This window comes from Lampetra planeri, chromosome 7 (genome assembly GCF_965212315.1).
Source record: "Lampetra planeri chromosome 7, kcLamPlan1.2.h2, whole genome shotgun sequence".
Lineage (NCBI taxonomy): Eukaryota > Metazoa > Chordata > Hyperoartia > Petromyzontiformes > Petromyzontidae > Lampetra > Lampetra planeri.
Genome location: NC_136113.1, coordinates 1,154,382 through 1,212,647, shown reverse-complemented (window position 1 = coordinate 1,212,647; position 58,266 = coordinate 1,154,382). Strand labels below are relative to the sequence as shown.

Genomic DNA, 58,266 nt, shown 5'->3' with positions numbered 1-58,266 from the left:
TTAATCAGTTCATTGAATCAATCGCGACTCACACCCGACTACAAATAAATGGGAACGACCTCCTTGTGGATGGCGGTATTTCTGGCGATAGCCAAGCTTATTGTTGTGGTTGCTCCTCTGCCCATTGTACAGAGATCTCATCCTTGACCCCTATTGAACTCAGTAGCTGTAGTGTGTGCAATTACTCATTATTCATGGACGTATTCTTTCTATGCACGTTTTTTCTCCCAAGGATCAGTGTAGTAAATTACGATATTGGTCCTGGACATCACCACGGACAAGAGATCTGTATAAACAGAACGTTGTGGGGTTAAGTTTACGTATCGCACTCCAGTCTGTGGCATGCGTTGTACAATCACCTACCACTTTGGGAACCCGCTCCAATTGCATCTCTTTCTGACGGGAACCATGAGGACAGGTACGCTCACGAATGGGTAAGCTCAGAAAATTGGGAGTGCAGCGTTGCACTGTTTCGGAAGAACGATCGCAATTGGTCATTAATATGCGTGTATTAATGCGCATTAAAATGTTGTGCACGGAAACAGGATACACACTACTGGCTGCTGAGAAAAATATCTTTAATGCAAGTTATGTCGCCACATCAGTAGTATTGTATAGTATATAAAATGCCATGCAAAGAGATGAGCATGGCTACTGAACATGGTAAAACTTTCAAAGGTCAGAGGAAGAAATGTAAAGGGTAGCGAGTTCGGAAAGTGTCGAATCTGGACGGCAGCAAGATGCCACGTGTTCTGTATGGAGGGGGGGGGGGGGTCGCTTGCAAATGAGGATTTCACCCAATACAAAACAATTCCAAATCAAGCTAAAATCGTATTCAAAGTGCTTCATAATGTCTCAAAGGCTAAACTGGACTATTCTACGTCAAAATTGCTGGGTATGATGGTCCCTCTGGTGGAAACTCTTCGCCAGCAGTTGCATGAGCAAGCAATTGCAGGGCTGCACCTTCACCTTTCACGGTGGTCAGAGTGGAGCTGCTAGTTCTGGCAGGAACTGCACGAGGTAAACACACACATATATATCCAATCGAGCCTGAGGGGGAGGTTCTGCTGCAGTCATCACCCGATATCAAACACGGCCGCTTCCTCGCGAAGTCGGCACAGCAGCCGTCACGCACACCAACCCCCGCCGGCCCTGTCCTGAGACCTGCACCACGCCATGTATTTACCTATGGTTTACGCAACAGGTGAGAAGCAGTGGTGTGCATGCATGCATGTTCGGTGCACTAGAATTCCGGCTAGCGTGTCAGGGTTTTCAACGAGTTTAAAGGGTTTTAAAGGAATTCTTACCGACTTCTTGAATAATGTAGTTGGAAAAAAAAATTGACTTATGACCACGTGTTTACCGGGTTTGCTATCAAGCAGACAGAAAACATTCATACACCAACACAAACATTCACGGCATGCACGACAACAGTACACAATACATTTTTCAAGGGCTAGTTAACGGCTGTTAACATAACCAAAAACATTTTTGTCCTAATGCATGTGCTCGTAGAAATGCAGTTTCTGCCAATATATCAATGGAAAAGGATATTTTCACTATTTTTGCAGATTTGGCAATTGTTGTTGGATACCGATTTCTCGCCACCACCAGCATTAGGTTCGATATCTTGAAGGCTTAAATCTACACCATTGACATATATTACCACACAACATTGCAGAAAGGCATAACGTAAACAAAATATATAAAAGAATTGGTTCTTGTATCTAGGGCTCAAGCCTGTTCAATGACACAAAGTAGAAAACGCTGTGCAAGTACACAGTGAGGCAATTGTACATCAGGCATGTGACAGTGTAAGGTGTTTTGATGAATTTTATGTCAATTAAAAATGAAGAATTACACAGGCGTCACAGGAAATCAATTATTGGTAGACAGTGGGGTAAGTAGGTGGTGACCGATCTCATTTGCTCCAGAAGCCCCCTCCCTCCCCTCCTGCACTCACAGCATCACATGGGCTGCATGAGCAGTTAGTCGGCTATGAATCACACGCCACAACATTTAGGTCAATGCACAGAAAAATTAAGCCAGATTTATTGATTACACACAATAGAAGGCAAAGCCATGCACACACAATTAACTACACCATCGGGTGACATTTCCTTTGTACAATTTTCTGCATTATCTTTCTCATCCTCAACACACACACATGCAGCAAATGAACAATTTATAGACTTGTTGACATGAAATGTTCACATTAGGTGTGCATTTAAGCAGCCTGTGTATGCCTTTGACCCTTTTTGATTGTGCAACACATTACTGCAGCCACCCAGTGAGCAAAGCCATGAAGACAACAAGCTTTTAAACTGGTTTGCCTACGCAAATTCGGGTCTTATAATCAGTCTGATGTAATTACAGATTAGTTCACAGTATGAATTATCTACAGTTTGTAACTGGATCTCTACATCGGAGTCATGTGTTAGCAATGTATATATACACTTAATGCTATGAAAAGTGGGATTTTCTTTAAATAATAGAACACACCTTGTACTCCCAATTATAACAAACACTGTTACGTTTAAACGCCTCTATCTGTAGCAAATTTGCTTCGAGGCACGGCAAAACTATTACAGTGAGTGCTGAGAGCAAAGAGATCAGTAGGTCGTCAAGGTAGCGTGGTCGCGGTTTGTCTCTGCGTCTCATTCAGACTGAGGAAGGCGGCAAGGGCTTGGAAGGGACAAGGGGATCAGGCGCACACAAACACAAATATACACACGCGCGAGTTTTGCAAAGGGGTGAGGCAGACACCCCTTCCCAAACACGCAGCCCATCGTCCGAGCCACAACGGACCCCTCCCTCCTCAGTGCTCCTCTGCAGAGAAGCGGCGAATCTGCTGCAGGCGGTCGCTGGGCTGCACCCAGTTGTTGTCGTGCAGGCCCACCTTGCAGCCTGCGGCATCGCGGTCAGGCTTACGGCAGCACATCCAGTAGGAGCGGCCGTAGAGGAGGTCGCGGTGGTACGGCTTTGGATGCCAACGGCAGAGAGACACGTCCCCACGCTGGTACCGCTTTCGACACTGTTTGCAAGGGTCATCGCTGTAACGCGGGTCGTCACTCCAGCGAGAGTCCGTGGCTCGAATGTCGTACGCCTCGATAAGCCACTTGAAGTCGCGGCACGTGCACTTGAGCGCCGCCAAGCAGCGTGTTGGAAGGTAACCGAACATCTGAGCGAGCACGTGGTCCGGTAGGGATAACATGTATTGCCGAGGCTCCAGAAGTTGCTGAATGCGGAAACGTGTTTCCAAAAACTCGTGCGACACGGCCTTTTTGCACTTGCTGGGTGACAGCTTTGGACTGCTTTGCTCTTCTACGCAATCACCTGATGTGACCTCCGACAAAGCCGGTGCTAAGCTTTTCTCCAAACCCTTTTCAGACACCGCAGGTGCTGCAAGCAGGAAGAGCTGGCCGGGAATCAAGTCGGCCAGCGAGGAGCCTTCATTGTTGGCACATCCGTCTGGTTCCGTTCTTGCCTCAGTGCAATGGGTGCTCTGCTCCGTTGCCCCGGCGACATCACCGTCCACAGCAAGCCGTATGGTGCTGGCGGCCTGCAAGCCAGTTAAGGCCATTCCCTTTGTGTCACCTGAAGAGGCGTCATCATACACCTCTGCGGGCTTTGTGGCAGTGCTTCCTGGAGGGCTACTGTCCCTTGTGCACAGGGACTTGCAGACAGATGAAAGGGCGACACAAAGAGAAGGCGAAGTTTTACAGACTTTTGGATCCTGACAAACGACGTCTGCAGGACTTTGACCTTCTGCTGAAGCCACAAGCTGGGAACAAAATGGCCCCTTTTCGTGATCAATTTTACTCTCGCCATCTACTACTGCAGGAGAAACAGGCGTAGAGGAAATTTGAACAAAGTTTTCTACAGTGGCACCTGCAGTCAAAGTGCATCTATCATTGCTTGGGCTGGTCTGAACAGCAAGAGAGCTGGCAAGGGACAATGAATAATCTTCACCAGCCAGTGCTTCTGCACTAAAAGTGTCAGTGGCGTCAGCGTCGCGTGCAGGCTGTGAGGCAGCCGAGGCAGAGGAGCAAGATGCGGCCGAGGACGAAATGGAGATCTTCTTGAAAGAGCGACGCAGGCTGCTGTTGCGAGAAAGGCTGCAGGATGTTCGGTCTCCGGGCTGCTGTTGCTTCAGGCTCTCCAATTCAAGCCGTGCGATTGCCTCCGTTACGCGCACAGACTCGGCAGGTAACTCCCCACACGCACTGGGCTGGGTGCCGCTGTCCACACGAACACGCTCGCACCACGTCTCCACGTGGGGCCTGTCGCACCAGGCCCTCGCTAAGCTGTCTCCCACAGAACAGGAAACAGGAGGTGAGCACGCAGCGTCTAGAGAATGTTTCTGAAGATCAGGTTCTTGGCTCACAGCCGCGGCATCAGACGCATGAGCCGACGAGCTGCTTCCAACTCGACTCCTGCCCACGCCTTCTCTTGCACTCTTACCCTCCAACAGTGCTACCTTTTCCAGCACGGACAGCATGTCACTCTCTGACAGCACATTCTCATTGCAGCTTTCAAGCCCGTCTGAGCAGGCATTTGCCATTCGCCCATCGGGCTCCTTAAACGCGCTTGTGGAGCATTGGCAGGCGGCCTCCGGCACAGACCGGGCATTCTGAGCCAACGCCACGTCAGAGTCCTGCGACTTGCGACGTCGCTTCGCCTTGGTGCAGCCCTGCTCCCAGGGGTTCTTCACCTTGAGCTGCCCGTTCCAGCTGTTACACTGGTTGCGAATGAAGAAGGCGATCTTCTCGCGAGTGTTGCCAGGCTTGATCACGGACAGTATATCCAGCTGCACGCGCTGCTCCTCTCCGCTGTGGGCTGCCGCCGCCGCCGCTGCCGCTGCTGCCGCCGCCATGCATGCCTCGCACACCACCTTGGGCTCTGCCTGTCGGTCCAAGCACCACTCGGCCGCGTCCCGCATCAGGCTGCGGCCGCCACCTCCGCCCGAACCACCCCCGTTGGCCTTGCCCCGGGCTGGCTTTCCACTGCAAGCCCTGCAGAAGGCGACGCCGCCGACCGCACCGCCCACAGCACTCCACACCACGCGACTCCCAAAGCCAGTGATGCTCATGCTAGACTGTGCGCTGCGGAAATAGCGCTTGGCCCGCTCGAAGAGCTGTGAGGAGGGGGACGCCGCCTTGCCATGGCTGCCCGCATATGGCTTCAGCTGCATGCTGAGCTGGCTGCGGAGACAAGGAAGAAGCACAGGAAACCGGCATGAGCTTGAAAATGATGGTAAGAGTACAACAACGTTACATCCGAAATTATAATCACATCAGAACAGCATGCAAATAATAATAATTAATTCCATATGGAAACATTTTCATTGGTTAATGTCAACACTTTTTCATGCTTTTATTGAAGTAAAAAAAAACCCAAGTGGCCCAATGGTTAAAAAAAATGTTGCACAGTACTCATCTCCAACACCAATACCACACTATTTACAAGTGGTTAACATTCATTGACCGTACTCATGTTCATGAACATGGATGGATGATGTGCAGATTCAACCCTGGCCATGATTTGAAAGTCATGATTTTAGAATTATGAGCTCAGATGTTATACCAGGTGTGCCATAAGTGAGCATGTACAGATATAATGGGCAAAATAGTTTCAACTACAGTAAAACCTTGGATTGCGAGCATAATTCGTTCCGGAAACGTGTTTGTAATCCAAAGCACTCGTATATCAAAGCACTCGTATATCAGTTGTGATCACGTGACGCTCGGCAGACAAAGCGTATACGTACTACTCGTATTGCAAGACCTCGCTCGTTTATCAAATTAATATTTATTTAAGAATTTTGCTCGTCTTGCAAAACACTCACAGACCAAGATACTCGCAACCCAAGGTTTTACTGTATATGTAAGAACATTACGACCGATTCAACATTGCTTATCCTACAGATTGGGCCCTGCCATATAGAGTAATCATGGGTCATCCAACACTGGCCTTTACAGATGACATGACCACAGCAGAAAGTATGTTTGGGTTTAAGGACTTTTAAACATGTACACAAGAGGACATATATAACCTTAAATTCCCAGAGGTTTTGTACTTGGGTAAAAACGTGGTTCTTTAGGCCGTTCATCAATATTACTGCATTACTGCCATATAACAGAAAACTATCATAGGCCGACACATTTCGGGGAATGAGAGGACTTACTAAATTTTGGTCAGAGACTACAATTTACACAGAGGGGGGGGGGGCTTGAGAAAATGGGCCAGTTAAAAATAAGTTTATGAATGAACAGTTTTGAATCTACTGAAAATAGAACTTAAGTCACTGGGTTCACAGCACAGCACACGAACCTCTGCGCCACCGCTCACCCACCCCCATTTTTATTGGAGAAAATTTTACCGAAGCAAATTAATCAGCGAGAACATGACCGGTATTATGGCTGGTTAATTTGTCCATTGTACAGTTTATTTTGGATCAACTCTAGAATTATTTTTTACGTATTTTACTTTCCCCAGACATTAGGCAGCACAGCTAATCAGCCTTCTGGAGGATGATGGGCATACAACATGCCTGCCAACAGGCCAGGGAAGTAAAAACACCTTACTCAAATCAAAACTATAAATGATGTGAAAAATCCATAACAGAGTCCTTATTTGGATGAAATGAGTCTACATTTGTCGATCACTGCATCACTGCTGCTGTCAGTTGGTCACATTTGCTCAAATTAATCTAAGACAAGAGGACCAGACAGCACAGAGGGAATGCCGATGGGTTGTTTTTTGCCATATGCACAATGGCTGTGTGCTTTTTCACACGTCTTTTCAGTCTTGTTTGAAACGGAAGGTATCTTTACTGCACACAACTAAAGCATGGACCTGTGAACATTGTCAAACATATCACCCCCGCAAGCCTGCCCTTGCTGCCCCCACAACTGCACTTAACTCAAAACCTGCAAAGAAAACCGAGACATCCCCACAGTGAGTGTACATTCGTTGCACAATAGCAGTAAGAATAGCAGGAAATCTACACTGCGCAGCACGCAATGGCTCAAACTAAAACAATGCTAGATTTGAAGTTTTCGTGACTGCAAGGATCCATACTCTTTGGTTCTTTCGGTAAGGTCACGTAGATGAAAAAAAAAGAAAAATAGTGATTTAATTTGATTATGTCTATTTTTATTCTTCTTTATTATTTTTCACCTACGTGACTTTTACCGAAAGAACGAAAGAGTATAAAACAATGCTCCGTACTTAACATATAAATTACAGAATGTACAAGTAATGTCACTCATCTGTCAGATCTTTAAATTTGGCAAATGTTATCCCCTTAGAATAAAGCCACAGGTGCTTGTTTTGGCTTGTCCTAAAATGCCGGTCACCCCGAGCATCTCTTTGAAGGTCAAACAAACGATTGTGAAAACCTCAGTCTACATGTGTCATCCACTAAAGGTAGAGAAGCTGTGGTTTGGCCAGCTTGTCGTTCCAACAAAGGCACATTTAATATTAAACAATGGTTGGCTTGTCAAACAGGTAACAGTATTATTAATGTTTTAATATTATTAGTTTGTTTTAATAACATTTCTATTTGAGTATGTACATTGTGGGAGCTGGAGTAAAAGTGTGCCACTAAAAATAAAAATGAGTTTGTGCAAAATATGTTTTCCATCAAAAAAGTTTTTAATAAGGGCATGTTAACTGTGAGGACATACAGATTGAAAACTATGGACATTGTCAAAGAAAATGGGACAAAAGCACAACAGTGTGACAATAAACATGGAGAGGTGCCCGCTTTGGAGTTACAAAGCTACAGAACGAGGAGCACACTGACTAGAGAGCATTGCAAGTTACAAACATCTTTGAATGTTAAAAAAGTAAGTTGACTTGAGCAGGACACGTCCTTGTGAGGTTTGATGACTGGTGGTCGAGACTAATGAGCGGCAGGCGAAGGAGGGAACACACCCGGAGAGACATCCACCATGGAAAAGGAATGATGAAATTAGTGTGTGCGCAGGAGATTAATTGTTGCATCACAATATTGAGAGATGGAAATGGCTTGGGGAACCCTTTATATCGCGGTGATAAAACTATTTGGAATGATCAAGAACGTATAGTAAAAGCAATCCCATCCCAAGACGATTTCCAATTAGAGATGGACTGACCGAGAAAGGCGAGAGAGCGTTTGTACATGTGGGGATTAAAATATTGAGGTATTGGATTACAGGATAGAGAATGAAGAGTCTCTGGATACATGGTGGCAAGATATTAACTACTTCGCCTGGTATACAGGAGTTCGGAAGTTCGATCCCGACCCGGACTCCTGTATATTTTGAGTTTGCATGTTCACTCCGTGGTCGTGTGGATTTTTCTCCGGGTCCTCCAGATTTTCCCTCCACATTTACAAAGCACATGTTTAGAATATTTGACTGCTATAAATCTCCACCTGATGATAAGCCACTTCGTTGAACTATCATTTGGGGCCAGGTCACCTTCTGAAAATAGATCGAGAGCTCAAGTGGACCTTACCTGGTAAAATAACATTATTTTGTAAGTAAAATTTTCAAGCGAGTGCCACACGGAGGAGAAGGAAACCCTCAAAATGTGGCTAGAACAGGTGAGGATAATGTAAATTACTTTTATAAATGCAATGGCATTAGCTTCTCTACAAATTGCTCAATGGAAATTTGGAGTCACCAAACCCTTGTTTATAATTTTTCAAACATCGTTTTGCTGTAGACGACAACATTTTGACTCGGGTGTAAAGACTTTGCAGAGGCTTCATTGGCTCAGAAGGCAAAACAGCATTTACTATTATACTCTCTCTGCACAAAACAACAACTGCTGCTATCACGCGATTGCATTAAATAATTATTATACGACATACATACAAACGTTATTGAGCAAACACCATCATGCTGACAAACATGTGTCTACAGTACAACTGTCTTTGTGCAGAATGTCACTGAATTGGTTGTCAAAGCACGGTGCCAAAGTGTCACTAGCAGCCGCGTGGAAGCACTGCGGTTTTCGGAAACGAACCGGCTGGAGTTTGTGTTGCTCAAGCGTAAAGCTGTGATGAAATTCCTGGGGAATGTCTTGTAGCCAATGAAATTTTTGATTGCGTGTTGCACATGGGGACACATGCATGCACACGTGAAAGCGACGTCAGGAAGCAGTTCATGTGATATAAGGACGGCTAAACAGACAATGCCATTAAGCCTAAAAGCTGAATCCATGAACAGCTGCTATTGTGGTGCTTTCATGGATATTACAAGTTTTTGTTGTTGTTTGGATTATTATCCACTTATGCTCAAGGTGTCACATCATTGAAATACATTTCCACTTGGAAATCTCACAGCAAGCAGTGCATCATGATCCATTGTCAGAGCAGCCCCTCGATGGTGACACCACAGAATGATCTCTGAAGTCCCTTCGATAGCCTCGTGTACACTCGGTGGTGTGCCTTTTTAGATGCCTTGTAGCATGGCAGTCAAACTAAAACACCATCTAGTTATTACTTTAAATATCCTGAATTAAATGGAATTATATTTCTAAGATTATTTTGCTATGCTGTTATGGGCGACTGGGCCAAAACCCTTAACTGGCTACACTTGAGAATCTGTTTTAATCATGGGTGGCTGCAGATTTGAACCCATGATCAGTGTCAGCTTAGTGCTCTGACATGCTATTAACCCCTCAGCTTCCCAGCCACCTCGCGGATCATAACATGTTATGGATACTATAATTGTTAACACTGTTTAATTACGACTAAAGATGAATATACGAGTGAGCGATAAACGGCAATAAGGGTGAAAATTTACAATCGACTGCTGGATGTGGCCCTCCACAAACAACTCCATGTCTGTTATGGCTGTTGTCTGACCATACTTCAACATGATGGTGGCCAGAGCTGGTTCAGATATCATTTGCCACTGAGGGTTTGCCTTGGCCAGGAATCAAACTCAGATTTCTAGGTCCATAGCACAGTCCACCAACCACTGCCCTATCCAAATACAATATACACACCTAAAAGAAACTGTTACAGCTCTGACCACACCACCTGGAAAGCACCCAATCCCATCGAACCTCGAAAGCGAACAAGCTTGGATAGTGCTAGGATGGGTAACCACCAGGCACAACAAATCAGGTGTAATTCTAGATTTGAAGTGTAATAGGCGTTGGGGCAATTGAGGGCAGTGCAGCATAATCCATTGTAGCTCTCCTCCTTCAAGTCGTCAATTTATTTTTGGTTCACACATGGCACCTTTCGGACAGCAATCTGTCCCCCAAAGCGACATCAACCTTCCCCAAATTGCACTCATCTGCATGGTGAAGTATGGTCAAATATTCCTCAAGGCCTGCAAAGCGTGGAGAAGCCCTCATCCAGCAATGAATTGACAATATGGCTGTACACGAGCGTGATGCAGCTTCAGTAACGTTATGTGATATGTAACAGACTAAGTACAATAACATTATTTTTTCTTGTACATATTTAAAAACTATCTTTTATAAAGCCCAATTGTGAAGCAATCAGAAAAAAAAGTGTCATAGTTATAAATGTAATAAGGTGATATGCACTGGTATCAGACCAACCATGTCATAAACATTGGTTCTTGTTAACAAGAAACCGCATCCAGTCACTGTTCCCAAAACAAACCGACAATGTTGCTATATCAAATGTTCTTTCCTCTGCAAGAATATTCCTATTTCCACTGCCCCTGGATATTTTTGGCCAGGTTACATCTACTCGCGTTAACACCCTCGTGGGCTACATTTCTAACACAGGCCTGGAAAATTCTCTCCGCCACCTGTCCAATTCACTTTCACCTTATGTCAGTGTGAGGCCCACCTCGAGAGACTCGCACGAATCCCTGTGACACTGCCGAGTCAGAATGTCTGCATGGTGTATTTCCTCCACAGGTGCCTACACGTTAGTCTGACGGTGTTGGTCATAAAAGACATGACACCAGCGTGCAATTAGAATTTGGTAGCTGTGTCAAGCACAGATTTCGTCAACAGAAGCAAAAAAGTTTGAAACTTAGTTACGCAGATAATCCAGATATAGGGTCGTAATCAAACACTACCTCCTGCACCCCAGGCGAGGTAGTCAACATCTCGCCACCACGGCGCCCCAATTTCAGTAAGCAGTGTATCATCGTGTGTCCGAGACTTTCCTCGCGTAACTACTTCTGAAGTCGCTGTAATTGGGTCTCTTACCCACACTGCATGGCACTAGTTTAAATTCCCTTCAAAGTGTTTGTTGCACAGTAAACATTCCACAATGTGTCACCATAACAAATTAAATGTCAAATTTAACTGAAAAAGTACATTTAATGCTTACTTTTTTGTACATCCATTAGTGACTAAGTGAAAATCCTCAACTCCCTTCCCTTGAAACCCAGTTTCAATCTGACATGGCTACTCAGATTCAAACCCAGGAATTCTCTACCGTGCCAGCTCAGAGCTCTGATACAATGTGATGATATGTGATGCTTTGCTCACTTTTGAGTTTCAGAATTTTTTTTATCATAACCTGAGCAAAATAATAACTGTATATGACAATATAGAAAAATAGTAAAGTATATGAACCTGCACTTGGCAACCTTACACTATACACAACCTAAAATTATTATTTGGTATGGTGTGAACATCGGCATTCATGAAGACAATGACGGTGATTTGTAGTGTTGGTCACACCTTTTTTTATGTTGTGCTGAGCTTAATTGGTGCTTAAGAGCAATTGCCCAAGGAGGCCTTAAGATAATGTGCGGGATATTGCTTGTCTGTGTGTGCATACTGCTATAGGTACATGGTGCAGTGTCTTTGTGTGCCTTTCCAGCCTTCATAACTGCTTGCTCACAGCACTTGCCCCGACAGCTTGCATAGGGGCTACATGGGGATCTTTTTATTGGTTTGTACCTGGATAAATACCTGCTGGTCTATGAACAAAATACACTTGCCTGTGCTTGCAAGTGGCTAGTAGCGTTTTCCTCTGGAAAACAGCTGGTTATAATGTTTCAAGCTTCTAAGCCCAGTAATGATGACACCCAGAACATGTCCCACTTCAATTACAACAACAAGATGACTCGTAACTCCCCCTCCACACCCTTTTCTGCTCCGTCTCTCACCCTTCCTCCATTTTACTCAAGTGACAGCGTAAGTGAAACTATTTAGATAGATACGCAGAGAATAAGTGAGGTTAGAAGGTCATGTCACTCTATGAGTCTAGTTTCTCTGAAAACCAATACAAGTTGTCGAGGGCTACCTCCATACGCTAAAGAAACATCTGCAGGCGACAGCGAATAGTTGCCCGACAGTCAAGACAAACGAATGACTACAGCGGCAGTGTGAAAACTGACAAGCACCTACCAAGACACGACAGAGAAAGCCGATGGAACGATCCTGAAAAACAAAGGCACAGTGAGCTTGGGAGCTTTGCGTCGCCATGCTCACAGTCTGACGACCGCACCGGCGCATTAGAACGAAGCCTGCGCGCACCTGCCATACCGCAAGCAGGGTCACCACGCCCAGCGAACCAGAGCTCCTCACGATCGTGCCCCGACTGGGAGGCCAACGGGCTGCTCGTCGTTGGCGCTCGTGCAGCCACATGCCACAGCGGTAACGCCCATGCGCACTTGCCCGCGGGTGAGCATACTAATGGTATATAAATAATGGCAAGCACACGGAAGGCACGCAGGACTTAAATAGAGCGCAGCTCTACTACGATCCAAGGAGATGTACGCCAACTTAGCTTCCACATTTGACATCTATGTTATAATGAGCTGTTGGGTTTGTGCAGCATTTCAAGAAAATAGTGCACTGGAAACGTTTCTTATGACTGCCGATGTGCTTTGAGACAGCATGCACAGTGAAAGGTGTTTCGGAATAAGCCCAATGATGATGATAATGAGGAAAGGCTCCTGGTGAGCGTGACATCATGTGGCCACAGAAGCACCGCGACTCAGAGGGACCCTTGCGCCCTGTGGGCAACTTTTTGCCATAAATTTTATAATTCCTGCAAATTCATAGCCAATAAATCAGGGAAAGGTTGACTAATTATTGCGGATGGCAAACCACATGTAAAAACAACAACTCTCAAACGAGCATCACAGAAATAAATGTCAAATGTGCATCATCCTGAAATGTGTGGCTGACTTTATTTTTTTGTTAACCTCTTCACGAAAATAAAATTTGACAATGCCCAATTAATAACCGAATCAGAGATTGAGTAACATTTGGTAAATACATCAACGGCAATTTTACAACCTCCAGCCAAGGAGGGGCATGTTCCCCTTTGCTTGGTTCCCAGCCAACCTTCCCTTTCATCTCAATAAGACTTAATTACATAAATGTCACTCACAAAACAACAACGCCATTCATCACTACCGCTGTTGTCATTCCCATCACTATCATTATAATTTTAATGACCTCTTAAGTTACAAATGTGAACCTTTTCAACGGCAATGTCTTAAGTACTGTTTTCCCAGTGAGACATTCTTGTCACGGCTCTTTCTAAAAAAACTATCTAAATAAACTGTGGCGGAAAGTAACCTTGGCAGATATCTTGATAAAAATAACATTTGTAATGGGCACGCACTTGTTTACACAGACATGTGGCTCTGTAAAATCTGCATACTGGCAGGGAAAGAAGTGCAATGCTCACTTCAGTCAAATAATTATTCACACTGGATAACAGTAAAATTTCCAATGTGTGATAAAAAAAATATAGATGTTGATTTGGCGAGGTCTTTCACAACAGAAATGCCGGATAATGTTAAATTGCACCTCTTGTGAACGGCGCAGCTTGAGTAAGTTAGTGGTTTGTGAATGCAAGGCTCCGTGTGGAGATTGTGAAGCTCTCGTGGGGATGTATAGTTGTGATTGCAAGTGTTGATTGAGGGGTCGCTGTGGGCAGAGACTATTCTTGGGGATATTTTCTGCGAGTTTTTAACAGCAACCATGGACTTCGGTGAGCAATTTAATGGATAATTTTATAATAGGTGATGCCATGTAATATTTATACATCAACGTGAACTACCCGCTGTTGCCTTGACAGTGTAAATTTGGCATTAGGAAAAGCCTTGACTTGGTGTTTCTCTCATGGGAAGTTAGGTGCTGGAGGTACAGGGGGGCTGGACTATGACATATCCACAGTGTTGAGGAGCATTAGAAATTCAATAAAGGCTTCGTGGGGTCTCGGGTCGCATAGGGAGCTGGACGCCAGAAGCATTGACTTTTGAACAGATATGAGCATTGTAATTGGTTTAACTACCTTTTCATCACATTTGGATGATTATAACAGAAATGTTCGCATAGAAAGTGAATGCTTTCCTCCAGTTGATTAAGCAGAAACTGAAATGGGTTTTGAAAGCAACTCTACTGAATCGAGTTTAGGCAGATCTCCGCGAGTGTTCACAATTTCTCTTTCGTACAGCGAGTGTGCACAGCCTCCTGCAGAGCCCAGGCTGCCCCTGCAGCGGCACTGGCAGACAGCCCCACGCTAACAAACTACGCTGCCACTAATCACTCTCGACACGACAGCATCAAACGATGCTTAATACAGCGTCTGCAACACTGGGTAAATAATCCCTCTGGGGAAACGAAAACAGCACATCCTTGCGTACAGAGGCGAGCGTGCGCCGTCAGCTGCGAGGAGCTGTGGGGCCGGCCAGGATGAAAACGCTACCAAAAAGTAATCTTTGCTAATTCAGTTACGACGCAATCTCCACAGATTCATAAATATTAAATGCTTCACGCAGATATTGCTGCTGCCTCAACCACTTGCAACTTAACACGAAATCTGACCTCTCTAATCTTCAAACTAGTTTGTGGGGTACAGGAAAATGTCCTCCTATGTGCGATGACATGCGGGGGCACCATCATTGGCCTTTAACTCCTCTCATTCGTGGGAAGAAGCGGAACATGGCTGAAAGGATTAACTTACCACCGCTTCCAAGTTACACATCTCATCTACGCTTGGATAACTTATTGGTCGGCGTGGGCCCTGGTGCAAATAATGAAATGGGGTCCCCTTTCCAACTTCCCCCAACTTCAGAGCTCGACGCCTGTGACCCGTGCGGCCCCCAATGCCCCGGTACGATCGCACATCCTGCACACTGGATGCTCCGCCACTGTGGACAGAGCAGCGCACCACTGAGAAAGCTCAAGGCAAGGAGAGTAGCGGAGAGGGGGAACGCTGAGACAAACGCAGTGGAGCCCGGGGCAATGTCAGGGCACGGAGCGGCAAGTGCGCTTGGGCCTCACTTCCTGGCGATGATGAAGGGGCTGCTGCAGGCCGAGGGCTGTGCGGGTGAGCGCTGGCCAGGACCATGGACCATGCCGAAAGCGCACGTCGTGAGAAGCCCACGCTGCACGCATCCGCAGCTCCTACATCGTTGACAGGAGTGGCGCCCTCCCTCGCTCGTGAGCCACGCGCACTCCCCGCGACGCTCCGCGCACTGCAGGACGGAACGCACACGCACGCGCGTGCACATCGTCCGTCAGCAAGGAGCCGCTTACAAAAACTCTTCACGACACCAAGCCGATGGAGATAGGACGTCAAACGGCAGCGAGCTAAGATACATTCCACAAGGCTGTAAATATTTCTACAGCTGTTTCCACAAATGGTAAGACAATATTTATAAGACATTACTAGAGCTGAAACAGGAGAACAGGACATGTTCAGAAATACAGCAGCACGCTAAAGAAAATAACTATCAAGAAGGATTAATGTTCACTTAAGACTTTTTAGACAAGACATATGTACACGTGCATAGTAGTAACTAAAAGCAGGTCGATAGGCCACTGTGACAAATCATTTTGGAACGTTTGGGGTCAGACGCTTTCCGGAGACTTGATGTAGTTGTACCTAAAGATGATGACCCATTTTGCTGGCATAATACTTTATTCAGCTATGGGTGGTTCATTCTCAAATGAAATGAGTTTCAGAAACAACAGTGAACATGTCGCGTCTTAAGCCAAAAAAGGGGTTCAATGTGGGTTTGAAAAAAAACAAAGCCGGTGTTTTTGGCGAATGTTCCTTATGCAAGCCTAATGGCGAAAGTCCATAGGCCTGAAGCATTAATTTTTTGATTATTTATATAAACTCAACCTCTAATTCATGCATAGAGCGGTCAAGCTCTTACACCTGACGCTTGAACGCATGAACGCGTGTAACCCGTACAACAAAATCAGGCGATGCCCATCTTCACTGATAGCTCTGAGCCAGTGGTGGAGATTCCACATTCCTATCATGATGGCCACTCCATAGGTCAACCATTGTGAACTTAAAAAAAGTGGTATTTATTTTATTAACCCTTAAAAGGAAAGATGGTCTGATTCAGCCCTAGCTGATATTTGAACTTGGAACCTTACAGTTGTTAATAAAGCGCTTTTGACCACAACTGCTTGTCTAAGTGCAAGAAAAAAGCCTTTTTTCCAATTGACTGCTGGATGCTGATCACTTGCCCAATGCCACGCGAGTCTTGGGGGTGAGTCGATCTACACCTAACCAGGCTGCTCCGTGTGGGTTAGTGAAGGTGGGGAGCATAGAAGTACAGGACAATAGATTTTGTTGCACTGCCCTTTGCTTTCTATTACTGCTTCATGCATTCTCTGTTGCATGCAAAGTATGGTAACGCCCAAATGCTTTTTACACCTTGATAATTAATTTTAAACAGGCCAAGGTGCAAAATATTCAGGAGGAATGGTGACATTTTGTAAATGTGGATTTTTTTAATATGTATCTAATTAATTATTGCTTATTTACATTATGGGAGAAGACACACTTTAATCAGCTCAAACATCACCATGATATCTTGGTGACAGTATAAATAATCGACATTGTTACATTTGATGGATAATTCTCATAAAGTTAAGTTATTTCTGTGAAACGTGCCAACCATTCCCTTTATTCCCTGTACTTTTTTTCTGTCTTCATTTTTAAACCCTTTGGACACTTAACAGAACACCGAACATGGAGTTATCTAATATTTGGGCTACCCAGTGTCATTCTAATAGAAATATATCCCTCCAACAAAGAATGCACACTTACATTATTTTACGTTTCACTACCCCATTCTATTACGCATTTACAAATCATACAGAATGTACACTTACGTAATTTCGGGGTTGCAATAGCTAATGTTATATTAATAAATTGTGCAATCTGCTTCACTGTTTTCAGTGAACAAAAATATATGACGCACTCATTACCATGAAAGAACAATCCTCGAGCAAGCTATAATCGTAGAGGCGTGGCTGAGGAAGAACTGGTCTGCCCGTGCCAAGTGAGCATGCTGGCTCATTGGAACAGCTCCTCCCCATTTGGGGAGGCCTTCATCCAGCAGCAGATTGATCATGGCTGATAATGATGGACCAACCGCCTGTTCAAAGGACATTTCTAAACTACTGTGTCTTCTGAACATTTCAAACTATTAAATTTTGCAAACTAATCAGACGGACTCCATTTTACTAGGATGTCATGTGAGAAAACATTACCTCGTCTAAATTCAATTTAATTCCGATATTTGCACTTTGGTTGACATTTAATAGAAATAGACTATGTGATCGCCATGCAGTGCATTTATTAGGTACTGCAGTAATATGGATAAAATAGCGAAAACAACATTATTTCAAACGTCTACATGTCTCCCACCAATTTCAAGAAACTAAGTTCATATTCCATAATAATTGAGATGAGGTTAATCTCCTGATGAACATTGTCCAGCCCAGTTCCGGTGTCATTTGCTTACAACTTTCAATGATACATAGGCGAGGGTAACAGACCGCTTGCGGGTTTGTCGCACACACACACGATCTTTGATTAAACCACACAAGAAATCATCCATTGGGGTCATGCCAAGCAAATGCAGGGATCCACACAATTATTCCACCTTGGCCAATCCATCACACAGATTGTGTCATGAGAAATGTAGGGTGTCTAAAAACGGATCTCCTTGTATTGTACACATTACTGTACGCTGTGCACATAGGTGGTTAAAGTGACTCATCTGCGCATGTAACAGCAGACCCAAGAACAGAACAATCTTCTCAGTCTATTCAATATTAACATCAATAACGATCAAGTAGAACTTCAAAGCCCATCTGAAAACATGCCATCTTGCATGACTCGATTACACATCGGATCACATTACTTTAAAAATGGAGAGCCTTTTTTTTTATTCTGACTTTTGAGAAATCAGATTTGTTAAACTCTTCACTAGCAAGCCTCCCCAAACACCACAGCAAAAGAGTCCACAATGTAACCATAGCAAAAACACAAGGCTTTCCCCTCAGCGGCAGGTCATGTATTTTACACCTAGGCCTTCAGTGCTATCTTCCCGCAATTAAACTGCCTTCAAATAACCTCACCATGACACTAGGGCTATAGGCTATTTTCATTCGACGTAACCAGCCCATATTCAGTGACAGTAACCTTTATCGAGTGAAATAAAGTGTTTTAATACGAGGCTCAACACCTATGAGAGTTACGATACACTAATTGCAGAGAAATTAATACATGGTGACTGAAGCCATCAAGGATGTACCACTATTACGCAGTATGACAGGATGCTGCATCACAAATAGACATCACATAGCCCAAATCGATGTCATTACCAAAGAAACAAGAACAAACTCACAACCAGTCACATTTACTCGTACGACCACCAAGCAAGCAAAAATGCTGTAAAACAAAAATAACACAATCATTATTCAACAGGCTTCCCCACAAAAAAAGAACTGAAGCACTACATCTAAAAATCTAAATGTCACGAAAGAAAGTTTAAATAAATCTGAGATGATGCTACGTTACGTTCTAGCTAGTTTTACTTCAGTTAGCCAACTGGCCCTCCGATCACGCCACACGAAAAATACCAACGTAGGCGGCTAGGCCAGCTAGAAGACTCTGGCGTGTCAAAGAATCCACCCAACATGGCAAACTCGAAATCTGATTGGTTAAAGAATATGACAATCAACAACATCGTCCCCATTTGCTTCAACAGCAGAGGGGATTCACTCGACATTCTGAAGGCCTCAGGGTATATTTTTCACCCGGAGAGGTGGAAACAGCACAGGTGTAAAATCTGACTGGATAAAAGCTCTAATTTATGAGCTGGACTGGAAGCAGCACAACTGAGGGAGAGAGTAGCAATGAAATTACGTTAATAGACTGATTAAATTATACAAAATATTTTTTTTTGATTCTGAAAATCTCTAGGCCAGCAGAGAAGGCCTTGCTGGCCCTGATGGCCCGCCTCTGGGCTTGACCCAGGTGACCACCTCTTCAACGGGCACAGCAATTCAGCTGGGGTGGGGACTCCACAGAAACAGCAAACCTTTACCACGGTAAATTAACTTTCAATGTCCTCTTATCTCAACATTCGCCATGAGCTGTACACTTCCAGCTCAAGGCCTACCCAACCTGTCCATCACCTTCTTTTACGGTCTTGCAAAACAACAATCCATCTAGTTCCTGCACACGAGCTAATCTCAGCACTCCGTCTGCCCGGTTGATGTCGTGCCAGGGTGTGTTCCAATGCATTGGAAGGAAGAAGCCTAGAAGGCTGACAAAATTTGAGTGGTGCCAGTTATTTAATTTATTTTTTCCTCAGCCTAAAACCTCAGTACTCTTTCGCTACCTACCTCTTCCCTCCACCTGGCAGCGGAACTCTGCCATATTACAGCATCCTCCACAACGTGCGTGCGAGCGAATGCAGGGAAACAACAAAATCCCCATTGGACTGCTCGGCGAGGAGATGCTCCTGCTGGTGCCAACACGTCGCACTTGCACGGCATTATGTTGTCAGCAACTTCCAATTGTGCAGCCCATCACAAACTGTGCTGTTGTTGTAAGAGCTCTGTTTAATCAATGAGAGACCCCATAAGCCTCGTTTTCATGTTTCAATCCCCAACGGCACTTGACGTATTCCAATAAGCATTCTTTCCATGCAGGGAAGAAAATGGGTCTTTCATATTAATTTGAGTGTGTAGCTTTCTTTATCATGAATGAGGGATTCCTTGTTGTTAAGCATATGTCAGTGGCCCTTTGTAGCTCAAAAACAAGGTTGAAAAATACCTCTCACAGACAAGAATACAATCACTCTCATAGAGCGCAGCTAAGTAAGGCATTGGGCACAGTAGTGCCCAAAGTTTCCCCCATTATGTGTGCTGAAGTAATGGCCAAGAACAACACTAACACAGAATAAAACTCAAAAGGATTGTGTTGGCGGTGGTGTAGCAGAGCAGAATGAAAACACTTCACTCGGGTCGACTTTCACATTTCTCTATAAAATAGACCTTTATAAGGTAAATGTTTCTCAGAGATGTAGCGCAAACTTTTTAGAAGACAATGAGAGAACAAGTCACAAAGTGATATAAACAGCAGGGTCATCGGTCTGTCCAGAACAAAGCACCAGGAAGTTCCGAATACATTTCTTGAAAAAGGAATGGAAACCCGCACTGCGCCTTATTTGGCCAAGCCACTGAACGCAGCAGAAGCCACCACTTTGGCATAGACAGTAAGGCACGACACAGACTACAGTCAAACTCATACCACTACACAAATGTACATGCTCATGGAGTCCAAGTCCTTAGACGAGTGCTCCTCTGAAAATACCTGCCCTAATGACCCCTGCCAAGGCACAGGATTCTCCCTTCAGGGTTGTTTGAAGGAAATCTTCCACCTCAGAGACAATGAGTGACTGCTTAATTTTCTTCACAACACCACAATGCCAACAGCACAGAGGGAGTGAGGAAGGGTCTGGATGCAATGAAGAAAGAAAAGGCTGCCGGCAGAGATGGTATCCCCCCCAGAAATCCTCCATCACTTAGGCCCTCGGGGACTCCAATGGCTGGCAAACCTGTACACAAAAACCAAGAAAACTGGATGCATCCCAAAAGCATGGCGGGAGGCGATGGTCATTGCCATACCCAAACCAGGCAAGCAAACTGAAGACCTGGGAAGCTATAGGTAGATACCATTCCTGTGCACGGTCTATAAACTTCAGGAAAACATCATCCTCTGGAGAGTCAGCTTCCTCGTTGAGTCAGTAATCCCTGAAGAACAAGTGGGATTTCGGCCTTGACGCAGCTGCTGCGATCAAATTTTGGGCCTTGCGACACACACCGAGGTCAGATTTCAGAATAAATCCAAGACCGGCGCAAGCCTTTGATGATTTTTCATCGGAACGACGACATAGTCTGGATTAACGGCTTGATAAGTTCACAGGGATCATTGCCTGCCTCAAACAATACACCTGAAACGATGCTAAGCAATAGGTGACTGCGTGTCTATATGGGCAACAAATCCAGCTCACCCCGGTTCAATAATGGATTGCCACAAGGTTCAGTACTCGTGCCAATGTTCGTCAATGTCTATATGAGCGACATGCCACCCACCAGGTTACGCAAATTGGTATTTGCAGATGACCTTTCCAAGCAACACAAGCAGCCACTATTAACATCGAATCCACTCTGAACCAAGACATAAACACGATGGAGGAATATTTCCAGAAATTGAGGCTCAAGCCAAATCCCCACAAAACAACAGTTACTGCATCTCATTTTGATAATAGGAGCACCCAAGCACACTCTGAAAGTAATCTTCTGCGGCAACACTGTGCGACAGGACTCCACTCCAACATATCTCGGAGTGACTATCTGAAAAAGGTAGCTACCAAGACCAAAACAAAACAAGGGATCAACCTGAAACAGACACTGGCAAGCACAAGCTGGGGAGCAGCAATCAGCACCAGTGTTACAGACATCAACAATGGCCCTTGTGTACTCTGTAGTCGAGTAGTGTGCACCAGTATGGGCCAAGGTCACACTTGGCTTGTTGATGTCTAACTGAACACTGCAATGGGTTGTATCACTGGAACCCTCAAGTCGACCCCAACACCCTGGCTGGCCATACTATCACAAATCTCTCGCCCACCCATCTGCCAAAATGCTGCAACCCTCTGGGAACTCCTACAAATCAAGGAAAACAGTTGCCTTCCAATTCGTCAGGACCTTAAAAATGTCCCCCGGCATCGCTTGAAGTGACGCAAAACCTTTTTGGACCCATGAATTAACCTTCAACAATGCAAGTTCAACAGCAATGAAGCTTGGGGAGTTGAGTGAAGTTTAAAATAACTTGCAAACAAACATCTTGTGAAAGACCCAACGCAGAAGAACCCCGAGTTTGATCTTCCACGAAGCTCATGGTCCACCCTAAACCACATCCGCACCAACCATGAAACCATGGCAGATACCTGATACGCAAATGGAAAATTAAAAACTCCAGTGTTGTGCGACTGTGGTCATCCAGAACAGACCATACAACCTATAACAACGCAATGGCCGATCCACAAACACGAAAAAGACATCACAGCGATGATGATACACTCCGCTACCCCTGATGCGGTTAACTGGCTTGACCACCTGAATGTGAAATTGTAGTTGTTGCTCTGCATCTACATCAGCCGTACAAAAAAAGAAGACTGCTTAATGGCTGCCATTAAACCTCCAAGCCCAAGGGAGTTGTGCCACACTATATTGAAGTTTACTAGCCTGCAGCACCTTTGGCCCTCCCCTTCCCCATGGCAACCTCCCAAAAAGCAGCAAATTTTGGTGCCAAATTGTCTGTGGATGATATTGTTCAGACACTTGACTACAACTGGTAATAGAACAAACGCATAGAGCATCAGGCCGGATCAGCTGACACATGCTGCATTCCTTCAGGCCTTTCCAACTCGTGCCGAGGCATTCCTTGAACGGCCCAGTACAGCATGGGTTGTCCCAATATGAGTTGTGGGCTTAGCCCTTCCCCTCCATACACTTCAACCCCTTGCCAATGGCATTTAAACGTTTAACATACACTTGGGTTAGTCTAAGCTGTCCCAATATAATACATACAAATTCCTGAATGTTTTATAATAAGAACATGGCTTTGAAGTCTAACCTATGCTACAGGCATCATTAATAGCTCAGTCTCTTCCGTGTTGAACCTGTAACATTTTCACTGATTCCGAGTGCAGTCTGTCTGACAGCGGCAGACCCCTAAGCAAAACGAAAAATCCACACAAATCGGTTGCTTGGTCTGGATACAGATCGCAGGCTGTTGTGAGAACGTGGCCTATAACGTGCTCATGGGAACTCGGCTACAGAAAGCGTCGGCCACTGTGTATATCCTCATCCCGTGCTTGTGTACGTTCAAACATGGCTACTAGTGTGATTGTACGGGGCAGCCTTGTGCCCCAAAGCAGCCAGCAACACAAAGAAATGGGCTCTGTGCCCGGGTGAACAGCTTTTCCAAACAGGAAGGTACCAACCTACACAAATCAGTTTTTTATTATTATGGTTGTTTTACACTTCTCGTTTGTCGCTGTTCCACTACGCAATAAGAAATATCTTTGTTTAATAATGTAGGGAAAATTTTCGAAAAGATATAACCTTTCCGTATGTGTGCGTTTTCTAAATGTACTAAAATGTACTTAGTTTCATGGCACATTCTAGGATTATCAGCAGTGTCCTTAACTGGTTAAAATAGACAGAAGTTACAAGGTTATCAGAATACATTAAATGGTTATAACCAGTGAAGAAGCCTTTCTAATCAGTCCCGATTGTATATGTGTTAAACAATCATTCACAGCCCTTTGCTCATCCACTGTTGGGGGGATGTTTAACCATAATTCACATTGCTGGTCAGTGAGGTAGTCAAAGGGGGATTTAACTCAGGTTCCCTGGTTCAATGTGCAGGGAACTAAGCACTACACCACCATGGCTTCCCACAATAAACTGTGCAATAAACCTTTCTGAAATAGAAAGGTTGTACTCTTTGGGTCTTTCGGTAAAGTCACGTAGATTGAAAAATTATCAAATAAAAAATCACGAAGTTTTGATCGCAACACAAGCAATCGTCTTCAGGTGAAAAAATACAGCAGGCGGACTGCTGAGGCAGGAAGAAATACAGCGAGAGAGCTACTTTGCAGCCAAAGGTTATATAGGTTTGAGATGGGTACAACCCAAGGGTAAGTGGGCAGGGCTAGAGATGGAAGAGCGGCCATTGTATTGCAAGAGATTAGCATGTCAATCTGTTAATGTAACCCCATGGTTACGGTGCTGAAGAAGCCATTGTATTGCTCGAGATTAGAGATAAGCATGTCAATGTGAGACAGCTCCCGCAGCAGCGGCTGTGTTAATAAGACATTCACCCTATTAAACAACGAGCTCACTGCCGCATCGAAGAAAAAAGGAGCAACAGCTAGCTATGTTAGAAAGGTTGTACAAAATGCATTAAACACAACCACATCTGTATTGAAAATATAGACACACGATTGGCGTTGAAGGATTTTAAGCGGTTAAATAACTCAAAGCCTATTACTCTACATTGAGCGCATTCACATTGGTCCCCACATGTCAGCAGTCCTAAAGCTTCTGGACATTTTCCCCATCTCAACACAAATTACCCAGTTGGCAATATGACAACGGTTCTCTTATGAGGTGGCATAAAATAAACCACACTGTCATGTTGTTCTAAGTGGCCGAACATCTGAAATAGCTTCGTTGTCTGCACGCTTGCCTGCCACAATGCAATTCAAAGTGGTTTGATTTGCGTCGGATATAGTTATTTCGAAGGCACTGCTAAAGCATGCAATGTCATGGACATTGAATAATTAAGATAATAAGCATGTCTCTCATCGTGTAAGGCAATACCCTAAACATAAAGTGTGTCCACTAAATACATTGTAAAAAATATTGCCCTTTACTAACTAGTGACATGGGTAACCTTTGAAATTCAATTAATTTTAATGGGTTGTCGCATTATTAAGGACACAACTCCAATCACTCTGGACTATATACAAAAAGTTGCCTTTTCAACGAAACTCTAATTTAAAGATTATTCCTGTAGCAGTTACCCTGAATATTTTTTATAGACCATTAGTGGACCTAGTTGCAGCCAGAGCCACATCGATTTTTTTCAGTTTTGCGTTCAATGCTCAACATTCAGCTAAAATGAGCTAGAGTGCTTTCCAGCAGCTTGACACGGACGTGAATTATGAGCGCAATAATTTTTGCAGTGCTTTGGAATCAGGGAATAATGATCTTGTAAAATATTACTTTAATAATTTGTACATACATAGCATGCATTAGGATAACAGAGCCAAGTAAAATATGTTCTGTTGTAGATTGCCTTAAACCTAACTTTTCTTTGTGTATGTACAGCATAAGCAGATGCATTTCACAAGCTGGTTAATTTCATGTTCTGCTTACATAATCCTTCCAAAAATCTGACATTGCAGGTTGGTTAAAATCAATATTGATCCCTCTTGCTTCCATGCATTTTCAAATCCCCATGTGGTGTCTAACGCTGCCTTCCCATGAGCACATACTAGAGCGCTTGGTTGGTTTGGGAACTAGTGAGTGGCTGAGCCCGGATCCCCTTGGCAGCCTGTGGGCTAGGGCTGAACGATTAATCGATTTCAAATCGAAATCACAATTTTAAACAATGCGATTAGCAAATCGCAAAGGCTGCCACTTTATGCGATTTGAAAAGTCCTATTACTTTCTTATTGGAATTGTTTTATTTGTTATTATTATTTACTTTATTTATTTAACTTAACAATTGTTCTATGTTCGATTGTTCTATTTAAATTATGAGAATATATAGAGCAGTTCACATTTTGCAAGTATCATGTGGTAATGCTCCATCACATGTGTTAAATATATTACACAGTGAATATTGAACTGAAGCTTGACTTTAAAAAAATGTAATTGCAAATCAAATCGCAATATCTGTCAGAAAAATCGCAATTAGATATTTTCCTCAAATCGTTCAGCCCTACTATGGGCTGTATCCACACCACGCAACCCACTCACAATCTCCCTTTACTAAGGGGGGCTTCCCGCTTTCAGTAAAGCCAAACTCGGAACTAGTTGTGAGGGCGACGCAGAAAAGATGCACAATGTTAATGGTGTCCCTTGTCTCGGGTCAGCTTCATTGGTGGAAATTACAAAAATAGCCGAAGCTGACACACAAGCTGAAACTCGTTAAAAATAAATAAAATACCATCACTATCCCTGGCTGTGGATGGAGGCGATAGCCCACAATGGGACAGGACCCGAGCCATGCTGGTCTACTCGAGGAGTATTCCTGTGAACCACCGCCAAAGCTGAAAGTGGACAGTCTCCTCAGCAAAGGAGCTTCATCAGTGAGCTGGGCGGCCTGTGGGAATCAAGGCAATTGAGTGCCCGTGGGAATGCATCACTCGAAAAGACATCAGCTAGTTGTCATCATGACCATTTAGCAGTCAGACTTTGCACTGTTGGCCTAATCAGTAAAGACATCCATGATTGGTGGGAATTACCATGTGCTTGTGGAGTGGTACATGCATCTCTACAGTATGTATCGTTTTAATGGCACAAAACACATTCCACATTGTAAATTTAAACTATGGTACTGGCAGAAATTATCAAGCTCATAATGGACTCGCAATACAGTATACAGAACACTTCCCTGTTCTATTTTGCCACGACCTCACCATGCTCGCAGGTTGTGAAAAAGCCACAACAGTCATCAGGTTCCACCTGCAGGCATGAGATAAAGGTCACAAACGCAGAACCACACGGTTCCTTTCTGAGGCTCGCATTTTGATATCTCGACAGTGAACTTCCCACCCTTATGTGCGAGCTGCTTGTGACCACTGCACGCAAGACTTTTCCTATCGAGGTGGGCAGCTTGGGTTTCCTAGTCAGCCATGCCAATGTACTGTACACACAAGGCTTCTGTGACTCCGGTCACTACTGTGCACAGACCCGAATGACAAGAAATCCTACCAAGGTTTCCCGAATACAACATGGAGCAATAAAACCGGATGTCTAAGTGCTATTGAGTTCATGCTAATTAATGGCAGATGTGTTAACCCAGTATGAAATGCACTTTTGCCAAATATAAGTCTTGTATCAGTGAAAAATGGAATGCTGTGAAGGTGTGTCCATCACAAATGTTGACAATAAATGCGTTTTGCATATCACACCTTGCTATGTTTAAGACTACGGTTAATTCACAATGCGATCAGAAGCTAATCTTTTGACTACCTACGCAGGAAAGTACAGGCTGGGGTTCAGGGTTTGTTTAAATTACTTCTGCTTATTCTTTGGTTCTTTCGGTAAAGTCACGTAGGTAGAAATCAAATCAAATAAATCACGACGTTTCGATCGCAACACAAGCGACCATCATCAGGCGGAACCGATACAGCAGGACAACTGATGATTTAGGAGAAAGATCTGTTAACAACTTTTTACTTTTGCTTAGTCAGTAAAACGGACCACTGCATCCCATAATGGCACGTTACTCAACATACATGTACTCATCAGGGGGCCACCAAAGCAATGTTACCAATGCTCCATCCCTTCCCCGATCATAAAAACAAATACAGTTTCCAAAACACACAATGTGTTCTTTACATTTTCAGTTCGTCACTTATATTAACAGCCTGCTAGTGTAGTGGGTCCCATGGAGGCAGACACTTGTAACTTGGAGGCAACACGCTTATTATACACCCCAATAGAGTAACTACATAAACACTCGGGATAACTATATGGTAACTACCACGGAGCCAGACCTCAACAAGGTCACTATATAAAGGGGTCAGGTCAGTAAAGTACTGCCTGACCCACGATGTCGAATGTGACGACCGAAGCCCGAAGAGCAAAGAGCGTAGCATGGCGGGTTGATTCCAGAAGACAGGCAAGAACGCTCCTGGGACTGCCCTTTTATCCTCCTGAGCGTGGCCTCGCTCCGCCCTTGACCGCACCCCCTTCGGGATCTTCCCAGAAGGTTCTGGGACCTTACATCACCTATCACTTGGGTCCCCTTCTGGCCCCCGGCCTTATCCTCTGCAGGTCACGTGCCCTCTTGGGTTCACCTAGACTGTCACATATGCCATACGTACTCTGGTGACAGAGAGAGGCTCTAAGACGCACAGTTACACTCTTCCCTCAATAGCTGGCGTAACACCATTGTGACTCAATATATGTCCATACTCTTTGGTTCTTTTGGTAAAGTCACGTAGGTATAAAAATAAAATATACCTATTCTCAGGTTTTTTCGGTAAAGTCACGTAGGTAAAACATTAAAAGTAATGAAAGTAAAATAAAACAAAACAAAAATAAAAATAAAATTCACGACGTTTCGGAGGCAACACAAGTCTCCGTCATCAGGTGGGACCGTCACAGCCAGATTAGCTGCATCAAGTGAAGCAATGATTCAAGATGTAATCCCTTATAAGCATTACTTTTAATGTTTTACCTACGTGACTTTACCGAAAAAACCTGAGAATATGAATCATTGCAGTCACGAAAGCTTCAAATCTAAAATATACCTACCTGACTTTACCGAAAAAACCAAAGAGTATGGATTGCTGCAGTCACGAAAGCTTCAAATCGAGATTTAATATATGTCACTACCCTAGTAACATGCTTTTTGGACTCAACACTTGTGCCAGGTATAAATAAAGTTGAACCAATGTGGTGACTCCTACTGGTTTAAATGTCACACCCAATACTTTTGCTTAAAATAAGGAAAGAACGGTCTTATAATTCAGACAATATGTATAGCCTGTGAGGAGCAGAGCGCAGCTCTGGAAGTTCCATTATTAGATTGTACTTCTGATCATTGCTCCCTTTCTCCACAAACCGCAGAGCAGCAATTGAAAATATGGTAAAAAAAATACAAGCTCCACGTGCACTCAGGGCGTCGGCAGTTACTGAAGAAGCTCGAACAGCACGTGGAGGTCAGAATCGAACATCACACCAAATTGAAAACACATTCAAGAGCTATGCACAGCGCAACTGTGATAACCTACCCAGCATGGCCAAAAAAACCCCCCACAACCTGCGATGCTTGGGGAAGCTCTCACTGAGCAGCGGACTAACAAGGGACTGTATATGGAGTGCATCACACTATGTTACATACAGTGTTCGTTTAAATAAAAGTATTGCACAAAGTTTCGCACCTGTGCACAGCAAGTGCAGGTTCCACGCAGTTTCTAACAGGCACGAGTAATCTTGATGTGCCGTGTGCCAGTCTGTTCTCGCTTCACACTGCCTGCATACAGATGTTAGCATCCCACATAACAAGAGGTCCTCTGTAATAAGGCTCAACCCGTAGGACCGTTTGAAAGAAAAGCATTCACCCAGCACAACAAAGACGTCGCCACGTAACAACTGCCCAGCATACCATGACCACAAGCCAGGTACACGATCTTCATCGATGCATTTCAAGCGATTCCACACTCCACCGCGTTTTACTTGGCTCCTCTGCTCAATCGTTTCCTTCCGTGTCGTGCCGGGCAGCGGCTTAAAACAGCGACGATTGCACACGCGCGGCAAGCGACAGCGCTGCCCCGGGTCAGATGCTACTCACATCTCTGCCTGTGCTGTTGTGGGGCACACAATGTCATTACTGAAGTGACGGGCAGGCGGGAGGACACCTTATCTGGGCCGGCTGCTGCCCGGGCAGCTCAAGTCTTGGCTGTCCTCTCCTTACCCACCGCACTCGTGAGCTTTATTCCACGATTGCCATCAGTGGCGAGCTGAAGCTGTCCTGAACTCACCGCCATTCAACCCACACACGGACCAGAGTGGGTTAAAGTAGTCAAACGTCACCCATGGCTGGGCACGGTGGTGTAGCAATGTCTTCATCCAGGCAATTTACAAAGGGATGACATTCATGATGTTACACATTTGCTGTTTACTGTGGAATCAAAACATACCATTGCATGCCATTTGCGCTGTATGGGTTGCTGTTGGACTTGCGCTGTATCGCTAACCAATTAATTCTGCCACATTAAACACAACATCTACAACACTTGACAGTGCAACAACCGGTCGCCACCGCTGACCGCGATAGGCAATGCAATTCAGCGAACACAGCAGCCACATGAGCAGTTCGGCCCCACAGAACGATGCGCACACGGACCGCATCACCACCCGGAGTGTGTCCCATCTCGTTATTTATCATAAACTACGCGGGGTAGAGTATTAACATGGGTGCCCACCATGTACAAACAAGTTGTTGTGTTATCGGCTGCTACGTCGTGCGACTACGTAGTTCTGCACAAATTGCAGTGTCGTAAAATCAAGTACTGTACCGTACTTCTATGCTTCCACGTCTATGCCCCCCCCCACGCCGCCTGCACCAACCTGCTCGGAGCAGCGTCAAGTGCGGACGGTCAAGCAACCTGCACGGCGTAGGGAGTGGACTGAACAAGGGCTGTCGTCTACCATTCGTGCACTCTCAGCCAACAGCTCTCGCCGCACACCTCTCAGGCCACCCTGAACCATGACAAACAACAAAAAAACCTTACAAGGGTGGGTGGTGGGTGGGTGCAAGAGGCATTGCGCAAGCCGTTCGACCAGTAAACATTCGCGGGCGGCCGATCGCTACGGGCCTAATGGGTCGGCACCTAGCAAGCACCCTGCCGTGTCTCTCTCTCTCGTGGTGGTGGTGGGTGGGGGGAGACACACACCGGCGTTCAGGCCACGCTTGGCCGCCACCGGCCCGCGAGCCACCCGCGAGCCACGTACCTCGCGCCTCGCCCCGGGCCGCGGGCCCCGCTCTCTCGGCTCGCTCCCAGCCGAGCGTGACGCCCCGCCCCCTGCACGAGACCACGCCCCCTACACGACGCCCCGCCCCACGAGCCGCCAACTCCTCCCACTTTGGGGTCCCCCCCCCACCAGCGCGCGGTTGCTACAAGCGCCGCCCCCACGCACGCGAGGCCCAACCCATAACCCCCCCCCCCCCTTTCGGTCCGGCGGACACCGGCGCGCTCGGGAACCAATGGGAGCGCTTTGTCTGCGGCGATTCCCTTATAAGGACCAGTGAGGCTCGGGAGGGGGCGGGGGTAACGGAGTCTCCGAGCCTGCGCCTAAGCACCCCGCCCCCCCCCCGCCCCCCTCGCCCCGCCCCTCTTCCTTGTCCCGCCGTCCCCACTGCTTTAAAGCGCCCGCCGGGCTCAGGCTGAGCGAGGAATGGCCAAACCAGTTCGGGTGAAATAACCTGTGGTGGGCAGCCAACGCCGAGCGCCTGCGTTTGGGCTGTGCGCAGGAAGACGACAAGGGGCTGACCGGCGACACGAGCGTCAGTGTCGGATGGATCCCCCCCATAAGCCGTGGCACGTCCACGCGACTCAGCAAGCGGTTGGGAGTCCTGGGCCAGAATGACGCCCCCACTCACTCCATGCCACTTTTAATAAGCCATTGCGTATCGTCAGCAGCCGCCACGGGATATTACGTCCGAGGTTCATGCACGGATTATGCCATGAATCACCAGACCGACATTAAACTGCTCCAATGAGCTGTGTTTACTACATTACCACGATACAGTGTCCCAACGAAAGATAATATCGGTGAAAACATGTCGAGGTCGCTTTGTGAGTATGTGGCGGTGAATTAAACCATGGGGGAGATGTCTGCATGGGTAAGGCGGCGACTCGTGACTTAAACAAAAGAGTTACTTTCTGCGGAGCCCAAAGTAGCGCCTGGGGGCATCGCTACCACCCCACAGGAGGACGACACCCCTGGTGCTTAGCTGCTATCACATACAGTATGAATAAATCACACCGAATTAGCGCCTCCGCCATACATCAGCGGCTGGCTCCACGCTCCCTGCCTGCCTGCCAACAGCGAACGTGGAGGGAAGGGAGGGCACGAGCCAATACCATAACCCACTCACCCACTCACTCACTCCTCTTCCTGCAGGGCTCAACCCCTCGTGTCAGCCCAGATATTGGCGGCGCAGCGTGCTTGTGAACACGCGTTCGAATGCACCGTCAAGTTTCAACGTCACGCATCCGACCGTCACACACGCCCAGGACCCATTTGAAGCCACCACACACAGGGCAGCCTCTTTGCACGGCGTCAGAGTCGCTAATTAGGTGCACATAGAACCCCACTCGCACGCGTGACAGCACGGTTTGCGGAGAGACGGTCATTGAATGTGTGCAAGTTCTGTTGCATGAACAAGTTAGGTCATTTTACAGCACCGCTAAAAATATCAGAGCACTTTCTTTCAAATAGACTGACAGCGTTATAGGAGGAAAGAAATAAAGAACTGCACGTGCAAATTACAAGAATATCTATGGAAAAAAATCCCAGCGTTTCAGAAGGCGTGAATCTAAAGTTATAGAAAGTGCCCCCCACCCCGATGTGGGGGTTGATCCAACAGGTTTATAACAATTGTCGACCCCCCCCCCCCACTACAAAAAAAAAGTATGTTGTAGGCATATATGCCTACACACCCTCCATACAAGTCAGTAGTATCTGCAGACATTGGTGGAGAGGATATATGTGGGGGCGACGGGAAAGGCGTGAAGCGCTGAGAAGCCCTGAGAATTTCGGCGGCGAGTGGCCGCCGAAATTCTAATTCACTAAAATGGGTCATACACTAGACATATACTACACTAATGGATGTAAACCAGACTTTTTTGTTTATTGTAGCCGCAACAAGTTAACATACTTTACAGTGCCAAGGTCACATTGTCGTGGAAATGATTCCTAAACAATTCAGATTTCAATGACAAAGGGAATAAAGTCCCTCTTGGAATGTATCAGAACTTACTCTTTAGGATTGAGATCACTCCCGTGCTGAAAGTACACTGCGATTCAACATAAACCTTCCAAATTATCCCAGCCCTGCACACACCCATGGGAACGTACCCGACTGCCAAATACCTACGCCGAAACACGTGCATTGTGAGGTCAGAGCATTGGCTGATTGGTTGGCTCTTTGCAGGGAGAGAATGAGCCTTCGTACAGTACTTAAAATACCAGTATGTCTGACGAAGTCTGCAATCGGTGCATTATTACCCGCTATGACAAATGGATCAGAAACAGACACTTGTAAATGCAAATGTAACAACAGCTTTAAAGTGTGTAAGGAAGGCTAGCTTGATGCAGGTTTGAAATTACAATGAGAGACAGGAAGAGGAATACGTGGATTGGGGAAACGACACACAAATTGGAAAGATGAAGGCAAGTGAGCTAGGGCAGGATGCACGGCGAGAATGAATGATGGCCGACAGACGATAATGGTCACAGAATGGTAACCAGAGGAGTAAAACACGCGAAAGACATGGACAACCCGCATGAAGTTGGAATCATGAGACCAGCTTGCAGACAGGAGTGAGAATAATTGTGGGATGGCATAGTTGCATGGGATGAAGATGGCGTGGGAGGGGTGATTCATCCCGTATCATGGCTGATGATGATCAGATTGAATATGAAGCGCTATACTATATTAGCATGCACTGCCCAATAAGCGAACAGGCTAACAGCACTACAAAGCAGCCCGTTTTACCAGCCTGTTCAGCAGAGGCTTGTGCTGTTCAAAGTTCGCACACGTGGCTAATAGCCATGACACACTTTTAATTTATGTAAAAATATTTTTTTAGTACGGCACTGCATTGTACGTATGTTGACCTTTTTCGCACCGTACGTAGGCAATCGTGCTAAACAGAGGTGCGGAAGGCCAACAATCATAATCAGTACGTGTTTGAAGAGACAGCACATGGAATTATTATTGATTTGTAGAGTATCTTGACTCCAGCTCACAACTGTGCTTAACAAGACTTTACAAAAAAGCACTCCAACTTAAACCACTTCGATATAACACCAATGCCATTACAGTCATCATCATCATCAGCCAAGGTCAATCCACTGCTGGATGAATGACTCCCCAAGCCGCTGCCATATCTCAAGATCCTAAGATTCAACAGCCATTACAGTAATTATAAACAGCATTCTCCGTGTAGTGAAACATGAGCACACCATGCGTATCTCCATTCTGGTGAAGTGTTTAGCAGGGTGTGCTGCTGGCACTGTTGAAGCCCGTGCGAAGAGTTAACATCTTGCAATTTGAGGATGTCCTACAGACATTTCTTCTTTCAACTGGTGTCCAAAAGAATGTCGAGTCTAAAATTTATTGTGGGAGTAGAGAAGTGGTGCGGTGGTTAACGCACTGTGCTATTAAACAGGCCACCTAAATGGTATTCTCTGCCATGACTCGCATCAGTTATCAGGGTGACATTTGAACCTGTCCTGCCCCCACCCCATTCACCAAACCGCACTGGCAAGTTGAGTGAAGTACGGTGAGGGAAGACACTCATGCGGTAGTGGCTTTACAAAAGGGCTGTAAATCTTATTTACCAATATAAATGAAGATGGACAACACACAAATAATGTTGCACCAATTTCTCAGCCCTGAGAAAGCTGGAAGATACTTAACAGTTGATTTATACAAAAAATGAGATTATCTTAATCTAATTCCATTTAAATAAGTATAGATAATAAACAGCATTCTCCAAACGAACCTTATGGCGGGACCCCAGGGTCCCATAAGCCCCCGGCTCTCGCATAAACTGCGTTGCGACGTCATTTTATGTCTGTTGAAGGCGAACGATACGGCAATATATTCCCGTCGACGAGCTCTACACAAAGCGCTAATCAAATTTCCAAGTTTTGTCTATGACTATGGCAATTTTGGCAACGCTGGGTGCTTGGTGAAGAACGAGAGGATTGATTTCTGGTGGGTCGCGGCGTTTATGTGCGCGGTGGGCCAGAGTCGCCCAAAATAAGTTAATTAATTATGATTTTGACTTCCGTTTGTACGGGACCCCGGGGATCCACCATAAGGTTCAAATGTACAAACTAAACAAGCCGTGAAGCCAGTCTATTAAGGCATCCTCGACAGTGATGGGGGATTCGATTCGATCGCTCAAAGAAATGCACACGAGGGAAATTACAAAAACACAAATACAGGCTTATGCTGAGCATATACACTTACTAGTTACAGTAATGTTATAAAAAATAAACATTTTAAATAGTATTTTTCACCAAACTTGTTCCAAGACAAGTTTAATTTTTGCTGAATTTCCCTGTGCATTTAATTGACGAATGCCACTGACATACCAGCTTTTATAACGTTACGATTACTGCACCTCCTTGCTGGGCCCGAATGAAGCCGATTGTCCACGGCCACAAGCCATCTTCTGTTCCACGAGTGCGTGACCAACCAAGACACAAACTTGTCTGCTCAAGCAACCACCTCTGTCTCTTTAACACCCTGTCCTGCCTCCGTGCTTGTCTGGCATGATCATTTATTTTTTGAATATCAACCAATTTCATGGACACGTTATTACCAGTAAGTGTTGAAGATGCCAACAACAATAAAAAAAATATGGATTACTTTTACATTAATGACTACCACACTACAAGTGTGGCCATGACTGAAAATACTTTACTTAAGTACCAACTGGAAGGTTCTGAAATTCGGAGCATGACTAGGACAACCTCAACAGGTCTAAGTTGTGATGACTAAAGTAATTGTAAAAAAATTGATATAAGCTAAGATTTGTCATAATTCCAATTCCAAAGCTGGGTTGAGACAATAACGCAGAGAACTTCAGGCCGGGTCAGGACCACTTGTACCGAAATTGTCACAGTAAAAAAAAATAATGATATTCAAATTGTTACCACCAATAATGTACATTAATAACTATTTAACATAAAGAATAAAATAGACATTAAAACAAATACAGGAATCCCGCGCCTCTCTTTCCAACCGCGGTTTGATGTATACACGGTTTATTTGTATACCAATATACCAACCGCGGCCTGGATATTTGAGTGTCCACGGATTAGCACGGTGTTTAGGAACTCAAATTTCGCGTGTATTACGTCATTGCATCACAGCACGATATAATTGTAATGCGTGAAGCCATGAAAGAGGTGCCATACCCACAGTAGTTTTATTTTTATATTCCAATTCCGGGAAAGGGTTAATTTGCCCTGAATCAAGGACCCGAAGCGTGGGGTGGGCTGAGCCCCTTCTCCTCCTTCTACCCAGCCCTTCCCCCATCATCTCATTGTCATCATCATCGTTCATATTCAAGGTATGTAAAGTTAATGTAATGTTTGCGTTTCATTGTGTTATTGTCTAACAACGTACTGTATGTTACTCGGTGTTTAGTTAATAAACAGGCAACTCTGTTAAGCTATGACGAGTCTAACCGTGGACGTGGTAACCTCTGACCCCCTATTTCCCATAGGCCCTGTACTTTACCGACTGCGGATTTGTCGACCGCGGCTTATTCCAGGAACCAAACCCCCCGTGGTTGGCGAGGGTGCGCTGTACTATTTACAGGACTTACCTTGGCCACACGCCGGCTAAAGTGCACGGAGGGTTGATGCAACGACGTCCATGTTGCATGAGTGACATCGTGGTGCTCATGTGACATGGTATGAAAAATATGGTTTTACCTTCACTGGCAATATTTGTCATACTTTGATACTGGCAACAAAAAGGTATCCCATGATATAGCTGCTCACCCCGAGCTATACATGCTCTGATACGTGCATTGTTCTTGTACTGTTCGCCTTTTGGCCTTCTCTGGTCTGACACTGGTGAGACTAGGCCATAAAGGCTGCTGTCTCTGGTGTAGGCCAATCAGCTTCAAATACAATGCCCAATATATTATTTATCAGAACACGTTTGTTTGCATGTTCACCACAAGTACGTGTGGTTAATGCAGACTTGATTCCTTGCAAAATGAATCTATTTGGTGTTTGAACATCTTAACACCTGTTTTATTGCCAGAAAGGGTAAACCCTATTCATATTTTTCATACTTTGATACTGGCAAAAAGAGATCCCATTATATGTGACATGTTGGTTGCCTTCCTGGCAGCTGATTGGCTGGTGCAGTGAGAGTGATGACGTATTCCCTAGAAACCGCTACCACGCCCCTACACTTGCACCATCACTAGGACACGCACATTTCCTTAGAATTACTTTACTTTACCTTATTAAATTTAATATATTTCTCCAATCGTAGGCTTCTGGATTGCAAGAGCATTTTCTGTAGTCTGCCACCAGAAGACTAAGTGCACATGACAGATATACACTTCCATATGATAAGCCACTTTGCTAAACTATCATTTGTGGCCAGGTCGCTTCTAAAAAACAAGGTAATCCAGTACCTCAATGGGCTTTACCTGGTAAGATAAAAAAAAAATATATAGTTGTATCTGTGCATTCTTTAAGTGATTTGGTTACCTTTCCTCTACTTTGCACTCCAATCGTGTTTTTGTATTGTTTGTTGTTGTAACGTTGACCCACCCCTCCTGGACATCTGTGAAAAAGGAGCTTTATAGCTCATCGGATTCCTCCAGTCTAAATAAATATTCTGATTGTGATGTTGAATGAAATTAAATTCGCTTATTACTTTAAATAACAAATTGTGATATTACACGAGTCCTCTCCACACCTTAACACAATGCCTCAATGGGCTTGTCTGCACATGTCATCTCGAGGTTTCTTACAAAGTCTCTTGAGTAAACAGCTCAGATGAATAATCACAGCCGACACTGGTGGGGTGTTGCGGTGGGCCCTGTAACTCTGTTTCACTCTTTGGCCCACCCAAAAACAAGCGGAGGACGAGGGCCATGACATTTCCTAGCTTCAGCTTGGAGACTCACACAGACAGAATTAAAGACACTTCAGGTGGAAGTGCCAACTGCGCTCAGCCTGTATCTCCCTGTAGCTATTGTGTTAGGCCCCAGTTTCAGGGCCTTTAGTCTGTCTCTATATCTTCAACCATTCTCCTACAATCCAAATCCTATCGTCTTACACACATTATTCCTCGTGTTTTAGATATTACCTCTAATCACTGACTAATCCATCACCATCAATGGGTAATCTTCTTCTCACACAGAATAAATAAATATACATTATAAAATAATTGATCATCGTAAATTCATTATCCAGTACTATATTATGATGAACAATATTATTGTTATACAATTGTAGTAATTAGTGCCCAGTGACCAATTCTGGGTAGGAGAATCAATCCGTGCACAATATAGGCTTTAACGGCTCGACCAGATCAGCAAACAATAGGCTTCTCAGCTAATAGGGTTACATATAACAGGCGTTCTACTGTAGATCAAACAACCCACCCTGCCAGCACAATATACATTGACTTCACACCCCCCCAACCTGCATTTAATCATCTGAACTTAGGAAATAGTCTATGTGCAATTACACATCCTACTGTCGTCTGTAAGAAAGGTGCAGAGAACCCCATCACGAATAAATGCTGTCAACCTTGAAGTACTGAAATGTTGTATGTTTATGCAAATGCACATCTTTAGGTTTTGGAACGTTCACCTTGAAGCCTCAGTTTATTTCCTCGTATGTAAAAACTACAATGCCTCCCCCAAAGTCCAAGCAAATAAAGCTGCATCATCTGCATACACCCAATTCTCTGCACTGCATCACGTGCTTTCAGATGTGCTTCTGTGGCCGTCTGGAGTGCTCTTCTTATTTGTTAAAATCTAGATTGAAAACTAAATTCTTTAGAACTTCTTTGTGTTTAGTTTGTTGTCCTTCCCCCGCACCTTCGATGAGCACAGTTGGCTACGTACGGTGCGAAAGAAGTTCAACATACGTACGTACCGTATGGGATTCCTGGATGTTTTAACTTTTACCCTGTCCATGGATTTAATAAAGCTATAACCAAACACTGCACCCAACAAAGTTGATGATGCTACCAATAATCATTACAGGGCCATTAGAGCAAGTGAAGAGTTGGGTCCCAAGAAATGTATTCGTAGGAGGGAGGTCAGCTTATGACATTGCTGAAATTTTCCACCAATCTGATATCCTCCTCGATCTAAAAACAAAATATGATCGTTGAAATGTAATTTATTCCGAGGTGGCATCCACTCTGCAATATGGGCACCACTCAAAATTACTGGAGCACTAATAATTACCACATTTGAGCAAAATAATGACTCACAAGACTACACGGGAAACAGACGCACGCCAAAGCACACAGATGGTGCAGCTTAAGTGTTGCAAGCTTTTTAAAAGCCTCGATAAACTCCCGCTCACCCCCCCCCCCCCCCGGTTTATAACACTGGTCTCAATTTTCCATTTACCGCTGTCTGTTGTGTTAGTTTACATGTGTTTCCGTCGCTAGGACGTGGGCGCTAAAGTGTCGTGGGTGCCAGCATGGCCCCACCGGGCGGGGAGGGGAGGGCACGGGATGGGGGGCACGCGTCACACAACCACCAGTGGAGTGGGGGCTGCTTTAAACCGACCGCAGGGTCTCATCACAAACATACTTTTATTTACGAAGCTTTGAACTGCACTCTTGCACTTTGAATCCGTATCCGCAAACATTACGTACGGAGTTCTTGTGTAAGTATAAGTGCACGTGCTGTTGAATAAGGCTCTTTACGTAGGTGCGTTTGCTAGTATTCTGAAAATTGTTCGTGCTCTTCAAATTTAAAACAAAATACACAAGCACACACAACTGGGAAGCACACAAATACATTTTCAAGCAGGTAGTACACAAACTTTACGTGCATTGCAGAAATAATATTTTCTGCCAAAAGCAGTTATTACAATTTGCTATACATCTGGTAACCTGAGTTTTAGTTCCTAGTCAAGTCTAATATCAGACGTGTGATATATGAACATGTCCTGGGTCTTTCCATTTATCAACTCGTACTGGCCAGGATGATGAAGTATATGGCCAAACAACTACCATGACCGACATAGCATGGGGAGGCCTTTATCCAGCAGTGGATTAACAAAGTGGTAACATTTCATCATGTCTAAGAACATGTCCATAAAATATCAGAGTACTGACAGCATTAGCATTGATCTAAATGAAACTTGTTTACGAAGGTGGCAACCACATTAAAATAATTAGAAAACTCACAGTAAAGTCCACCCACAGACGCATCAACCCGTGTTTACTCGTACAATATTGTGCTGGCATACATCATCTTTGCCTTTTTAAAGAGCACAATGCCGACACAGAGCCAGCCCTCTTAAAGACCTTATTTACAAAGAGTAGCACGTTTGGCACGCAAGCGGATGGCCGGAGAGATGGACTGAAATAGAAGCCGAGTGCTCATGGGCAGCACGTGCATAAAAGCCGAGAAGTGTGGGGCCCTGCACACAGATCCCTGGCCTTAATAGGAGCTGTCCCTGCTGCTGCCTGGAGCACGTGCAGTGGGCACTCCACGTGGCTCTGCTCACCATCTCCCACATCACTCACGCATTCACACAACTCGACAGCAGCACGCACTGCTCGAGATCAAATAAGTAAAATCTCTAAACTGAGTTTCGGAAACGAGTATGGTACAGATCGGAAGAAGAACTTCAGACACCGAATGTATTTTGATTATAATAATGTTAAGCAAATAATGTAACGGGTGGATCCAAACAATGTCCCTCGACTAAAATGATGGTCGATGGGAAAGAATGGTGACAGATTGGCTGCCAAAGAAGGGAACATGCCCGGGAGGATGACCAGTGTAGGTTGAGTGACGAGATCACAGCTCGTGTCCACGAGTGAGGTGGATTGTGACATGACTTGACAGTGAGGGATGGTGACAACACGAGGCAGCCTTCATCCAGAAGTGAATAAATCGTGGCTGACGATAATTGTAAACATTTACATGTGACAAAATCACTGTAATGTGTCTAATGAATATTAAGAGCTGTTTAAAAAAAAACTGCTGAGAATGACATTCATTAAAAATGATCACCTACTTACAGATGGTAAAACAAAATATGAGCTTGCATACGCTCGGGAGCTGGATCTCCAAAAAGCATCACTGTTGAATTGTTAGTAAATAGCCACTCGCTGTATGGTGCTCGTGGTGGCAGGCTTAGGCCTGCAACATCATGCAGGGGTTGAAGACTGTTGAAGAGCAAAGCCACGGGTGACCCCAACAAGTCAACACACTCTGCCAGCCGTGTGACACCTCCCACCCCCAATCTCAACACATCCCTCTCATACTTTCCACTGACCAAGGACACACACACCGCAAATAAAGTAAAGCATAACCTCACGTGACATATATACAGTACATGTACACTCCTGTTGTCAAACCACTGCTGGATGAAGGCCTTCCCATGCCACGTGGGTCAAGGGGGTTATTCGGCCATACTTCACCACACTGGGTCAGTGTGGGTTGCTGAAGGCAAGGAGCATAGATGTGCCAGCATAGTACAGTATAATACTGAATTTTACATACAGCTCTTTTATGTTCACAGCATAGGCCCGCACCAGCCAATAACACCTGTTGTATACACCATGGTTGCCCACCCATCCAAGAATTATCCAGGCTCAACCTGCTTTGCTTCTGATGGGACCGGGCATGTATACATTAAACGGAGACAATGGGGGTGTTTAGACTGCTCATATTAAAACTTAATGGGAAAATAAAATCAGAATGCATTGTTGTGGAATGAGCAGTACACTTTAAAGATGTTACACATCTCCCAATATGCCGATGTATTGTTTCGTGCTTAAGTGACTTTTGTTGTCTTAGAAACACGCGTGGGTTTATTCAGGAGTCTGGGCAATGAGCCGAACGTGGGGTGGCCCAGGGCACCAGTGAGCAGTGTGAATATCAGAACAAGAAAATGCCACCAGCGGCCTGAGCTCCATTCTCCTAAGACAACATTCTCTCCTTGGGCAGTCATGCCAATGCTAACCAATGCCAAGAGGCGTATATAACCTGCACTCACATAAAGCCCAATAGCCAAACCAGTACTCTCCACAAATATCAATATCCTCTGCTGCCCCTGTGGTCTGCAACTCTCCTTGACCAGTAATCCATGCTGTCTACTCACAGCTCCTGTTGAAGTCCAGGCTCAAGCACTTCTTTTCTCATCTGCCGGTGACTGTTAATTTCCTTTCACAAAAGAACATTGTGAATACATATATGCCTCTTCTCCCAGTAAATCACATTAATCAATATTATATTGTTAAACCCACTGACATAGCCACGGTGTAAAATGAGTACGTTTTTACCCTTATCACCGTCACTATACCAGAACCCACACAAAATACACTGCAATCCACACAAGCGCGCTATTATGGAGAGGGAAAAAAAAACGGTAAGGCACTTAACCAGGTGGGTTACCTGCACAACCAAGCCACCCTTATCCACCGACAACACAGCGTTATCGACAATCGCACCCCTCCCCCCAGCGTCACAACACCATTACTTGGACAAATACAAGAAAAACGATTGTATGCACACACCCTTTCTTATAAACCCACCTTACCGGCTAAACCCAGGTGCATGCATCCGTGGTTGGTAGGGGGCCTGGGGGGGATGGCAGGGACAATATCGAAACACAGCTCACAGGGCAAACATTTATCTACCATTCGTACTCAGCTGTGCAAAAGAACATTTATCTACAAACACACTGTACGACTTCCTCGCGGCCCTGGGGTGACCCATTTGTGTTCTTTCCACACCGGAAACGCAGTCACAAAGCGCAGGCTCTACAGGTATGTAGCAGACTAGTGGGGGGGGGGGTAAACCTGATGGGATTGCGTGACACTCCACTGACACGACCAAAGTTATTAAAAACCCGGGCGTTAAACGATAACAAATACAATTGAGTGCGGCCGGGTGGCTTCGGTCTGAGCTACTAAGGGGGTCTTCTTCAGCAGGGACTTGTGCCAGGGCCTCTGGGAGCCTGAATTCAAGGCATTGGTTTACCACTTGGGGTAAAAGTTGGTACGTAACGATTACCCCCTCGGGATTCGATGAATTGTCACACTTTTGTGAGTCACGGTTTAATAAAAAAAATTACCGTGGTGAACGTAGGTAGCCCCTCTGCTGTCATCAGTGGTCACGCAAGGCAATTATATACAGCGTATATACAATACAAATGTATTCTTCATATGCACGACACAATGCATGTTTTTGGAGCAGAAGAATCCATCTTAATTGATGAGTCAATGCATTGTCTAGGCGAAAAGTACTCTCACCTTGATTCTCACAACTCATTCACCAGACATTGTATAGAACATGACCTTTTTCAGAAAAATGGCATTTGGGACCTAATTCAACCAAAAACAGGCATTGCACAACTACTAAGAACCTATTCCGCTATGAATGGACGAAGTAGGCTTGCTGGGGAAACGTTAATTTGTCGCTTTATGGCATTGTTCTATAGTTCTCCACGGTTGGCCGTCAGTAAGAGGTTTTTAGGTGAAGTGGCACGTGACACCCCTCCACCCCCCTCCCAATTTTCTCCCGCTGGCTCCTTCGGCATCACGGAACAAAATGAAGCATACATTCAGGATCTCTCACAGGGCACTGCCGCCGCCGCCGCCACCATCTGTAGTGGGCAGCATTTTCCCACCCGCCCTGCTCCTAACAGTGACGGCGGTCAAACCGATTGTCGTTAATTCTCACAACTGAGATGTAGCCAAAGCAAGTGGCAAACCTAAATTTACCGCGACGCGTTTTTGCAGGGTTTGTTCAGAGCCATTGCTCAATCGAGCTCAGACAATGAAGTCAATTGAGAAGCTGGCTCAATCACTGGTGGCTGCCTGCACGTGAACCCAGGATTCTCAACGGTGTCAAGCTTAGAACGCTGACCCGAGCCACCTGGCCACAGCTTGAGACGATTTCTGAAATAAACTCGGAAGGGCATCTGAGACTTGGGACAGCAAACAAAATTACAAGACGACTACACAATGCACTGTACGCCTGGCTCTACATCTATGTGCGCACACAGCTGCGTCTTACATAACAACTTCGATCTGGCGGGGAGGGTTCCCCAAATCCCAATTGTTTCTCTGTACAAAAGAAAGAAAACACCAAGATAACATGTTTTTCTATACAGAAACATTTAGTTACGTATGTAGAACTTCTTTCGTAGACAACCGTGCTAAATCGGAGGTTCAGGAAAATATTCGTTGTTCATAAAATATTAGCAAAGGATAAAGACACGGATGAGTGATTGCTACTTCTATAATCGCAGTCACACAAGCCACTCTCTCTCCGATGACAAAATTTGCACTTTTTGTTTCCCTCGGAGATACAAAAAAAAGACATCTACTTGTAATCTGTGTAAACATTAACAGGTTATAAGTACCGTGACATTTCGCTTTGAATTTTAACACGATAAGGTCATGTTTTTTAGCAACAGTGGTGGAATGGTCGCATAGATAAGAGAAGTTATATTCATGGTTAAACGCGAATAAAAGGTAACATGCAGGCACTTTGAAGTATATTTAGAGTGTCTGAATTGCTGCCATTGACAAACTGGTACTGCTCGTTCATCACATTAAGCCATGCTACAAATACATCATGATTTAGTTTGCATCGTCTGATATTTTGCTACAAATAGCCTGGAGTCATGTGGCTTGCATGACATCTCGTGAGGTTGTGTGTATGCTTACAGAACAAGAAGTGTGGATGTAATCTTTGTCACTGTCAATTCATTCACTGGACTTGCATCAGTGTGTTGATGTGTATATAGGGTATTTTATTAACTGTTCTTGTGTCTCTAAAGGCTATGCTAATAATGCTTTGTCCAGGAAAGACTTTGAATGACCTATCATTAAGTCAGCCTGCAAGGCCACGATCGGTGTTCCCACCTTTATAAATAATCCCATATGGCATGGCCATGAAGCTGACGTAATGAGGCCCAGGCGCTGGCCGAGTCTGTGAGTTGTCATGGCGGCGTTTCAAGTTTAGGTGCATTAACTCCAAGCCAGATAGGGGTACTGATCACAAGCAACAAACCGAGATAACAGAGTACGACGCAGAACACACCACACATTCATCAGTATTAGAAGCCTGGCATGCTCACGGTGTTTAACTGTGGAACAATGATGGCATTTCAGTTCTCATTATTTTTTTGGCCCATGGGATGCTCACCAACAAAAAAAACAGGGCGTTAAATATTTAATTACTTCATGCAAACAGCCGGGAATCTTTTAACAGTGCTTTACTGCCTGGGTTGGGCTCACAGTAAACATTTTAATACGGGGTCCTACTTAGCTTGGCCTGACTTGTATCAGTCACCATTCTCTTCTGACAAGTAGGCACTCTTCACTCTTAGCTTAGTACTCCGTATATATATTTTGCCATATTCTACAAATATGCCAACACTTATTTTCCACACACATAGTAGTTTCCTGCAGAGCCAGTCAAATCCCTCAAAACGCTGGCTTACTGCATCGACATCATGCATACTGCAAACACTGTCGTGGAAGTGTCCGGGGGACAGCCACGGTAACGTCAGGAAGGCACGCAAATAAATTCGACTTCCCCTCGATTGGAAAGGTGCAACTTCACTTGGCAGGCCTGTTGCAGAACATGTAACAGGTTTGCAGGCATTTATGCTTTTCTTCACTCTCAGTGAAAGCTGTGACTTCGTGTTGGCAGCATTCGCATCTTGCGGGGGCAACACCCATTCCCCCCTGGAGAGTTTGAAGCCTGGATGAACATTGTTTTGATAGAAACAATAAAAGCCATTTTAATACCGCCTCTATCCATTACAAACCCACGTGGTACCATAACTCAAGAGCCACACACACTTAGCGGTAAGCCCGCACTTGTACAGCTCAGCATGAATCCGTGCAAACATTTTCAAGGCTTCATTTTGGTCTTGGAATTCTGCATCTTGAACAAGGACACTACAATGCTCTATTGGACTCAACGCCACCACCATTTACAGCTTGCATTTAAATACAGAACTCTACTCATAACACTGTATACGTTTATGTTTGTATGTGACCAACATCCACATTTTTTTGTAGACAGATTCACTGGTGTTTAAATATAAGCATAACAACTTAAAAACAAATACCTTTCGGGGATAATGTGGTAACACTATTTAAACACTTCCTGCTGGAGTTATGGTACTTGAAATTTTCTCCCCCACCGATTTTATGTTCCCATCAGTGCCGGATTAAGCTAGTGCGGGGCCTGTAGCACATGTTATAAAAGGGCCCAAGATATAAAAAAACACAAATAAATATGAAAACACACATTTTTTACTTGCATAGTAAAGTACAGTAATTGTATTTTTTAATTTGCTATACAGACAGATAATACGACAAATCGCGAACCTTAAACACCCAGTCGTTAATAAAAGTTGAAGGCAGTATAGGACTATAGTAATAGAGCAAGTGCAGAATCACCGAACCGGAATTAATAGCTTGAAAGCATTTAGCGCGGGGCACTTGAAAGTGCGGGGCCCGTAGCATATTCTACTTTTGCTACTTGGATAATTCCCATCCTGTATCACAGTAGAGATAGGCATTCCCTGTGCCTTGCACATGCAACAGCTTCCAACAGAGCACACGAATACCACCAAACATTGAGGACACTCTCTCTCGTGCCTTACAATCCTCATTCACCTGCATGCAACACCCAATCGGGGGGAGCGGGACGCACAGCGTCCACTGCAAAAGCAGTGCTGCTGCTGCTGCACCAACAGCCTGACACTGGCCACAGCTGCGACTCATTTTGTACTCTCAAGGTACAACACAGCACAATGATGAATCACGCAAAACCATTTTTGTGAAATCAGGAAAGCATGGGGCAGGATCATTAAACTCGGCGAACAATGAGAGCCATTTCAGAACGAGGATTTTTTTTTCACTTTAAATGAGCAGGACAATTTTACTCACCCCACAGTGTTAGTCCAATGAGTCATCCAGTTACGTCTGACTGTTGTTTTAAATTTGTACAGTAGGGTGGGTAAATTTCACCCTGAAACAGGATCTGTTTCCGTTAGACAAAGACGTGCTCTGGCCATCCATTGAATCATTAACGAGAAAAGGCATTCGATACACATTTAACAAATACAACTTTTCCAGCCAAGACGAAAGGGTGGAAAACGTTGTCGTGTTTTTCGCAGTGATGCAAACTTGCAGACAAATACAATTTTAAATACCCTAAAGACTCCGTATTTGTCTAAACTATGCTGCGAAAATATTGAGCTTTATATACAACATAAAGTCCATTCTTAGCAGCGTAACGTGCGTTTCCAACTTTTAACATCCAGACCAACACTCGCTTACCATCTTCTACGTGTATTGCGTAACCTCCCTTGCAAAGATGTTTTGCTTCAGTAGGTCCTCACATGGTCAACGAAGACTAAAGCAGACATCAACGTTTCTAGTTAAGCAATTTCCCCCAAACAGCTTTCTTACAAAAATGGTGCATAGAAGTCTGAAGATGTTTTTTGTCTCGCTTTCCATTGTGTGCAACAGCATGCGCTGATGTCATATTGGTGGACAAGTGACTGAACGGCTAGCGTCCACTTTGTTGATTTTTGTTGGTGGCTAATCACGAGACCTATTAAAATTCCAGCAGCATCTTAGCAGCGGCGGTCACCCACGTGGATACTCTTGCACACGTCACGGACAAAAATCATGTAATTGCTACAATGCCACAGCCTTGGCCAATCAAGAACACAATGTATCAACAACACAACGACATATCACAAACTGCCACGGAATTGTGCCACAATTAGTCTGTTTGGCAAGGTCAAAACTATAAAACCCATTCGATGTTTACATCGAATTGCCACAACCTTACGCCAAAGCGTGATTACACAGAGGAGGGCATTGTTAGGCACTTTGAGAAAAAACAATGGAAGCAATTCTAATGCATTAAGATGTACACGCGCACAAGTAGTATGCACTGTATATTTATTTCACCACCGGAGTGATACCATACCTACTTGACTTGTTTAAGGTGTAAAAACACACCTCGTCATAGATATTTGAGTGGGAGAAGCCCTCTTTCCTAATGTGGTCAACATTTTTTTGTTATACCAAAGGACGTCTTAGTTTGTATACTCATTTCACGCTGAAGGCAATATGGTTGATGACCTGGTTACGGAGACGGCACGATGAGATGAATGGTGAAGAAACCCGTGCCCTGTGTGTTGTGGCTCAGCGTCTGTACATTCGACTGTGCTCAAGATTCTGCGTGCTGGGAGACAGCGTGCGGGCCATGCCACTCTCGAGGTCGCGGACTCTTTGGATGAAGCCATTATTATTCGTCTGGGCGATCACACGGCCCACTTCCCCTGCTTGAATGCTAGGAGGGGGGTCCACCACGGTACAACGCCACGCTGGTCTACCAGGCGGTCAGCAACGATGCCCGGCAGCCTCAAACCCTGAGGATTCTGTCGCTTGAAAAGGTCACAGACTACTCAAGTACAACCACCACTACAGGAGAGGTGGGCACATCGGATTTCGTACGTGCAATTAACAAGGAGTGGACCAGTGGCGCATTGCATCGTCAAGAACCCGGTGACCTAAGTTTGACTCCTGGCCACGGCTATCAGCAGTGGCCGAGTGATATCTGAACCAGCCTGAACTCCCTCGCACCACCACCCACTGATGAAGGTAATGAGGTCTGGTCAAATACATCCCATGACCGACACAGGATGGGAAGTTCTTCATCCAGCAGAAGACTTACATTTAACAAAAAAGTGGTTCAAATACTACTTCCAATAATAATGTGATGGGAACAATTTAAATAAATAGCTTCCATTAATTATTTGGAGATTGCTTAGTGATGCAACTACAGTTCAACAAATGCCACGCAATCCTGGGTTAGTGTAAACTAAGTTCAGTGGCTGTCTTCCCTGCCCCTCAAAACAACGTTGCACATAGCGCTCTAAAAATATTAACTGGATACTTTTGCTGAAGGAGATAAACCTGATAGTCTTCCTGAAAACAATTTGATTTATATGAATTTGATTAGTGCTCGCTGAAGCAAACGCAAATAAACTTTGCCTTAAGTTTTTGTACGAACAGAAACACGCCTTACGCTACGATATGCAGTCTGTGAGCAGCAGTGCACAAGCAAAATCTTGGCAGAAGCAGACATAGCAAAGGTCACACAGGTAGTCGACTACACAATGCATGGCCGGCTTGTCTGCTAATGGACTGGCATGCTACCACAATCGAGATATTTGTAACTCCTTTTTTTCAGCATTCAAAAATTAATCCCCACTAGGGGATTGTGTTGAGTATTTACATCGAATGTTAACAACACGGAACAGTGCACAGTAATTGACGTCACGAGCCACCAGGCCAGGGGGAAATGTAGGTGTGGTGCAGCGGCAGAAGAGTGCTATTTAGGAACCACTTAAGTCACCGAACCCAGGCAGATACCAGACCATTATGGAAAAGCATACCGACGGTCATCAGTCATCAGCTGTACGAGCCACGCCCAGGAAGGACATGAGCAAATCATCTCCTAGAATTATTATGTGAATTATCTCAAAGAGTTTTCCAGCTCCATCGAGGAAAGGCACAACGGGTGGAACAAATATTCATGCAGAGCAGCATTCCAGGGTGCAGTCTAAAGGACACGCAATATGCAGCAACCTTTACGTTGGCGCAGTGTCATTTCCATTGCCTTGCCCAATGCTGTAAGAATGTAAAAATTCACCCACTTTAGATTATTTGTCAAGATTCTCGAAATAAACCCAGCTGCAGAACATGTGGACGAGATTCAGAAAACTTAAAAAACAACCATAAAGTCAACACATTCACCACTGGAGTGCTTTCGAATAAGTCCGAATATTAAACACATATTTCTCTCAATTGCAAAATCCATATCCAATATAAAAACATTTCTATTGGTACCACCTTCCTCATCTTCATCAGTCTCTAATTTCTTTAATGTACAAACTAAAAATCCTCATTGGTCGGTGGCCCTGTGCCAGGAATAGTGAAGATGTATCTAACGCACATCGACTGCTAATGCTGTATTCCATGTGTTCTCTAATGCAGGACACATGCAGAATTGGCTGGTTGCTTAGCGGAGGTTAAAACTACATACATGTATTGATCAATGGGCAGACTGTGAAGGGCAATCCACTCCCAGTCTGGATCCTGTCATGTGCACAATGTCTCAGAGTTGTCTTGTCCACACCAAACACGTCTCAACACAAACTTAAATCGAAGCTGGCTCACGACCTACTAACATTCTATAACCCATGGCTCTCGGGCATGGCGAGAAGTACGAGCTCAGATTTCCAGCCTTCAATGCAAGTACCTTCAGTTAAAGGCCCTTTAATTTAACACGGAAATATATGATGTAACTGTGCGAGATATCACGTGTCTTAAAGATCCCAGTGCGGGAAAAAAAACATTATGCGCTGGTCCATGTTGGGCTAAAGACAATCCATGAAATTCCAGAAGGTAAATGACATTTGGAAATGACCCGTTGTCAGTCGCTTATGCGGCAGGGCACTTCATTTTCACACAAAGCATGATCGGTCAAGGTAACCACACACTGAGGACATCTTCTACAATTATGATGCAAACCAGCCTTAATGCGACCCCAAGTAAACAGGACAAATGCGACGCTCATTCACGAATGTAGCAAGAAGCAGTAGCAATCGGTTTGAAATGTAGGAGTCCCTTTCTCATTGCTATTATTTCTGTTTTCTCTGCTGTTTGAGGAATCTTGTTTGGTCTGCCACTGGTGTCTATTAAACTCTTTGGCTTATTGTGGTTGTCTTGCTCCTGTTTGCTGTCTGTAGTTTAGTGTTCCAGCGATGTTTGTTATCCCACTGTTTGGTGTCTGTCTTCCGTTTGTTGTCCGATGTCTACTGCTTCACAGCGCATTTCACGTGAACACGGCGACAAAGCGGCGTAGGAGGGAAAGAGATACAAGACAGAGACACGGGGATAGGAGGGAGAGAGACACGGGGAAAGGGGGGAGAGAGACACGGGGAGAGGAGGGAAAGAGACACGGGGAGAGGAGGGACAGAGACACGGGGAGAGGAGGGAGAGAGACACGGGGGAGAGGAGGGAGAGAGACACGGGGAGAGGATGGAGAGAGACACGGGGGAGAGGAGGGAGAGAGACACGGGGGAGAGGAGGGAGAGAGACACGGGGGAGAGGAGGGAGAGAGACACGGGGAGAGGAGGGAGAGAGACACGGGGGAAAGGAGGGAGAGAGACACGGGGGAGAGGGGGGAGAGAGACACGGGAGAGAGGAGGGAGAGAGACACGGGAGAGAGGAGGGAGAGAGACACGGGAGAGAGGGAGAGAGACACGGGGAGAGAGACACGGGGGAGAGGAGGGAGAGAGACACGGGGGAGAGGAGGGAGAGAGACACGGGGAGAGGGGGGAGAGAGACACGGGGAGAGGGGGGAGAGAGACACGGTGGAGAGAGACACGGGGGAGAGGAGGGAGAGAGACACGGGGGAGAGGAAGGAGAGAGACACGGGGGAGAGGAGGGAGAGAGACACGGGGAGAGGAGGGACAGAGACACGGGGAGAGGAGGGAGAGAGACATGGGGAGGAGGGAGAAAGACACGGGGAGAGGAGGGACAGAGACACGGGGAGAGGAGGGAGAGAGACATGGGGAGAGGAGGGAGAGAGACACGGGGAGAGGGGGGAGAGAGACACCGTGTAGACGATGGGGAACAGAGACGAGAAGACCACGGGGGGCAAGGATGTGGAGGGATGCGGAAACCACGGGGCGCACACAAGACACGACCACCAAGGAAATAGATACACGCAGGCCACGGTGCACGCAAACACGGAGATCGCGGGAGACGCAGACACGCAGACCGCGAGAGACGGAGGGGGGTCCTCACCACGACCAAAGCTCGGGGCTCACTCGATCCGGGGAGCGGGAGGCTCCAATCGACGGGACTCGGCTCGGCCGGGCCGCTCTGTGGCGGCTCCGTCTCGCTCCGTCTTCTCGCCCCCCGCTCGCGTGACGTCTCGCCCCCCGCTCGCGTGACGTCACGGACGCCGCTCGCGTGACGTCACGGACGCCGCTCGCGTGACGTCACGAACGCCGCTCGCGTGACGTCACGGACGTTGCTCGCGTGACGTCACGGACGCCGCTCGCGTGACGTCACGGACGCCGCTCGCGTGACGTCACGGACGCCGCTCGCGTGACGTCACGGACGCCGCTCGCGTGACGTCACGGACGCCGCTCGCGTGACGTCACGGACGCCGCTCGCGTGACGTCACGGACGCCGCTCGCGTGACGTCACGGACGCCGCTCGCGTGAAAATAAAATTCCATTGGGGGCTATGTGGTGCCACGGCCGTGGAGCAACTCCGCAAATCCCCCCTGCCCCCCACTCTGAGCACACACACAGCACACACACACACGCAGCACACACAGCGCACACACACACGCAGCACGCACACAGCACACACACACACGCAGCACACACAGCGCACACACACGCAGCACACACAGCACACACACGCAGCATACACAGCGCACACACACACGCAGCACGCACACAACACACACACAGCACACACACACACGCAGCACACACACAGCACACACGCAGCACACACACAGCACACACACACGTAGTGTCCCGGCGAGGGATCGCCTGGCACAACGGGGTTTCATCTGAGGTGGGAAGCAGCGACGTGCAGTGAGGTCAATGGCTGTGAAGGCACTGGCTCGTTTCAAAGCCAGATTCACACACTGAGGGGGGCGTGGCCTCACGGAGGGGCGTGGCCTCACTGAGGGGGCGTGTTAGACACCCCCCCCCCCTCAGTGAGGCAGATGTGATTGCTGCCTCCCCTGGTGCTTTTTCATTGCAGTTTTATGACGAAACCAACGAGCCTAAATATCTTTATACACGCACGTGAAATAAGTTACCTGGAGTATGGATAGCGAGGACATGAAATTAAGGGGTCTACAAACATTACATTGGTGACATACTGAGATAGTAACAGACACACGCTTATTGCCCGCGCTCCATCCAGTTACTGAGGGGTTGCACAATCAGAGGGGAGGCTGAGCTCGTCGCTGCCTCACCTCTCGTCTCTTCCTGTATTTGCAAAGGAGCTCCACAAATTTGGCGATTTTGACTATAAAAATGATTGGAATCGTACAAAAATGACATTTCTAACACAGATCAGTGGAAAAATCTTAATATTTATTTGATTTGATTATTCTTTTTTTTTACTTTTCGGAACAGGTATTTTCATTGGAGTATGAGAGGTGAGGCTCTGCCTCCCCTGCCTCCCCTGACCGCACGACCCTGGTGGGAAGTCCCATGGTTTCCCGGTGCCAGGAGATTGGCCGACCCTCCCGGGACAAATCACATTGCGGCGCCCCTAAATTGCCTTGACATGGTATGGGCGCACAAAGGTTCACCGGGCCAGCCGCAATGAGTTCAGCACGACATCGGGGAGAGGGCTGGGGTGAAATATTAAGCGAGCAGAGCAAACGATGAGTTCAGGGGATCCCAGCGCCACAGACCAAGTACACACTAGCCGGGTGTGGATTCGCCAGCCGGACGCGCCCTTCCAGATTAAACAGGTTGAGTCAGGGATTAATGAGTATGGGGCAGAGACAATGGGTCGAAAAATAACGTAACGTAACGCTCCATGTAAGGGTAGAGAAACGGTTGAAAATTATAGGTAGGCACACCAATGGCTGCGCAGGATAACGCAACTCTGGATTTCAAAAGTCAAGGGGATAAAAAGGGGAGCCAAAAAACGGTTCAAGTTAGTTCTCATCTCCGACCGCTTGGCCGCCCAGACCGACTCCCTGCTGTCCTGCCTCCTCGAGCCGCTCGCAGCATCCGTGCGACAGCAATAGGTAAAGTCCTCTCTCTTCTCCATCCCTCCGACTCTGACAGCGTCCGTGCGATGCCGTGAGTGCGGCCGTGAGGGCGGCCGTGAGGTACGTAATAGGGCGTGTGAATATCTGAGGAATTGGAATTGTAGGATAGGCTCTGCTCGCAGAATATTCTCTCCGGGTAGTGCAGGGTTTTGCGCCGCGAATAAAAACGTTAGCACAGAGCATCGGTGCAATGTTTGTGATTTGAGTGTGCGTGGGACGACTGCCCGCAAGCGCGCGCGTGCCCAGCCGCTTCGCGTGAGTCTTAGTGTGGGCCAGGGGCGGTTTCTTCATTAGGGTGATTGGGCGACGCACCACCAATGTCATTCAACCACAGAGTCACGCTAGCCGTCACTGTGCCTCTGGATATAGTCCAATCAGCGTCATGCTACGTTCTGTGGAGTACCGCCTCTTTTTGGGCGATTTCCCTCCAGCTGAGAATCGCCCCGAGTGGCCCCATAGACTTACATTCAAAGATGTTTTTTTTCGAACGGGGGCGCTGCAATGCATTCTCTATGGCTTCCGGGAGGGCTCGCCCTAACGTGCTTACGTCATCATACGTGCTTACGTTATCATACGTAAGCACGTTTCATCTAACAATATAATTTGTCGCCACCTAGTGGAATCTTTAATAAAAAAAAACTTGAGTGGTTTGTTTTAATAGTAAGTATAGAAACAAACAAGATGTATTGTAAGAGTCACTTTATTTTTCATTAATATTAAAGAAGTGAAGTTGCCTTTACATGCTTAAGCTGTTAATTTATCCATTGCATGGGTGAACCTTATCCTTATCAATCATCCAGACATTTGCCCCCCCTGAGAGATTTTGCAGGAGCCGCCACTGGTGTGGGCGCAGGGTAGGATATAACCGCCCGCAAGGCGCGCGCGTGTTCGCGCAGCCGCTTAGCGTTAGTGGTGGTGTGTACGGGTGAATGTGTGCTAACTCTGTACGGCGGTAAGCCAATAAGTCAGTCATGTCCTTCCGAGAGGGCGCTTGCGCGGGAGGGCCGATCACTCGTTCGGCGGGGGCCCGGTGGGAGCTGAGCGAGGCGGTGGAGGAGGGAGTGGAGGGGGCGAACGTAGCACCCTACCTGCCCGGCGAGGGCGGTGGGGTGGACGTCGGCCCCTACAGCATCACTTGTGAGCACTTCTTGCGCAAAGTGGGGGGGGGGGATTAATGAATTTGTAATGACGACTTGACACACTTCTTTTGAGATGGCACTTTATTGAAAACACGTTCACTTGACATCAGGCGGAGACCACACTGCCACAGCCCCGAGTCTCCCGCGCATTTCCCATTTATACCAACCGAGGCCACGCCCCCATCATTCTCGCTGACTGGACGCTCGCTCCACCGGCAGACTCTACCGTCCTCTTCCTTCACCTGACGACGTTCCCTCCCTTCTCGAACATTCCCGTAGCCACCAGTCCCTTTGCACTCACAACTGATACCCCTGTCGTTACCTCCCGTGGCCACGAGTTGATTCGCACCTCATGCAGGCTCTATTGTCATTAAAATGCATATAAATGACTATGGGTATTCATTGCCGGTTGGGTTATTTATATGGTATTCAACGTACATTATGCATGTGCATAATGTACATTGAATACCATGCATAATGTACATTGCAATATCACTAAATTAGCTGTGACCGGACTGAGAGGTCGCTATGGAACCGGTTTATCATAGAATCTGAAAAGTTCAGACATTAAAGTTGGCTCAGTAAGATGTCGTGCTCTACTGTATCAATTCTTTTTTGATAGGTCAATCAAGAGGATGGCACAGAGGTGTTTATTACCAAGGTTGTTGAAGATAAAATGAAGACTGTTTAGCACTGCTAGGGTTGTGCTGAAGTTTTCCCTAAATCCTGATTGCTTGGGGTGGAGCAGGTTTTTATTTTGGATAAAGTCAGTAATTTGTGTTTTTGTAGCTTTTTGAAGATTTTCATCAGTGGAGATGAGGTCAGAATTGGTCGGTAGTTATTTGGGTCATCAGTGGCACCTCCTTCGTGAAGAGGACACAGTTTTCCATTCTTCTGGAACTGAAGAATCCGGGATGGAGAGGTTAAAGATGTTGGAGATGGGTTTTTGGCAATGTGGTTTGCCACACATTGAAAGGCAAAGGCAGGAGATCATCAGCACTATGTAGTTAGCATGTTAGTGACATCTGAGGCAGAGATTGGTTTAAAGTCAAATATGGGAGGTTTGGTGGAGGTCTTCGGAAGACTTGTGACAGGGATGTCGGAGGGGGCGTTTGATATTGCATTGGCAGTGGTGCATGAGGGCAAATAACAAACCAAACACATTAATCAATAACACTGCCTTAAGAGGAAACATAAAAAAAATATATAAATGTCCTATGAAGAAGAACCATTGTCCAAAAACATCACCTTTCATAACAGAGTTTTGGGCCAGGGCTGGAATGAGGGATGCCACGTGGAGCTTTGTGGTTGAACAAAAAGGGCTGTGGATACACCTGACTGAGAAAAGTGAAGGCAAAGTGGATGACAAAATGGATGAGTGGGGAGGATTTGATAGGCACACCAGCATGAGTAGTAGCCATACCAGCAATGGATACTCATTGTCATTTATATGCATTCATTAATCCTCCCCCCCCCCCTACTTCACTCAAGAAGGGCTCACAAGTGACATAATCACATCTTCCCCTCTATTTAAGGAACGAAACAGGAGGATGTTTCCACAAATCTGGCTGCCGCCTGATGCTGCTGCTTGTAATTACTGGCGAAATGTCGTACTCAGATTATAAATGTTGTCTCTTTGCTTTCCAACACATTGGTGTGCTGTACTAGTAACGAATAAGTATGTTCTGTTTACGTAACAACCCTTACTAATTGGCTGTGTCGGGTGGTCGCGGGTTTAACGACACATTTATATATTTACGTGATCTAACCCCAAAAAAAACCTGTATTATGGAGGGTATAAGGACTATGTTGATTTGAAGTCTGTTCAGATGATTACACTCTATTGAGAAGTCCTAAAAATGCAATACACCTATGAACTTCATAACCAGGTAAGAGCCCACTGAGGCAAGAGTCTCTTTGGGGCCTCTACAGAATGACTTGTCATCACTCCGATTCAATGAGGGAGTTAATATTATTATGTTTTATTAAACATTAGGAGAGCTATTCGGGGTGGCTAGGACCATGATGACAATAAACCTAAAAACCTTTATTCTGAATATATTATTATAATATAATTATCTCAGCCAGAGGCTGAAGCACATGAAGCTTGAACGTTACGTCGCCCATGTTGCATGGGGTTGCATTCCTGACAGCTGATTGGCTAATCTATTGCTTTATCAATAGAAGAAATATTATTTCTTTTAAGTCTTTTACATTTTCTTTTCCGGCATTTCGGATCTTACTACAATCGCTGCCTACCATATTTAACGAGTAGTTTCTGTACTCGGGCCCCTTGGTTACACAGTATGATAAATAAAACAAATCTCAGTGCAGAAAAACACACAAACCCCACAAAAATCAACGAAGATACGAACAATAATCCGAAGATTTATGTCTGATATGAGACACCAATAGTTACTGAGATGCATGAGCAAATTAAATAATATAATCAATTGTAGGTTCAGAATGGAAGAGGTTACAGTAGTCACACCAAATCAAACAAATTATTTGGCAACAATGTATTGGCAGTGGTGCATAAGCACAAATAAAATGTATATTTCAACACACTGGTTCTAATACTACCTTGAGAGAATATATAATAGGTGACGTTTCAGGTAATTGCCCTTATTCATAGCAAAGAATATTTTAGGTCTGTTCAGATGATTACAGTATTTTGAGAAGTACTAAAATTCAATACATGTATAGTGAGCGACTTTCAAGACACGACGTGTAGAGGGCTCCTTGTTTATTTCTCACACTTTACAGACACAATCACTGAGCAACATATATATATTGAGCTACGCATGGCTGACCCACTCATACAGCCCCATTGTCGGCGTCTAACTATATAGCTGGCTGACTAATACAGCGACGACAAAGGGAGCCGTACAGTGGATCGGCCATGCGGCCGGGCGATGGAGAAGAGATGACGGTGAAGACAGCAATGGCAGCCAGGACCCGTACCCCCACGACAGCCCCAAACCTCCGGTTACGTCTCCCTTATATACTCTTCGGCGTGGCCAAGCCCCGCCTCCAGCCACGCCCCCTTCTAGAACCTTCGAGCAGGTTCCCAGAGTTTCCCGACTGATCCCCACCTCTGACCTTTAGCCCAGTTACGCCCCTCCTGATGGTTGGCTATTATATACGCACCCATACGTGTAATTATCTCTCCTGGTCAACAGATGGCACCCTGTCACTACACATATGTAAATCACAGCCACGAATTTAGAGCACACAGAGTTAAGTCTCTTTGGCACTAGCGACTCGGGTTACAAAGTATAATACAACACGTCTCAGTGCAGGAAAATGAACAAACACTCCTCAAAAGTCAACAAGATGAGAATAAAAAATCAAAGTCTTCTTGGTTCTTTCGGTAAAGTCACGTAGAAGGGAAGTAATATGTTTTATTTTTATTATTTTATTACTTCCCTTCTACGTGACTTTACCGAAAGAACCAAGAAGATGAATCCCTGCAGTCACGAAAGCTTTAAATCGAAAAAAAAACAAAGTCTTATGTCTGATACGAGACGCCAAGAGGTACTGAGATGCGCGTGTATTACACCACTATGCGTTGCGATATCAACGACCAATCGCTGTCACTTTGGCTGCAGGGAGACTCGGGGGGGCCCCTCGCCTGCCAGGGCACAGTGAAGGCCTGGTATCTGAGCAGTGTC

General features: G+C 45.6%; 1 protein-coding gene across 7 annotated transcripts; it reads right to left on the bottom strand.

The window, feature by feature from the left end:
• Positions 1 to 561: 561 nt before the first annotated feature.
• On the bottom strand, positions 562 to 51,620 carry LOC144719721 (F-box only protein 34-like). Of its 7 annotated transcripts, none has more exons than XM_078595882.1 (4): positions 51,443 to 51,613; positions 15,244 to 15,437; positions 12,349 to 12,381; positions 562 to 5,204 (listed from the first exon to the last, which is right to left on the bottom strand). In XM_078595882.1, the coding sequence occupies exons 2-4, from the start codon at positions 15,315 to 15,317 to the stop codon at positions 2,819 to 2,821; spliced, it is 2,493 nt and encodes an 830-aa protein (XP_078452008.1). In that variant the 5' UTR covers positions 15,318 to 15,437; positions 51,443 to 51,613; the 3' UTR covers positions 562 to 2,818. The 7 variants fall into 7 exon arrangements, with proteins under 7 accessions (XP_078452008.1, XP_078452001.1, XP_078452002.1 ...); XM_078595875.1 differs by lacking the exon at positions 51,443 to 51,613 and adding an exon at positions 30,553 to 30,613; XM_078595876.1 differs by lacking the exon at positions 51,443 to 51,613 and adding an exon at positions 30,495 to 30,509.
• Between the last annotated feature and the right edge of the window lie 6,646 nt (positions 51,621 to 58,266).

Bases quoted from the DNA above. Each gene is read 5' to 3' on its own strand.
- LOC144719721 (XM_078595882.1), bottom strand. From the start codon at position 15,317: ATGGTCCATGGTCCTGGCCAGCGCTCACCCGCACAGCCCTCGGCCTGC. The intron at 12,382-15,243 runs GTGAGGCCCAAG...TTTGTTTTTCAG, and splicing joins CCCTTCATCATCGCCAGGAA to GATCGTTCCATCGGCTTTCT. The intron at 5,205-12,348 runs GTAGGTGCTTGT...TTGTCTCCGCAG, and splicing joins GCTTTCTCTGTCGTGTCTTG to CCAGCTCAGCATGCAGCTGA.